We start from the raw sequence: 72,089 nt of genomic DNA, 5'->3' as shown, positions 1-72,089 counted from the left end.
AGTAGTAACGAATGTTTGAGTTATGTACATGTGCATAGTCATCATTACCCAAAAAAAAAAAAAGAGCAATGCTAGGGGGCGAGCTACTTTTGTGATTGGTAGCCATCAAATAGCCATCAATGATGATCTAATGGTGTGTGATTGATGTGAGATTTTATCTAATGACTCACATTTCTCTTCTGATTACATGCTGGCCAAAATTCAACAAAACTGCTAGCCCCCTAGACTTTTCCAAAAAAAAAAAATACTGCAAACTTTTCTCAGCCGTGCTAGAGAAGTCAGCAATTTATTTAGATTTTGGACCAGTAAATAATTAATATTTAAGAAAGAATGAGCAATAAAAATAAAATTTGTGAGATATTTAAAAAAAATTGATACTTACTAGCTGAATATGATGGCTAAATTTAATTAAAACTGCTGGTCAATGAGATTTTTTTTTTAGAAAATATTAGATATTCAAATTAGTCTTCAAAAAATATTAGATCATATATTTTGGTCTTTAATAAATTTTTATTCTCTAAAAGTCTCCAATAATTATTTATTTATTTTCATCAGATAGATTAGTCACTCCATTGTTTTTAATTAAATTTTTAATATGCATGCTAGACACATCACACATAAGTCCTAAACAAATTTTATCAGAATACAATTAGATTTCAAAAAAAAAAAATACTTTAAGATAAATTAGACTCCTTCAAAACAATAAAAGAACCAATCTGTTTAACATAAATAATTTTTGAAAATTTATACTGAATAACATTTTTTAAAAGCTAAAATATCCGATCTAAAATTTCTCGAGGATTAATTTGGATATTTTTTCTTTAAAAAATGTTATATCTTAGTTTAAACAAATATTTTAATAATGCAAGATTTTTTTAAATCAAATATAGGATTCGTTAATTGAAAATGATGAATTATATATAGGAGGATTATTAAGACCAACAATATAACAGAAAGTTAATTTCTCTAACAAAACTAAAATATAATCAACATTTAAATCTTAAATCTGGGAAAGAAAAAAAAGTTACACACTGATAGGTCATGTTCATTACACACTATAGTGGTTTATTTTCATACTAAAGAAAAATCAATATTTGATTTGTACATTTTTAAATATTATTAGGAGACAAAGTACACTAGCTATAGTTTAAGGGAAGAGAGAGGGGGTTCGGTAAATTATATTTGACCCATCAAACAATTATACATATAAAGCATTTGATAGTAATTTTCTTCTTCTAATATTTCTTGCAAAAGAGTATAGGACATTGTAAATTATTTCGTGAATAAAACGAAATAAAACGTTTAATATATGGTTAATTGTTCATAGGTATAACAAATGTCTATTTCGAGATATATATTGAAATGGAAACAACAGGATAATAGCACAATGCAAATAAATAAATAAATAAATAAATAGTAATGTAGAACAAAAAGGAAGATGTTGTTTATGAATAATTCACTTTCTTTGAGGAATCTCTATAAACACAAACAGAAATTAACGCAATAAAGATTTGGAATACCTTTGATCCCGAAACAAATTTAGGTTGATCACAGCTGAATGATATGAACTCTTTTTGTCTTAATTTACTTCTGCAAAAACTTGAATGAAAAATAATTGCTTAGCAACAAGAAATAATTGTATCGAAACGAAATGCTACATATTTTACATGGGGATGTCAAAATCATAAAAGAAAGGATTCAGAACTTACAACATTTAAATGATATATGTAAAAAAGGACAACTAAATGTTATTGTTAGATGAATCTTTCGGATTTGTCACGTGTTGTTTTCTCTTCTTCCTCTGTTGTGTAGTTGAAAATTGTGATGGTGGTGGTGAATGAGAAAAATGGTTAGGGAGATTGAGTGAAAGAGAAGATTGGGTTTTTAGACACACGAATTTTATGGGGAAACACATCTCTCCCATGTTTTTGGGGAGATCTTCTCAACACTTGAATTGTATAATATAATGAATAAAGCTATAAATGGTGCTTCATGCACATTAAATCCTAAACATTCAAGTCCCTCTAGTTTTTCTGTACATAATTTTTGTCATCCACATAAACACTTCATAGTACACGAAAATCCAAGACAACCAAATAATAACGATTTTTTTAAAAAATAAATAGTTATTATTTTAAAAATAAATTAAAATAACATTAAATACAAAAATAATTTTTTTTATTGTGAATATTATGTGGAGTTTTTTAATTTAAGAAATTTGAATATAAAACTCTTTCAAATTGGGTATTACTTGTTTAAAAGTACTCATTGAATTTCTAGACTTTTAACTCTTAATTTTACCGGTTGGTAAATTTTTTGTTGATAAAATTGAGAATCAAGAAGAAAATCAAACATGAGTATTCTAATAACATATCTATCAATATTAATTCTAGACATAAATAAAAATAAGTAAAACATTATGTTTTTATTTTATTTTGTTTTATTACATTTGTTATGTGATGTCTTTATATTAGTTTTAAACATTAAAAAATTTATAAAAAATACTATATGTATAAGAAAACAGAGATAATGTAGTGTGTGTCTATATATATATATATGAAAGATTATGAAATACATTTTCAATATGTTATTATGAAATACTATATGTATAAAAGAACAAGAGATATATCTTATTTTTCAAATTTTTAATATACATATTTCAATAGCGCAGCCAAACAAAGGATAAAAGTCTTATATAATAGGTGCGATATTTTGAAAGATTTGCTTTTCCTAAAAAGATATATCTGTTAAACATTATAGATGTTAAAATCTAGGTGTCATGTGTCAAGTGGTGGAAAGTTGATAAATTAAATTAATTTAATAAGATTAAGCATATAAATAGATAAGAAAAAGGTTATATATATATATATATATATATATATATATATATATATATATATATTGTTAAATTAATTCAATAAGATTAAACATATGAATAAATAAAAAAAAAAGGTTATGTATATTTATTATGTCGTATCAGTATGTAGAATCCTACATCACAGGGCTAATTTTTTTGAATTTTGGGTAAGTTCTCGTGTAATGCTTCAATATTAGATGTTGTGGTGTTTTATAAAAATTTGGGGGCTAATAATTTATAGGGGCAAATTGCTGTAGCTATTTTTTTTTTTTTTAATTTATCTGTAGCAATATGTGAGAAACATATTGTATTAATTTAATATTAAAGTCACAATACATGAGAAAAGTATTGACAATATACAAGAGGCGAATTGACAATATATGGACGTTTATTGTATTTTTTAGATTAAGAAAATATAATTGAATTGTTATAAAAGGAAGAACGAATTTATTAGATTGAGTGTAAATGTTTGTGTGAATATTTTATTTCCTTGAGTAAAAATATAAAAATAGAGAGAAGTGTTAATTTAAAAATATATTATAAATGTCAAATATTTTTTTTAAATATTTAAGGGTGTGAGTTTTGTATGTGAAAATTTAAGTGAGATGTTATTCATTTTGCAATGACATATGAGGAATTTAAAAGTATATTTTGTCAATGTGTTGATAATCAAGTATTAAAGAGAGTCACAAATATTCTTATAAACACCATGTGTTAGTATTTGGTGGTTTCGGTCAGTTTCAAATAATGTATATGGTTGACAAAACAAGTATGCAAAGGATATTTTCGTTCTACCAACAAATATAAGCATAAGTGTCAGTTATTGAGTTATATGTTGAGTTTGAAGAATTAGTTGAGGTTGATTTGTCGGAGTCTAACATCGACTAGACAGTTTATAATACTGAAAGCGAAGAGAAATTTAAGGGCATTTATCATATTGTTAGTCCAACTGAAGATGTGGACGAAGATAATATTATAGTTGAGCCTGACGTTGCAGATGTGACAAACGCACTAGCAAATCAACATCCATTTTGAGAGCTTTTTTTTCATACACGCTTTGGATCTGGATGCTATGAATGCACAAGAGTTTTCTGAGTATGTCAATTCAGGTAAGTAGTCTTTTTATTATTAGTAGTATTATAATAATTATGATTAATTGTTGTTGTTGTTGTTGAATAATATAGTAATAATCAGAATTATTTTTTGTTATTATTAGTGTAGACCTTGTTGTTGTTACGAACATTGAATTTGTCATCGGCATGGGGTTCAGTTCTAGAGAGACTGTGATTACAGTAATTAAATATTATACCATTTGTTAAGGGTGTGGATTACCGGGTGTGTGAATCTAAGCTAACCACATTTTATGCCAAGTGTGTATAATACGGAACAAATTGTGATTGGCTTATCAGGACTAGTCTTATTAAGAAAAAGTGTTGTTGGGTTATAAGGCGATACGGTAGTCACACATGCACCAGAACTACAACTTCTCAAGATCATGCCTAGCTAAACTCAGACATGATTGAAGAGATGATAAAGCCATTAGTTGAAGCTGATCCATCTTTAAAGGTGAAATTTTGTGACTGCTAGTAGTCAAAATTGAATTATACGATAAGTTATCGAAAAGATGGTTGGCTAAGCAAAAGGCAATTGCAAAAAATTTTTGTGGTCGGGAAGTTTCTTATGAAGTTTTGCCATTATGATTTGAAGCAATGATACAAAAAGATCCGTCAGTAGCAATTGAGATGAAACTTTTTTTGGAAATCCGATCCGATCCGATTACAAGCGGTTTGGATCCGCGGTTTTTTAAATAAAAAAAATAATAACTTAATTTATAGAGTTTGATAACCTGTCCAACAATCTAACATAATAATAAAATGTAAATTCCATAAAACATTATAAAGCAACATGTCCAAATATCCAACAATCCAATTATCTAACAGCAAGTCTTGAATAATAATTCTTCAACATAAAAACAACTAAACAAGTCTCAACAACATAAAATTAAATAACATAACAAAGTCTTAATAAAAACATAACATAAAAAACTCCAAGATGAGAAGTGAAGCACTAAAAGTCTTAATAAAGTGATGGTGGCTGCGTCTGTGTCTGTGTTTGTGGCTGTGGCAGCGGCAGCAGCATCGACTCTGACTTTCCCGAAGATCTAACTGATTCAAAAGTGGACGGAGTAGCACTAATAAATCCTGGGTCACTGCTTTGAACATCCTGTGATAACCAAAATCAGTTTATGTTATTTTAATATTTTTTTTCAAATAATCAATATATTGAATTCTTACTAACATAAACATTCCAAAATAAGAATATTACCTCAGGATATGAAACTGATATTGTTGACCTTCAAATTAAAAGTTAAAATTAACTGAACAAATATAAAATCTGCAAAAGTACAACAAAAAATTTAATATAATAGATTCTCAAAGATAATAATAATAGATTGTCAAAAATAACAAATTTAATATAATAAATTGTCAAACTAAAAAAGAACAGATTGACTTCAAATTCAATACATTAATAGAAAATCAAAAATAGAGAAAAAAACTGTTTATTTTTATTTTTAATAAAAATGTCATAAAGAAAACTGAGTTGGTGGTGGTTCGTAGATATTATTATTATTACAACTATGGTTTGAACATCAAAGACACAGATAATGTTGATCGTCATATAAAAAAAATAAAAAATAAAAACTCACCGAGAAGAGGAAGCGAAAATGACGTCGAAGAGGAGCGGCGGATGGCGTCGACAACTTGGCATGTGATGGTGAGAGTGAGTGAGGTCTGAGCCGAGGTGTATGTAATGTGAGTCTGTGATGGTGAGGTACGGGGTTTGTGTTTCTTAGGGTTTGTGTTTCTTTGTGGGAAAGGAAAAATGGGGAATAACTGAATGAGTGTGTGCAATGCAGCACTGTGGGTGATTGGGTCTAAGCTTGGTGGGGAAAATTAAGGGAAATGGACTAAGGAATTAAGGCCTAATGGAGTATGGGCTGCCGCTGTATGGCCATATGCCACTATGCCGTATGGGTATTATTATTATTATTATTATTATTATTATTATAATATGCGGTTCGGTTCGGTTCGGTTTTATAGAGTGGAATCGCAAACCAAACCGTACCGCAATAAAACCAATCCAAAATTAAAAAAAAATCCAAAATTGAGCGGTTTAAAACGGTTTTCGGTTTGGATCGGTGCGGTTTTGCAGTTTTTTTTGGAGCGGTTTGGATGTGAACACCCCTACTGACGCGGGTGTTTTGAAACTTTTACCCTTGCATTAGAGTATTTAGGAGCTGCAAACCAATCGTACAGGTAGATGGCATACATCTGTATGAAAAATATAAAGGAGCTCTATTAGTTGCAATTTCTCAAGATGGTAATGGCAATATTGTGCCTTTTGCATTTGCCATTATTGAGGGTGAGATCTTCTGATACATGGCACTTCTTTATTACCTCAGTAATAGCACGTAGTAATGGATCATGGGAGCCTCTGAGAGCTATCTGCATGTTTTGTGTTAGGCACATAGCATCTAACTTCTTGAGAAATTTCAAGGCATTGTATCTGCAAAATCTGATTGTCAACATGGGTGCATAAATTATAGTGAAATAATGACGTTAGTGTTATATGGTGATACATATTATTTTTATTTTATTATTTTTTACAAGCTATTATAGGACTATGTGTGAATTTAACGTGCAGTATGCAAGACTAGGTGAGTGTGGTGAAGCTTACACTCAGTGACTAGTTCGGATCCCACGACAGTCGATAATAATATGCTTTGGCGTTTGATAATGGATATCGCTGGGGTCATATAACCACAAACCTAGTAGAGTACATTAACGGAGTATTGAAGGGGCGCAAAATCTTTCTATCACATTATTTGTCAAGATAACTTTTTTTTACAGACTAAATGAGTTGTTCACTAGGAAGAAGGCTGAGGTTGAGGCTCAAAAGAATGCAGGACATGTATTCTCTAAATATGACATCAACAGACTTCAATCAAATCAACAGGAAGCGGGGAACATCCAAGTTAACTTATTTGATAGGCAGAATAAGAACTTTGAGGTGCGCGAGATGCCCAGGGGCATGGAATATGCAATGAATATCTATCAATGGCATTGTGATTGTGGTGAGTTTCAAACAGATCGAATTCCTTGTCGCCATGTCTTTGCGTGTTGTGCAAACCAAGAACTTGATTGGCAACAATATGTTCATGAGGTATATAGGATAAATGAGACAAAAAAAAGTGTATAAAGCACATTTTAAGCCATTGGGAAACCCAGCAACATGGTCAGTGTATCAAGGACCATGACACATACTTAATACAAACTTAAAGCGAGTGTTCAAAAGGTGTCCCAAAATAACCCACTTCTTGAATGAAATGGATATGCGTGATATACGTGGTCCTAAGGCATTGCAGGCTTTGTAAAGGCCATGGTCACAGTCGAAGTAGATGACTCCATCGTGTTGGGTCACGTGCTGGTGGCTCTACACCTAATTCTTAGTAAATTTGACATTTACTTACTTATTGTATTGGATTATGTACTACATTATGAATTAAATTAAATAACCCATTATGAGTCACTTGTGTACTAGATTTTGCTATGAACTTAAAAAAAAAACAATAGCAGTCTTACAACAATAGGTGAACAACAAATATAAGAATTACTTGCTAAATGTCTTTTTCACAAATTTAGTACATTTTTTAACTGCTTTTTTTTTATTGTAGAAGGGGTATATCTACTAGTGTTTCTACGTGTTTGGTCAATCCTCAAGTTATACCCTTTACCATGTACATCTGAAGTATGAAAACTTTTCGCACCTCATGCTCCATCTGTACCTTTCGCCGCTTCTTCACCTTTCAGACCACCTATATGACATCAACAACCACAATAATAAATAACCTAATCTTTGTTCTACGATTCATTAATAATAGTTAAGAATAATAAATACACTATTACCTGCATCGTCATCACCATCACTATCATCATCACTGTTATCCTCGCCATCATTATCAGCCACAGCTGTTGGCGCTTGCACTTGAGGGAAATTAATAGCATCACTATGACCAATCCCTCTAGTGATACTCTAGATAGAATCACTCTGTATAGAGTCAACAGACTTTCTGGACCCAGAGCGTGGAGAGGGGCTACGACATCATAATTTCGAATCCACAGATGACCAACCCAGAGCAATTCAAGGCGATTGCTGACTAGACTGTGGTACCTACTCGTTAACTTCAAGGGGTTGCGACTGGATTGTTGCACTTGCAGGGGAGGGTCAAAGAACAATTCATTTACCCATTGCGACATGTCTATTTCATGCACCGACTGAAAAAGCTGACAGTTTGAAGATTGCTCAGCTATGTCTCTCTATTGTAACATAAAGGATCGATAATATGCCTGGTAGGGCGGCATGTGTAGTGAGTGTGAGTCGGAGACCAACTGACTGAAGATTGAGAGTCCAAGCTTAGTGTATAGTTGTGTGTACAGGTACTAGTGTGGAAAGAAAGTTGGTATTTGGAATAATTGCATGATGGGCTGTGGCTGTTGCTGTTGCTGTTCTTGTGGCTATAGCTATGGCTGTAACTATGGAACATAATCAGCCAGTCACAGGTGAGTCCTATATGCCTCATTATACCATTGCATGTACTGATCAGATGCTTGATAGTGCAGTACATGACTGCCAACAAGAACGGAACTCAAACGATTTGTCCATCTCATAATATATATATATATATATAATGTTCAGCTATCAAATCTTTGTTCTTTGGTCCAGTCAGGACCATGTTGTGAGCTTCTGCAAGACTAGTAGCTTCTCCAGGAACTACCTATTACCAACCAAACTGCCGCCTTACCCTATCTGATGCATATCATTCAATACACTCAAATGATATCAGTGGTACGATTGCACTCCTTATTAAGCGATGATGCAAAATGTCATTTGGAATGATAATGTTCCCCATACGATCATGACTGTATGGATTCCACACAAACTATAAAAACATAACAAAACAAACGTACAAATATAAATACAAAACAATGCATAATAATAAAAAAATATTAAATATAATTAGAAAAACTTATCCCATAATAGGAATGTAACTGAACTAAGTTATTACTTCTAGAGAAGAAAATCAATGAACATTATTATTGGGAGCTTACAATAATGACGTACTCTTGATCTACTCTTATCTAGGTTTATATATATAACAAGAGTTGAGAGAATGGACATAATATACTTTGGTTATACTCCAGACCCATTCAAGGCTTTGTCTTAATAGCCTCCTCAAATTGAGAGAAGGGTTTTCACGCACTCTGAGTTTGCTCGCAAATTTTCAAAAGTGGGACACGAATAGAGGCTTCGTGAAGGTATCGGCAATTTGATCTGTCGTCAGAATATGCAAAACATAGACCTGCTTCTGATTAACCCTCTCTTTCAAAAACTGAAGGTCAAGCTCCATGTGCTTGCAGTGAGAATGAAGAATAGGATTTGCTGACAACATACACACACTCTGGTTATCAGAATACAACGTTGGTGGGATTGATTGAGGCACCTGAAGCTTTGCAAGAAGTTTTCGGATGGCGATCAATTTGGTATGCGCCGCCGCCAAAGCTCGGTACTCCGCCTCCATTGTTGAGCGATTGACCTTGCTCTGTTTTGCACACTTCCACGCCACAAGGTTACAGCCCAAGAAGACACAGTTTTTGCTGATCAAACGCCGGTTATCAACATCTGCCGCCCAATCTTCTTCAGCACAGGCAATTCATCTGAAATCAGTATGTTTGTTAAAGGACAAGCCATGATTTACCATTCCTTTAACATAGCGGAGGATGCGCTTTACTGCGTTCCAATGGACAAGGGTAGGGGCATGCATAAATTGGGCAAATTTATTTACTGCATAGTAAAAGTCAGGATGAGTAACCGTTAAGTACTGAAGGGTGCCGACCACAGAGCGATAATGCTTGGGGTCTTCAAACTCTTTAGACCAGTTTGAGACAACTTGAGAGAGGAGACGCATCCCAGTTTTCTCCAAAAGCTCAGTTGCATGTGTGGACTGACACATCACACCCCCTCAATCCAGGTAGGTGACTTCAAATCTTAAAAATAAAAAATTTCCTAGGTCTTTTAAAGGAAATACTTGATTGAGTTGCTGAACTAATGTTTCAATCTCGGTTGCATTGTTACTTGTCAAAATCATATCGTCTACATAGGCTAAAAGATGGAAAATAGATATGTTAGTCCTTTTAATAAGTAGAGAAATATCTGACTTAGTTTGATGAAACCCAAATTTATTTAGAGTAGTGGTTAATGTTTCAAACCAGGCCTTGGGAACCTGGCAAAGCTCGAATATGGCTTTTTGCAACTTACACACAAGGTTAGGATTAGGATTACTAAAACCCTCAGGTTGTGTCATATATACAATCTCAGTAAGTTTTCCATTGAGGAAAGCATTATCGAAATCAAATTGCCTTATAGGCTAGCCATTAGTTAAGGCTAGAGATAGTATAATTCATATGATTACTGTCCTAACCACAAGACTATAAACTTGATTGTAGTCAATTTCTTTTGTTTGATGATAATCCTTGGTGACCAACCTAGCTTTATAACTAAGAATGTCCCCATTAGGACCACTTTTGATAGCATAAACCTACTTACTTCCAAGAACAGTGGCATTAAGTGGAGATGCAGTTAAGGTCCATATTTGACATTGCGTACATTCTCTCATCTGGATTTCTATGGTGCCTTCCAATGGGGTGTAGCTAAAGCTTGCTTGGCAGTTTTCAGAATATGATTAATAAGATCAACAAAAGGTGTATACTTTACCATCAGACCTTTAAGATGTGTACTCTTACTCTTAGCACGCATGGTCATAGGGTAAGAGTTGAGTGAAGTAGGCCCAGATAGTATAGGATTTGGTGCTGAAATTTGTATCTCGATGCCTTTAATTGAGATAGAGCTAGGTGGTAAAGGATGAGGTGTAGGATTTAAATTGGATGTGGAAGATGATATAGTAGGTAAGGGAGAGTCACTATTAATCTGCATTGAAAGATTAGTGATGGGAAAAGTAATAGATTCATGTGTTTGTGCTAGCTTAGCTAAAGAGATAGGAATATGAAATAGTGATTGATAATTTTGAACTTCACTTGAGGAAGACTGAACAGGGGCATTAGTATTAAAAAAGATGTCGTATGGAAAAAGTTTTTCATCAAAGGTAACATGCCGAACTAAGTATATCTTTCTAGTTTTAGCCATACATTTATAACATTTATGTTGATTATCATATCCTAAGAACAGACATAATTCTGACCTATAATCTAGCTTTCGTTTATTAAACGGCCTCAGATATGGGTAACACCCACAACCAAAAACTTTAAATGATAAAAATTTGGTTTCTTATTGAATAAAACTTCAAAAGGTGATTTTAATTTAAGAATGGAAGTAGGTAACCTATTAATAACGTAAACAGCCGTAGTGAATGCATCCTCCCAAAATTTGAGAGGAAGGAAAGCTGTAGCCAATAGGAAAAGACCCATTTCTGTAATAGTCCTATGCCTTTTTTTTTTCAACACTGTTCTGCTGCTCATGCGTATAGGGACATGATAAATGATGAAATATCCCATGTTCTTTCAAAACAATTGTAAAATAGTGTGAGAGAAATTCTTGACCACGATCAGATTGCAAGGCCTTGATTTTAAAACCTTCTGATTTTCTAGTAAACTCTTAAAATTTTGAAATGCAAAAAGAGCTTGAGATTTGTTAGTAAGAAGAAAGAGATATGAGAATTTAGTAAAAGCCTCTATAAAAACAATGTAGTATCTGAAACTGCTTTTAAATAGGACAGGGGATGGACACCAAATGTCCATAAAAACCAGCTCTAGGGGTGTAGAATAAATAGATTCAGAGTTAGAAAATGGATTTTTGTGCATCTTAGCCATACTACAAAATTTACAAACATAGGTAGTATTAAGATCATATTTAGTTGGGATCTGACACTTACTGAGAACATTCATTACTGTTTTTACAGCACAATAACCTAAGCATTTATGCCACAAGTCAAAATGTTTACACATGTCAATAGTGGTAGCCGAAAGTGCTAAATATGTAGGATCACAAACAGAAATAAGAGAAGTATTAATTTGAGCCGATGAAGTATTAAATTGACTATGCATAGCAATATAGGAATAGAATAAGGAGAAATACAAGTTGTATTATAGTCATTAATAGGAAACTTTTAATCTGTATTGACATTATGAATTCTAGAAGAATCAGAAAACTCTAAAGCTATATTATGTTGTAGATCAGTATTTGATTTGTTACAATCAATAGCATTAGATTTTAGCACTAAAGACCTAGGTACACATAAGCCATCAAATCTGTAAATTCCTCGATCAATTATGCCTTGGAGAAGCAATTTTTGAGTAACCTGATCATGCACATTACAAGTTTTAGGCCAAAATTCAAAGACGATTCTATTATCCTCTGCAAATTTGGACATACTAAGGAGATTCTGAGTTATAGATAGAGCATGTAATAAAGTATTTAACTTAAAATAAATATTATTTGGGTGATTAAAAAGGATTGTAAAACCATAGTGACGGATAGAAATACCTTGTCCATTACCTAAAAAACGTTTTGGCCCTTTGGTGTCATCATGTGTTATTGAAAGGTTGGATGAATCACTGGTTACATGATGACTCGCGCCAGAGTCAGCATACAAAGAATTATTGCCAGCCGATGAAGGTGCAGTTAGATAGGCCCTTAGTTGTTGGAATTTAATGGAAGGTGGATGAGGATTAGATGTACCACAGGGAATGGTTGTAGGACCCGAATTGGTGTAGTTAGGATTCTAAAATGAAGGGTCAAAATGAAAATAAAAATTCTGCACTACGTGACCAGGCCTAGAATATAGTTGGTAGTAAGGGCGGATATTTTAAAATCTGCCACCACGCTCAAAACGACCCCTTCCTTGTAAACTCCGCGAAAATAATAAATAATTATCTAATAAATGAATTATTATTTAAATAAATTAGGAAATTAAATTTTATAGTCTAAAGAGATAAAAGCATTAAAAATACGAACTTCAACACTAATTTTAAAAGTTTTGGCCCAAAAATGGGCCAACGAGCCGAATTGGTTGGACCAGACCTAAACCGAACCACGACCCAACATATAACAAACACATTCAGCCACTTCCTTCCCCATTCATCACATTTCATGTTGAAGGGGAGCTGGGAGGAACACAAGAAAATCCAAACCCTTGCCCTCAAATTTCAATTCATCACATCTTCCAATTCGGAACTCCAATTACCGCACCGTTTGCTGCCATGTGACCATTGCGTCGAGTTCTACAAATTCATCTAAACAAAGTGGTAAGGACTTTGCAATTTCTCACCCAGCCTCTTTCTTCTCCAATTTCAAAAATTTTGGAGTTTGGTATTGAAAATTTGTGTTTTGGTGATGTTAGGTATAAATTAGCTTTGGAATTTGCTAGGTCTTGTCCCAAACAACCGTTGGTAAGATGAGGAACCTCTAACCCTTGTGAAATTGTTGAAATAGCAAACCCTATCGTTAATTATGGTGATTTTATGTGCAATTAGATAAAATTATATGAATTGGAACCAAATTGATGAAGTTGGAGGCTTCAGTTGAGTATTGGGTGCTGAAAATCTATTTGGTAGAGGCTTGGAGCTTGTAAATTGGGGATATTTGAGGTGTTCTAAGCTTAGAAAGAAATCGGTCAAGATATGATTTTTGTTTTTCGTAGATAATGTGTAATGTAACGTGAAAACGTAGGCTAATTGACCATAGTATAGGTTGAATTATGTATCTTGTTAAGGTTTAGTAACTTTAGTGATAATGTTGAGTTTATTTATGAGAATATGGTGTTTAATGATGATTGTGATGATGATAGATTGATATATATATATATATATATATATATATATATAAGTATGGTTGTTGTTTATTTGGTTAAGGAAATTGTTGAATGTATACGTGGGAATGTTGAATAATTGAAGGAAAATTGGGTGTTGGTATGAAGTGAGGTAGTTGGAAGGTATGTGTGTATGTTTTGGGGGGTTTTGGTGCTGATTTAGTTTTAAAACCTTGCTTTAAATTAAGGATTTGGAAAGAGTGGAGGTTTTGGTGTTTTTGGTAAAACCTGATTTTTGACCAACTTTGACGGGCTATAACTTGATTTTTGGACCCTTAAATTTTGCCAAACTTATTTCAAATGAAAATTTGTTCCGTGATGTTTATGTCGTTCGAAGAACGGACTAAAAATGTTTTGTAACGAAAAAATTATGCGCATTTGAAGTTTGGTGTCAAAATCTGAAATTCTGCAGACTTAACAACTTTTTGTAACTAAAGCTAAGCTTGCGTACTTGAACACACACGCGACGGGGACCCTCAGCTCAGTCTAAATCTCCCGCGTACGCGGACCTACGTACGCGGAATGGGAGGAATTACAGGCTCGCGTACATAGGCAGTACCACGCGACGCGGGAAGGCTTCCCTGCCCGAGGGGCTCGCGTATGTGGACAAGGGTCGCGTACGCGAGATGGAAAAATTCATACCTCCGCGTACGCGAAACATGGCATGCATACATAGAACTCCTGTTTTGGTTGATATTTTTGAATACTTAACCAATCCTCTAGCTTTCCAAACTGTTATAATTACCTCCTAAGGCCCAATCCCTAGTTTTTAAGAATAGGGAGAATAGTGTACCATGGAGGGAGGTTGTGAAGGGAAGAACTTGAATTGAGACTTTAAATGAAGTGGAATATGGTATGAAAGAAGATGAAATTAATGTTGATTGGTTGAGGAAGTGCGGAATGTCGAAATTATTATGAATGAAGGATGTATTGATAATGATTGATTGATATTGAATGATTATGGCATACGCATCTCTATTATCTGAGATATGAGTTTTTCTGAGTAGATGCAGTGGCTTGTCACCGCTAGCTCTAGGTTGAGACTCGATATTGTGCTAACCCTACGTTGCAAGATGTGGCCGAATACTTTAACTCCCCGGAGATTCTCTCAATGAGATGATAAAAGAATAATTGTGATTATATGTATAGACTCTTGTGGATGCGCGTATGGAGGGACTGTCCAGGGTTAGCTATCGGACATGTCGGGTTTGGATATATAACCGATAGATAAGACTCATTAGCCATAGGACAAGCATACATCATATGCATTTGTATGTTTTATTTGAGTGTGCATTACTTGGTTTGCCTATTTGATTAGTCATGCTTATCTGCTAATTGTTATACTTGCTGTAATTGGATCATATCTGTGTTTTTTTTTTTTGCCTGCCTTGTATGTCTTTGCAACTGAGAGACCCCTCGTTTGGCGGAGGCGTGATGAGGGTAGTTTCACCGGTGTTTCGGAGGGTTGGCGGAGATAGAAAGTGTGGTGTTCAGTTAGAGTTAGATTTAGAACTTGAATACCTTAGATAATTTACCTAATTTTTGGTTTAGTATGTTCCTTTAAGTTTAATTCTGAGTGTCGGAGTTCTAGGAATGTCTCTGACTTTTTCAGAACCTTATATATTATCTATGTTGGCACCATTACCATGCTGAGAACCTCCAATTCTCATTCCATACATATATTATTATTTTTCAGATGCAGGTTGAGAGGGACCTCGTTGAGCATCTGCAATTTCCTGGGCAAGCGAAGCTTGGTCTTTGGGATGCTGTATTTTGTATTTATGCTATGTGTATATATATATATATAGATTTTGCTCTATATGTATTTTGTGTTTGTCCCCCTTAGAGGTGACTTGGAGAAACAGGTTGTCGGTTTTCTATTTTGGGATATTCTAGGATGTATTATGTATATATATGTAAATATTCTTCGGTCGGCCTTGGCTTCACAGGTCGAGTTTGGAGCTCGGTGTTTTGTATCTTAGGGTATTCTGCTCTTTATGTATATAAGCTTTACCTTTTCTTCTTATCTGGCTTTCCGTCGACGTGTACGATGCGCTTTTCTTTTTGCGGTTTCTGCTTAAGCTTTTCTTCAAGTCTCATAGTTACGCATTCTTTCAACTATATCTATGTAATACCTCACCACCTCTGTTTTACAACTTAAGCGTAACACTCTGTATGGTAGAGTATTACATTCCTCATTTTGAAAAACTTCCTCGAATGTTATTTGGTTGAGAAAAGGATGTTTAAGTGAAATGAGCCATTGGTAGAGATATGTCTAGTTTCTTGAATCTTTCTAGCATCTCTTCATAAGAGATCAAGAAAGCCTAAGCTTCAGTGACTGTGTAGTTAGAAATTTTGGACATTACAGATGATATGTATCCTGAATATTCCTCTGGTAAGCCATCAAGACTGGCTTGAATATGATCATCGGGTTGAAGAGGATAACCAATAGCATTAAGAGAATCTACAATTTTTTGGATTTTGGTAAGAATTCTGAAACTGTACCTATTTTTAGAACAGCTCGTAATTGATATTTGAGACTTTGGATTCTTGTTTTAGAGGTTGAAGTGAAAAACGTTTGAATGAATGACCATGCTGCATGAAATTGTTTGAATTTCATCAATTTTGTTTTGGATGATGATGATACTAATGCATTTAACCAAGTAAGGAGTGCTAAATCTTGTTGATTCTATTCCTTGAATTTTCAGAAACAGTTCCTGCAGCACGTTTAGCATTTGTAGAGAATCTTGGAGGGACTTTAGTGGAATCAATATGATTAAGCATGCCAATACTCTCAATAGTGAGCAGAGTCTGGTGTTGTCATGTAGAGAAATTATTGTCTTCAAACTTCTCAGAGAGATGAACAAGAGCAATTTTATTGGAGAAGGTGTCAGCAAGAATAAGTGCTATAGCAAAAGAGCAGTAGTACACTAGAGCAGAATGAAAAATTATAAAAAATGATGAACAAAAGTTAGGTTCTTGATGAACAAGAAGACAAAGAAAAGGAAAAAAAAATTAACGAAAGAAAGTAAATTAGTAACCAACTCTTATACCAAATAGGAATATAACCGAACTAAGATATCACTTCTAGAAAAAAAAATCAATAAACATTATTATTGGGAGCTTACAATAGTAACGTACTCTTCATGGACAATAGTGATGTTTTATTATATAACAAGAGTTGAGAAAATGGACATAATATACTTTGGTCATACTTTAGGTCCATTCAAGGTTATTCCAATATCTCCTCATATGTAAGAATATCCTCTAGTAATTGCTTGGTACGAGAGACGGTCTATTTTTTGTATCTATGAAATTGCAAGCGCTAATCAATTCAAACAGACATGAAGTGAAACCCTATTATTCCGAACTGATATATTTAAACAATGCATATTAAATAATATATATTAACATATTATTTTAAGTAATTTTACTTGCATGGAAGTAGAAAGCTTGGCTGCAATCGCACCAGTGCTAGGTATGGTAACTGTTCCCAAGCCCATACACAAAATAGCGCCATTGAGTCATCCACTTTCTTGCAATCATAATGTGATGTTTGACATAATACCCTATACAAATGTGCCACGCAAGCAGAATCCCAACTAAATCCTCTAATCTTAGCAAAATTTCGAAGCAGAGACAAGAACTTCCAGTGGATTGTCATTTTTAACTTGTCACAAAATAAATTTGTCCCAAACAACAACAATATATGAATCTTTATGTACATTTGTAGTGCGGTATCCAACTGCATGCGCCGCTTTAGGGTGCGGAGCCAAGCAAGTTTAACACCACTTCCTTTGTGATCAGCTGCAGTAGGTACAATATCAAATTGTATCGTGAATTCATTTTCGAGGCCAGTAGTGCTACTATCTATAAATTCTAACACCAGCATATCATCTATCAGGAGTTCAAATATCATTGCAACATCTTCCAAGGTAATCGTGCATTTACTGTGTCAAAGATAAAACGTATGGATTTTTGGACACCACAACTCAATCAAGACATTCAAAAGTGCGTTGTGTAAAATAAATTTTTTAATTTGAGATATGTGATAGAATCTACTATCCCGTAATTCGATTTCAACTGGAAATCATATGTATCTTGGTGGAGATATTTTGATTCCAAATTTTTTGAACTCTGAAACAAAGTAAAAAATATAATAAATAATAATAACAACAACAATAATAATAAATGAACAAATATAAAAAATAATTATATATGGTAGACGCTCAAATTATTTAACAATATAATCTTAAAGACATATAATGTCACGAACCATCTTCTGCTTCTATTCTTTCCAAATATAAAATTACTTATATTATTATATAACCTATATGTAATATCTAATGGATATGTAATATAATATATGTTTCTTCTCTAACATTAAATATATATATATATTAAGCTATATTTAAATAATATTATTTAAATATATTACAAATTATTTCTCTAACTCCTACCATGTACTTACAAATTATTTGAATATATTACATATTTTAAATATATTTAAATAATATACGTTTAATTATATTTAATATTATATAAATGATCTATTTAAATATATTAAAATATATATTTAAAAAAATAAAAAAATTATAATATGTTAAAATAATATATTTAATATATTTAAATAATATATAATTTCAAATTTTATATTTTACCACTAATAGTTTTAAAACACTATTACCACTAATTATTTAATATATATTTATATATGTTTAAGTATTTAAATATATTTAAATTAATAATAAATAAATATAAAACATGTATTCGATATTCGGTATTCAGTTTTTAAAAACATATATAATATTTTAAATTATTTGAAATTTTTTAAATAATATATTATAATATATATATATATATATATATATATATATATATATATATATATATATAACACTAACTAATATGTACTAAGCTTAATACCGGTACTACTAACAATTAGGTAACTAACACAAACTAATTTTAAAAACAATAATCTAAACCTAAATGATTTAAATTAATTTCATATTTAAATATATATGAAAATTAAAAATATATTTAAATTTAATATATATTTAAATTAAAATTTAAATGTATATTTAAATTCAAAATATATTTAAATTTAAACATATCATATTTTAAAAAATATATTTAAATATATTTATTATTCATAAAACAAAAATATAGCTAAATAATAATTTCATCTACCACTAACTAACTAATACGTACTAAGCTTGATACCGGTTTTACTAATAATTAGCTGACTAACACAAACTAATTTTAAAAAGGTTTAATTACTTCGTTGGTCTTTATAGTTTCGCAAAATTTTCAATTAAGTTCCTATACTTTTTTTTTTCTATTAATTGAGTCCTTGAACTAAATTTTTTTTTAATTGGGTCCCTATACTTTTTTTTCTTTTATTTAGGTCCCTGTACCAATTCTTTTTTTTAGTTGGGTCCCTATAAAATTAAGCCAATTACTACTAAGAGGGACTTAATTAAAAAAAATTTGGTGTAGGGACTCAATTAAAAAGAAAAAAAGTATAGAGACCTAATTGAAAATTTCACGAAATTATAGGACCAACAGAGTAATTAAACCTTTTAAAAACAATAACTTAAAGAATCTAAATTATTTACATTAATTTCATATGAGAAAGTATGGAGAAACAATTATGTATGCGAATAACGTGAACAATAACCTAATTAATTATTTAATTTTAAAATTTTAAATTTTAAAAAATAAGTTTAGCAATTACGCACATTCATATTACGTATAGTTACATCCAATTTTATCATAATCTCCTAACCTCCATTTCATCCCTACAACTCGCCGCTGCACCCCAGGCTCCGGAGACCGTACCGACGCCGCCGCACCCACACGCCATACTGCTGTTGCCTGGCCGCAAGTCGCTGTCCATCCGCAGTCCCTGAAGTCGTAACGTGAATAGCAACCCAAAATTCGTTGCTGCCAGCCCAGCCGCCGCTTCACCTTCCCGCTCTCTAGTTCAACACTGCCCAGACTCCAGCACAAACGCCTTCACAATCTAACCACTGCTCCAATGACTGGCCATAATGCCTTGTCCACGTATGTTGGTCTCATAGAGGATATTTCCGTCAAGACTCTCCATGAGTTGAGCAGCAAGGGCAGACCCTCTGAGTTTCTGGTTGAGATGAGGAAGCTCACATTCAATCACCACCATCTTCTTTGGCTTTCATGATCATGATCACGTTGACCTTGGCATGGTGGACAACTTATACACAATCTTGAATCTAGGAATGAAGTCAATGGCCATCAATCTTCTTGGCTTTGCATTCCATAGGGCACTCAAAGTCTCTCTCTCTATAAATTTCCTTTGCCGATGCACCCCCTCCGCCAGCCGTGCCGACGTCACCCGCAGCCACAGCCGCACCCATGCCTTCCCCTCACGTGCCCATTGATAGATGTTCATTTCAATAGGTTGGCGGATGATTATTTTAATTCTTACGAGGATGGTTAGTTTAAGTATATATAATTAACAAATGATGGATGTTCATTTCATTAGGTAGCTGGATAGTTATTTTAATAACTACTTGGATGGTTGTTTGTTGGATTTGGATCTATCTCAAATTTCCCAGATGCCATGAGGTTGGTGTCCGATGAGTGAGAGGGTGGCAGACGGTTTGGAGAGAAGAGGGTGTTTGGGTGAAATACTTTGGTAAATTAGTGTTTGAGATGGTTAATTATTTGAAATAACTGTGTGAGTTTTTTTATTTAGGAAATTTAGGAAGTTTTGTTACTTTTTTTCTTTATATTGGGTCAAACTTGCAACTCATTGTTCACATTATTCAGATTTTCTATTGTCTCCTTAACACAATTGATTTCATATATATATAATTTCTAATTAATGACAACATCATACATCTAAACATATAATATAAGTATATTTTCTAATTATATATTATTATTCTGCTACATATTTAAAATAAAAAAAATACATAATTAATCTATTAGTTATATTATTATCATTAAATAACTTTTTTATTAAATAAACTGAGAGAAAAAAAAAGGCAGTTGAGTAGTAAGGTTGGTACTACTAGCTGAATAAAAAAAATAAAAAAATTTTGATAAATGAGAGAGAGGGAGAGTTAGATTGAATATGAAAGTTGAATGAGAGTTTGAATGTGTGAAATAAGAGAGGGAACGTATTTACCTTTACTTATTGAGAGAAAATGAGTGTTGCACCGTATTTATGGGTCTGCAGAGATTGAATGTGTGTCGTGCATGCACGCAATATGCACCTTGCGTATTGTCAATGCAATACGCCCCCTGCCTATTGTACTTGCACAGAACGATATTTCTAGAATTTTGTAAAACACTTTTTTTGTAATATAATGGTAGAATATAATTCACTCTTCAATATTAAAATAAAAAAGGGTGATGTAAATATTTTGGTTGATACTATATGTTTTTAATTTTTTGTCTTATTAACAAATAAGTCTAATTGCTTGTTGAATTAACGAGGCTAAAAGTCTAAGAAAAAGATTACAATAATCTAATTATTCTGGGTAAAAGAACTCTTCTAGAGTCATCACAAATAATCTATCTCAACTTTGGAGAAGGAAGATCTAGGAAGTGAAATTCTGGTTAACAAACCAAATTCTCCTTTATTAGTAGGTCAGCGCCTCTATTTGTCTTTTTTATATGCATGTTTATTTTTTACCTTTCAATTTCTTTCCATAACATTAGCAATGCTTTTAGGTTCTGGCAATTGGGTCTGAATGATTATTGCATTATTTTCTATCAGATATTATTTTTAAAACTATTTTGGAGTCAATTTTAAGAACTATCTTTCTTAATTTCAATTCTCAAACCATCTAAATATCATGAAGGATTTTTCGTATTTTTGCTTGAAAGGCAATGCAGACTCCTACAGTAATTTGGAAATCTATATTTAAACATGTATTTTGTTTACAAATTTTAGTAAGTTTTTTCCTTGTGTTTTATGCTATACATTAGATTTAAATTTGTATTCAAAGACTAGTCCAATAAAATTAAAAAAAATATATATTTTTAATGAAATTGATTAAAGTATTATTAGTATTACAATTAAAAATATTCACTACAAAACCAAAAAAATCATTGTGGTATACTATTTGTTATGTGGTATAGGACGAATATTAAAAGTAAATTAGACAACTTGTTAGACTTATAAGTATTTTTTTAATGTAAAAGTATTTTTATAGTAAAATTTCTCTTTTCTAATGTATAACTTGTTTCATTTATTTCATTTCATTATATATTTTTTTACATAAAATCAAAATAAATCATGAAAAGAGGTATAGTGGTATTTAAGGATGTCATTGTCGGCTTGTCGCCCCAATCTTAACAACAGTGATTTCATATTTCTCTGTTTTTCTTTCTAACCGCTCCCAATCTCTTGTCTTTCCTTTCTCTCTTTTTCCCAATTTTCTCTTTTGTTCTCTTTTTTTCATCGATTTTTTTCTATTTTCTATTCTTGTTTTACACTGTGTTTGGAATAGAAGAATTTGGAAGGAAAGAAAATATAAGAGAAAAAATTGGATGGAAAAATCAATTTTTCATTGTTCGAACCACAAAAAAAATTGAGTGAAAAACCAAAAAAGGATATGTGGGGCTCATATAAATCTTTTCTTCTCAATGTTGTGAAAAAAATTACATGGTTGACTCACTTTGATAGGAAGTGGTCCTTTCCTGGTACTGTAAAGGAACATTTTTATAGTTGGACAGGTGTAACTACGAGAAAGGAAGAGCGAAAGAAATGGTTAATTTGCTTCTTTGCGATTGTGTGGAACGTCTGGATGGAAAGGAATAGGAGGTTCTTTCAGAATGAAGGAAAAAGTGTAGAAAATACCATTAACGCATCTTTTCAGAGTTTTCAGGAGTGAAGGCGTCAAAATCCCTTTTGTTGTTTATGGCAATGTCGAAGATGACAACGAGATATGTTTATGATTTATATGGTGCTACCTAGTTGTGTTTAACTTATGTTTGTTTTTCTTGTTTTACTCCACTTTTGTGTTGAACTCCTTTGTTTCAAAAAAAAAAGGACAAACATAATTAAAGTTCCAAATTTACCCTCTTAGTTTTAATAGTTTTAATATATTATTATAATAGAAATTTATATTTAAACATGATATATGTATCAGATAAATAATTTAAATTAAATATTTAAAATTATAATATTTTATTATAAAATTATTAATGTAATTTTATACCATTATGATTTTCTTTCTTTTTATTTTTCTTTCCATCCAAACAAATTTTTTTTCTCTATTTTCTTTCCATCCATTTTCTCTTCATCCAAACAATACACAAATAACTCTACTTTTCCGTCTATTTTCTCTCTTCTCATTTTTTTCTTCTTATTTTCTTTCCTTCTATTTTCTTCCCTATATCCAAACAAAGCCTTAAATCTAGGGCACTACTTCTTCCTTTTCTTTCTTTTCTCCTTTCCTCCCCTTTTCTTTCTATATTTTTTTCTCCCCATTTTTTCTGTTTTATTTTTGATTTATTGTTTCTTGGTTTTTCTTTTGGTTTCTTTTTAAAATTTAAATATCAATAACCTTCTGGTATTTTTTTTTCATTTTTATTGTGGTTTAATAGATCCTTTTTATGGTGTTATATTTTTCTTTTATGGTATTATGATTTTTGTAGTACATACTTTGATCTGGCAACAAGACAGTTTGAAAAAAGTTTAATATCCATGTGTAAATCTGAGAAGTCATCATTTCGAGAAGAGAAAAAGGCATCCTACTGTGTTGCGTAGATTTACAAACAGAATAAATCAGTTTTGTCTTTGTTTCAACTCATTAGGATTCTTTGTAATCGATTATTATGCCTCATCTCAACTTATAATTCAATATATATGAAATTTATCTTCTGATTTAGATGTAGATCTAATACTCCTTTTATAATTTATTAGTATCGTTTAGCCATGTATATGAATAAAAGTTGTTATTTTATAAAGAAAATAAAGACTCATCTTTAAACATTCCTTATTAAGTAACGAGTGCTGCCCTCATACTTAACTAAACAAAATTTAGCTCTTCATTTATTAAAGGAACTACTCTATATTATTTAAGTGATGTGGTTAAGTGTTATTATATAGTTTTCTTTTTTCATATAATTTTTAAGGAGTGCGGCGCTCATTGAATTCTAAAGTCTAAATCTTAAACCCCAAACTCTAAACACTAAACTCTAAATCTTAAAATTTTAAACTAAATCTTCATTTAAATTTAGACTCCATGTTTTAGAATACACAAAACAACCCCAACATTTACCTTTATCAGATAATATAGTCTTCCTCGAATTTGATCCATTAGTCACTAACGATGTCTGTTGACATGGAATGTTAACTCGCACACATGTGTGAACTGGTCCACGTGGTTGTAGACAAGGGCGTGACTAGTAGATTTTGTGATAAATTATGATCGTTGTTATGAATTTGTGATATACAAACAGTTAGTTTGTGAGAGAAAAAGATCACTTTTGTTATGAACTTGTAATGTATATACAGTAAGTGATGAAAATCATCGACGTTTATTATGTTTAATATCATTGTGTTAACTTTAAAGTTCAAACAAGTGTTCCATAATCAACTTTTCTAACGAAGTAAATTACATGGCAAAACACTTACAATTATATAGGTATCCTAAAACAACACCGATAACTAACGTCGACTCGACAATGCCCCTCCACCGTCAAGAGCAATACAAGTCCTATGCATGTGACCGACTTGACGACACAATCCGCACCTCTTCTCCCCGTTATGCTCAACGTCATCCATGTTGTTACGAATCCTGCAGCTGACGGGGCGACCTCTCTTCACTCTCATCATCCTAGGGTTGGGCCGAATACGGGGTCCATCATAGGATGACCAATCATCCTCGTGACCTATGGGTCAAAACTCTGATCTATAAACATTAAAGACCGACTCCATGCAATACACAGGATCTACATACTGCTTCCTATCAAGTCATGCATAAGAGGAAACTGCAAGGACGAGACGGCAAGAAAGATGAAGAGTCTGAAAATACCCACAGTCATACTTACCCTCATCAAGTAGCACCTAATAATTCTGTTGTCTGGACCCAGGCACTGCCGCGAACTCTTCAACCGTAAAGTTCATCCTTGACCGATCAAACCGGTAAAAATTCATAGTGTTGACGTGCTTCGAGTTGAATTCTATGACCTCCATCAACGTCTGTGAAAATTCATCACCGACTTGAAGTTGGGCAAGGACCTCTGAACCCTTTCTAGCAAAAAGTTCACACAAACAAAAATAACTTGACTTAACAAGAGCCGTGATTGGCAAATTATGAGAACCATTCATGACAGCGTTAATGCACTCGGAGATATTTGTCGTCATATGACCAAATTGACGACCCTCATCCCCATACTGCGCCCACTGCGATTGAGGCATTTCTTCAAGCCAGTTTGTGATGGCTACATTTTTGCCCCTCAGGTGGCCAAAATAATGAGCAAACTCACAATGCAACTTCGAATACATAGCATTAATCAGAACCTTCTTCAAGCCCTTGTTTTTGAAGTGAGTCATGAAGTTGGCAGCAATGTATCTTGTACAAAATGCCTGGAAGGCATGAGGTGGTTTCCATAAACTTTTATCGGTGTTCTACACACCATCAATTGATTTGTGTATGTTTGAAATCACTAAGACGCTGGGTTGTGGTGTCACATGCTATCGCAGATACGAAAGAAAGAACGACCAAGTCTCCTTTGTTTCACCTTCAACAATGGCAAATGCAATAGGCAAAATGTTTGCATTGCCATCTTGAACAATGACCATCAGCAACATCCCACCGTATTTACCATTTAAGTGGGTGCCATCGATGGAAATAAGTGGCTTGCAATGCTTGAAACCCTCAACATACGGTGAAAACGTCCAAAAAATCCGATAAAACATGACAGTGTCGGCTGAACCAGGCTAAGGTTGTGTCACGAGTTGCACCCAAGTACCTAAAGACCCATCAACAGTTAGCACATATAGTACATCTGCATAGCAAATAACCAACGAGGAAGCTCGTTGTATGACTCTTCCTAATTGCCATATATTCTAGCAATGACTCTCTATTTCGAAAGCCAAACATTTCCGTAGGACACCTTTAACCGAAGTGATTCTCCACACCTCCTTGTAGAAACCTAATGTTGATTGTTGTATCTGCTTTGACCATTGTAAAAATGTGTTGAGCAATCACCTTTGAATCCAACCTATGATGGTGTTGCCCCATCGATATTTGCATGCAAGTATGAGGACTAGTGTATCTCCTAACCTCCCATTTTTTCTTGCTTTCGGTAATATGATATGAGTATGCTCCAAGAACAATGGGGCCCAAACTGGATACACTGTACATTATACCTCAACTGGTCACTCTCTACTATTTTATACTCCGCATCCCTCCTGATGCTGTACCTCTTAACTGCCAACATGACTTCTTCCTTGTTCTGAAATTATTGTCCAATCTCGAACTCATTGCTTGGATCCTCTTCGGGGCCTCCCTGGGTAAATGACCAATCCAAGCTCATTGCATTGAGATTCAATTTGGAGAAGTGATTCGGATAGTCATATGGTCGAGAAATGGCAGGCTGTTGATAAACCACAATTTTATGGTTTATTTTGTATTGAATTGAGTGGATTTTTGTCAATTATTCTCCCACTTATCTATATAAATTGCATGTTTTTAAGTTTTCCTTCTAATTTTGTGCTATGATTGAAAACATGCTTCTTTGGCCTTAAAATTGCTAATTTTAATCCTCTCTTATTACTATTCAATGCCGTTATACGTGTGTTAAGTGTTTTCAGGTTTTATAGGGCATGAATGGCTTAGAGGATGGAAAAGAAGCATGCAAAAGTGGAAGGAACACAAGGAATTAAAGATTTTAGAATCTGGTAGCGACGCGCACGCGTGGATGACGCGTATGCGTGGCCAGGCGCAAAGTTCAATGACGCGTACACGTGACGAGTGTCACGTGCCTTAGTTACGAGAAAATGCTGGGGGCGATTTTTGGGCTGTTTTTGGCCCAGTTTCAAGTCCGAAAATGAAGATTAGAAGCTGCAGAGTGGGACGAATCAGAAAATCAATCAATCATTCATTCATTCACATTTTAGGTTTTAGACGTAGAATTCTAGAGGGAGAGGCTCTCTCCTCTCTCTAGGTTTAGAGTTTCTTCTTCCAATTTCTCCTTAGATTTAGGTTTCAGTCTCATTTTAATTTAGTTTTCTCTTACTTTTATTTGTTCTAGCACTTTAGTTATCTACTTCCCTTATTGATTCCTTTATTTTGCTAATTTAGTTTATGAGTTCATGTGTTACTCTCAATTTCATTAATGCAATTTATGTTTTATGTTTCTTATTGTTCAATTGCTTTGTTATTGTTATTTTCTTGCTTTGGTTAGTCTTTGAATTTCCTATGTCTTGTCAATTTTTTATGTTTTTATTTTATGCCTTCCATATGTTTGATAAAATATTTGGGTGGATTTTAATTTAGATTTTTATGTTCTTGACTTAGATTGATTAATTAGAGACTCTTGAATTATCAAAATTCTTTTGTTGATTGGTGATTGAAAGTTGCTAGTTGTCTTGAGCCTTACTAAATCTAGCCTTTGATTAGGACTTGTGAACTTAAGTCGATTTTGCTCGCTTGACTTTCCTTCATTTGTTAGAGGATAACTAAGTGAAAGCAATTTACATTTACCATTACAATTGACGATGATAATGAGGATAGGACTTCTAATTCTCTTTCCTTGCTAAGAGCTTTCTTAGTTATTAGTTTATTTTCTTGCGATTTTACTTTCTTGTTTCTTATTACAAACCCCAAAAATATATTTTTCCATAGCCAATAATAAACATACTTCCCTACAATTTCTTGAGAGACGACCCGAAATTTAAATACTTCGGTTAATTTTATTAGGTTTGCTTAAGTGACAAACAATCTAAACGTTGATTGAGGTTTAATTGTCGGTTTAGAACTATACTTGCAACGCGATATTTTTGTGAAAATCTTTACCGGCATTTTTTCTCCATCAGCTGTGTCAAAGCGATTTGTGTGTCACCGTAGTAGTTCATCTCTTCTTCCTTGTCACCATCATCAGGAATTTTGTTGGTTCATCATCAGCATTGTCTCCGTCATCGGGATTAACTTCATACTGATCCATCATCAGATCCCTGATAGCAGAACCCTCATGACTTTTAACATCATCTTCCATCATGTCAGCATTACAAACTTCAACTTTAGACCCCTCTTGACTACCTTCAGCTGCCATATTTAGATCGACCACCGTCCTTCTAATATTTCATCTAACAGCTCCACTCAACGGACTATCATCGATAGTATCTGCAGATGATCCTCGTCCACCCAACTCAACGAGGAACACGAATAATTCTAACAGATGAACATTTGTCCATCGATTGTGCCACGACCTTATAAGACGTACGTCCTCGTCGTCACGTAACCGATACCTAATTCAAAATAACAGAAATATTTCTTACAACCGTGGTCTAATAAATATACTAACAACAGAGCCAAGACAACTGTGATATACCTTTTATAAAACAAACTGTCATCTACTTCGGTCGGATATCTGTAGTAAATTTTTTCACCATTTTTGTCTGTGGCTGTCCGACGAAATGCAATATCAAATTCTTTAACGCTGTTAGACTGTTGACTTCTGGTGTCATATAGGTAATTATCGGTTGCCCAGACCTAAAAATGATAGAACCTTATTCATTATACACTATTTTACCATCATAATGAATGGATAACAATAGATTCATTGATATTGTAGAGAAAAAATGTCAAAAATGAGAATGAAAGTAGAGAATGAAATTGTGGTTCTGAGCTTCGTTTTTCAGCAGTCATGCTTTTATTTTAAAAACTCAATATAAAATTTGTCGGAAATGCGATATACTTGCTCTAAATACAAAAAAAAAAATCGTATTCAAAAAATCAAAATAAAAAAAAATCTTGTTTAAAAAAATATTTATTTATTTATTTTATTTAAGAAAAAAATCCATCAACCATATGAGCAAGCGAGCACAATCCCAAATTCTGTCCCACACAATCAAACAAGTCCCTCAGACCGTCACCCATTCAAATGGCCCACCATTTTTGCCACGTCACAAATCTCTCCCTCCATGTCTGTTTCTCTCTCTTGACACCGCTGCGCGTCTTTGTGACTCATGACAGGTCCGAAGATTCCATCTTCCAACCTCATCACTACTCCAAATTAGGCCAACCGTTGAGACCCGCGTTACTCTCTCTCTCTCTCTCTGCATCTGCAATTTCTTCCTCCCCATTTTCTTAGAAGGTGCGAAAGAGAGAGAACCCAAACGGATTTCTCAATCCAAAGGGGTCCAAAATCTATCATTGATTCCTTTCCTCACATTCCTCCACACCAGTTACTCCAAAAAAGGACCCACATTTATTCGTTTTAATAATTTCTTTCTTGGGGGCGGCTCAACAAACATTGAAAACCCTAGATATGGGGTTACCAACTTCATGCCAAGCTGAACAACAAAGAAAGGAACGATTTTGAGACCGACCCAATTCGATTAGGCGGTCGCAGATTCAAAGGGAAAGGAAGAGATACAAATAAATCAAGAAATAATAAAGAGGGTTAGATGCGGAAAAAACCCTCTTTGGAACTGGAAGAAACCCTAATCGAAAATTTGAAGAACCCTTTGATCTTTGTTCCATGGATTCGACGTTTTCAACCTTGGGTTTTTTGATCTTTGCTCTTACACTTTCTTTCTATGCCTTTGTTGTTCAATCAGAGATAACAGTTGTGCACATTGATAGATTAGCATCTCCGGCGCCACCGCCACCACCACCTCCACCTCCACCTCCACCTCCACCACCTCCGCCTCCCGAATCGCCACCCCCACCTCCGCCACCTCACCACCGTCGTTCACCGCCGCCAAAGCATTCGGCCCATAGGTCCCCTCCTCCGCCCCTCGAATCGCCGCCAACACCGTCCGATGCGCAAGCGAGCGAGCTGGGATCTCCGCCGCGCGATTATCACCGCTACTGGATCCCTCCGCCGCCTCCGTCTCGACAGCAAAGCGGAATGAACACGGGGAAGAAAGTTGGGCTCTTGTTTGTAGGAATTGTGGCGGTTATGCAGATTGCCATGGTTAGTTTCTTGGTGTTCCAGAGAAACCAGCTTCTTAAGGGAAATGACAGATATGAGAATTATTCTTGAAACAAAAAGATTTTGTTTTTTCCATATCATCAATCATCGATTCGTTTTAATTTGGTGGGTTTTGAGGCTTTAAATTCTTTAGTGGCTGCATTATAAATTTGGGGTTGGGACTGAGATTAGCAAGTGCATCAGATTTTGGAAAGAGAAAAAGCATTGGTGGCTTGAATTCAAAGATATGAATCTGAGGAATGATATTTGGGAAGATTTTAAAAAAATGGAAAAAATTTGTGCATTGATGATTCTCTCATTGGCGGCCCCTAGGTGTTACTCTGTATAGTGGTAATGTTAGTTTGATGGGGCTTCCTTTTTTTTTTTTATGTTTTAAAGTTTCACTCCTTTTTACTATGTAGTTTCTTTTTTTTTTTTTTTTAAATATTTTCTCTAACATGCTCAATGTACAATAGTGTTAGGAACCTTTGAAGGATTAACAATGACAAAGCTTTGATATTCTTTGTTTCTCTCAGTTTTGATGTCAAGTTTGTCCTTTGTAGCTTGTGGTTTGAAGTGTTTGATTTGATGTTATGAATGGTGTGATAATCAGTAATCCTGTTGTAGCTTCAAATTGATGTTTGATAACGTTATGCTCACTCCAAAGCAACCACCTTTTGTTTTGGTTTTATCACAATCTATAGAGAGGGATATCTTCCCGTAAATAGGAATAGTTCAATCTTAAAGTGTAGTGGAAATAGTGTTATTTATTTATGTGTCAAGGTTGTTGGCAAATTTGCACTTTGGATTGAGCTTGTTTGTACTTGTTAAGATTGCTATAAATATATAGTTATCTATTTCTAGATGGTATTCTTTTGATGGAAAGTTATCTGTCACTTATATTGAATATTGATTGATTATGTTCAATTAAAACTCTATTGAATGTTTCAGATGTGTAGTTTAGGAATAGGAGTTTAGCTGTGTTCTGTTCATTTGATGTTTCTATATATATATATGATTAACCTGCCTTATCTGAAGTACTTCTATGTGAGATATTTGTTAGCCTCATCAATTATCATTAATCTTTAAAATCAATGAAACCATGAGACCTAACACGATTGCTAGTTGCTTGTGTTACTTAAAGTGTCAGCACATTTCGTAGCTTGTAATTGGAGATCAATTAATTTATTTCTATCTTCGTTCATGACTTCATGCATGTATCATTTGATAAGTTGTAAACATATGATTAACTTTCGTAAAGAACGCTTTTACACTTCATCATTACACACGTTTTTTCCTTTAGTTAGTCTCTGTGCTGAAGTATCTTAGATGTATTTGGTTCTTTTTTCGGCTGCATGATTGCTACCTAGTACCTAGCTTATGATGTTACTTTTGATAAAATTACATGTCTAGGGTTTGTTGGTTAGGAGTTATACCCGGAATGAGAACTTTCATACATAAGTTCTATGGGTTTGGTTATGGGTTTGGTTAGAAACTATGAACGTGAGAAAAGAATTCTATTTTCTTTTAAGAGTAGTATTTATTTTTATTTGAGATTCAATTCTATGGTTTAAAATGATTTTATCATATTAATAAAATAAAATTTAATTCTTTAGTTTGGAATAATTCTTATATGAGTTAATTTTTTTTCTTTAATTTTATCTTTAGCAAAATTATTTTATTAAACATCTATTTATTATTAAAATATATAAATAGGAATATTTTTTACTTTTGATATATTGAACTTGTTTGCTGTGATAATTGATTTTAAAATTGGATTTTTTTTTGTCCGAGTTGTAAATGAAAAAAAGTGAAAATTGAAATTCTTAAAAGAATTTAAATTATTCTTTTTTATTTGTTGTAAAGTAAAAAAAAATTTAATTTTTGAATAAATTCTAATTCATAGGTTTTCAAACCAGCTGTGTGTGAAAAATTACATATACACTTAATGATTACTAGTTTGCTCATGAAACATAGTTTCCGTTTTATGATAAAGGAAGAGAAATTGGGGGATTTTTTGAATTGCTGGAAATTTCCGTTGGTTTTGAGCTAGCAAAGAAGGCTAATTCATGTAACCGGCGAAAAAAAAAAAAGAAAAAAGAGAAAGAAATGAAGGCTACTCAAATATTTTGTTATTCCTGGGATTATAGTGGCTAGTTAGGTTGTGAGTTTGTTCATTCATGGGAGTCAAATTTGTTGTCGAATGACTTAAAATAGAAGTGTGGTCGTTGATGTTAACATTCGGGGTTAGGTCTAATATTAATTTCATGCCTTTCATGTTCTACTTGGCCACCATAATTGTGCTATAAATATATGGTCAAAATTAGACAATCTGAAAGTTCAAGAAGAGATGGTATAAACATAATTTGGTAGTAGTTGGGATAGAATTAGAAGACATTCATTGTATGAAGTACGTTTTGCAAAATTTGTGGTCAACTTTTTTTTTTTCTGAGGCACCAAGTTGGATTTGGGCTTGTTTTTAAATCAAATTTTCACCATTGCGTAATGTTTTAGGGTATTTTGTTGCCAAACTGATGTTTCTTTCATTTATACCAAAAAAAAAAAACTTCTTTCGGTTAACGAAGACATATTTATGTGAAAATAGTATTATAAATTGAACCAAGTTGGGTTGGTCTAGTGGTTAACTCACTAGTCCGTTTAAGCAAGTGTCGGGGTTCAAATCCCACTTTGTGCATGCAGCAACCCATTAGCTAGCGGCAAACCCTTAAATAGAGCTCAACCAAAAAACAAAAAAAAGTATTATAAATTGTTAGATAATTTAGTTAAATTTATTAAACTATCCACACTTTACAATATCATCTTTATATGATGATTTATTTATTGGAGTAATCTTCAAGTTGTAATGGTGCTAGCATTTGGTCTTTTGATACAAATTCTATTTGTTCACCGCTGCCACTATATCCACCGATTGAGACCTGTTCATCTGATTACCATTACTTCAAATTTGTAGGAATACCATGTTCAACCACAGATCTGACGAAATGTTATTTATAGTACTTATTATTCAACAAAGAGTTAGTATTTATTTAAGACCCTTGTTATATTTTTATAATAATATTTTTGGTGACTATTTTTATAGTAATGTATAATAAGAATATATTATATAAATAATATAATACTTAGTTGCTTTTTATAATTATATATTTGCTAGTAAATTATATATGTTTTTTTAAAAAGTATCTTTTTTTATATAATAAAAGTGATACATTTTAAAAAATATATATTTTTACATAATTTACTAACAAATATATGTGAAACTTATTATAATTTTTTAATAAAAAATAGAAAAAGTATGAGGAGCCAATGAAATATTTATACAATGTGAACAATGAAAGTTTAGAGAGTATTAGAGATATAATCATTAGTGTTACCTTTTCCCATCAGCTTAAGCTTTTGGGATGAGTGGTATCATGCATGTAGGGCTGGAAGTGAGTCAAGCCAGCTCGAACTCGACTCGTTAATAGCTCGATAAGCTAAGCTCGTGAGCTGGTGAGCCAAGCTTGAGCCTAAAATTGAGCTCATAAATTAAATGAGTCGAGCTTGAGCTTGGATAAGCTCAGCTCGTTAGCTCGTGAGCTGGCTCGATTATATATATATTATAACAATCTTAATTATTTAATATTTATATTTATTTTTTACATATAATTTTAATATAGGACATAAATAAAAAATTTATAATTTATTGATAGATAAACAATATATAAAATTGATCTTTTCAAATATTTTTAAAAATATATAAATTATAATTTATTGATATAAAATTATAGATTATGTATCTATGTTTCTCTTATTTGAGCCAGCTCGTGAGCTCGAGCCAGCTCGTGAGCTTTTGGTGAGTCGAGCTTGAGCTTAAGAAATAAGCTCGATTGTTAATGAGCCGAGCCGTGAGCCAAGCTCAATTTTCGTGAGCCGAGCTTGAGCTTGGCCTAGCTCAGCTCAGCTTGGCTCACTTCCAGCCCTACATGCATGGTATTAGAGCGCTAGATTCGAAAGGTCAAGAGTTTGAGCCTTGGTGAACCCCAAAATACTCGGATGGTTATTCTACATAGTACAGGAGATGTTCATTTTGTAACTCAATAACCCATTGTACACATTGTACAAATAGTCCATTGTCTCCCTAGCAGGATCCTAAAAAATATTATTAAATTCAATTTCCCCTCCCCCCTTCAAGTATTTTCTTTATATATTTTTCATTAGTAAGGTTTGACGTAGTAGGAGGAAAAATTGTGACAACAATTAGGGGTGTTCAAAACCGATCCGGACCGAACTAAACCGATGGACCGAACCGAAAAAACCAAAAACCGAATTAATCAAAAACCGAAAAAACTGAAAAAATGATGTTTTGCGGTTTTTTTGCGGTTCGGTTCGGTTTTCGGTTCTTGCCACCAAAACCCTAACCGAACCGAACCGAACCGGTTCTTCAGAAAACCCTAAAATTAAAACTACCCCAACCCTACCCCCCATACCCCCACCCCCCCCCCCCCAAACGCGTTACACTTACAGGCAGTCAGGCACAGCTGCGCGAGTCCCTCCCTTCCCCGGCTCCCTCCATGGAAACCTAACCCCGCCGCCCAAACCCCAGATCGGAGCCACCACCCACGCACCCACGCACCCAAACGGCCAGCAGTCACCCACCTTCTTCACTCATTGTCCTTGTCTCCTTGATACTCGAAGTCGAAGGTAGCAGTCACCCACCCACCGCGAACACGAAGACCCAGTCACCCACCCACCTACAGGACCTCCGACCTCACCACCTCCGACGTCACCGCCTCCACCCAGAAAGCCTCCACCCAGCAGCGTTTCTGGGTTCTGTAGGGTCACCTCACCACCTCCGACCTCGCCGCCTGCACCCAGAAAGCCTCCCACCCAGCCACCGATTCAGGTGCATATGGAGCCCGAGCCATCTATTCAGGTAAACTTTACTGATGCATTCTTGCCTTGTTGTTGGTATTGCTGCTTGGTGCTTGCTGGTTAATGGTTATTGTTCAATGTTCAGTTTGTTCAGTTTGTGACTTTGTTCAATTTGAAAATTCTGGTTTCTGGGTTCATTGCTTGTTTGGTTCATTGCTGGTTTAATTTGAGATTATCAAGTTTTGTTCTGTTTAGGGTTTAATTTGGCAAGTTCAATTTTTTAATTTGCCAAGTTCAATTTGCAAATTCTGTTTAGTGTTTATTGCTGCCTTGCTGGTTTAATTTTTTAATTTGCCAAGTTCAATTTGCAAATTCTGTTTAGTGTTTATTGCTGCCTTGCTGCCTTGCTGGTTTAATTTGTTCATTGCCATTTGCCAAGTTCAATTTGCAAATTCTGTTTAGTGTATTGCAAATTCTGTTTAGTGTTTATTGCTGCCTTGCTGGTTTAATTTGTTCATTGCCAAGTTCAATTTGTAAATTCTGTTTAGTGTTTATTTGCTCGTCTAATCTTAAGTTTTATGGTATGAATTGTTCTCCTTATATTATTATTATTATTATAATTATTGTTGTTGTTGTTCTTATTATGTAATTGTTTTTTTTTATTATTTTAGGTTGGTTTGCATTATGAAGTTTTAGTTATTTTGTTGGAGAAGACACCATAACTTTGCTAATTGCTATCGGTTTAATGACAATTTATTTTTATTTTTAGTTGTGTTGACTGTTGAGCTATTAAACTTCTTTAATTGTCGTATTTGAATTCTATTGTCGTTATATTTCATTAGATCAAGACTTTGTTAGCTATTGTGTATTTTGGCTTGTTGATTTCAATCTTATGACATTGCATAATAGTATGGTAGAATTTTTTTTATTTGATTGAAAAAACCGAACAAACCGAACCAAACCAAACCGATTTTAATTGGTTTGGTTTGGTTCGGATGACCTTGGAAAAAAACCGAACCAAACCGAACCGCAGCTTAATTAAACGATCGGATCGGATGGCTTTTCCTTCAAAAACCGAACCAAACCGCACCGCGAACACCCCTAACAGCAATGGCACATGTGCGGTTAGATGATGAGCTTCATTAATCAATTTAGGTAGAATTAACGTCTGAAACGATGAGGTATGCCTGAAAATTTTGGTAACAAGAACTGAAAAAAAAAAAAAAGAAGAAAAGATTTAGAATAAAATTGATATTTATAAAATATCTGAGACAGCAAATACTTTAATTAATATTCTGTTAATAACATTATTAATTTTAATGACGTGATATATTTGAGCTATATTTTATGTAGGATAGCAAGTAGACAACCTTTGAACATTTAGTTCTTTTAAACATAAGGAATTCCGCTAGAAAGCCAACGAAATAAATCAATATGTATAATGGGCTGATTCTTTGGCTTAATAAAAAGAAATAACCATTCGTTATTGTACATGTTTGAACATTTAGGATAAAATATTACTAATTTATCAAACACAATACATCCATACTATTCGGAATAACCATCCGAAAATCAGGGATAATAAACATCTGATATCCTACTAAATCGCATTAAATAAACATCCGATACTTTAATTTTAATTTGAAATTAACCCCGTTATATACATTATACTATACTTCTTCGTAAGTTTTTTATTTGTTGACTTTTATTATGAATAATAATATAACTATTTAATTTCACAAATCAAACTGTCCTACATATTCAATGACCAGAGCAGTGTGAAACCATCGTTGTGAAAACATTTCTTTTTCTTTTTCTGTATAAATTTAAATATTTAATTTTTTTTATCTAGTTCTTCCTGGTTCCTAGTGATACTAGTAGCATAGCATAGCATTGTAGTAGCAACGTGCAATATGCAAAGTATTGATTACACAATACAATAGAAATGTTATCTTGGTGGGTCCATGACTCCATGCTCATAAACACAAGTTAGTTCAATTCAGATTTCAGAAGAAGCACAAGCAGCATTATTGCAACTAAATTTAAATTGTCCTTTGCTCACACCAGTTACCACCATGCACCCACCACCATTAAAACCCCACACACACTACGTACTACTACTATCACTCAAGAAGACCAAACTCAACTCAATAATATAATAATATACTTTCCAGTGAAACAAAATAGTATGCAAATCTGAGACACATTTTCCACTTTTCTTCAAGGCAAAGAAAGAAATAAAAAAGAGCATATAAATATAAAATAATAATAATAATAATTATAAATATGAAGAAGAAAAAAAGCATAGACATACATGCTAATGTGGTCCCATCCACCCTTTTTCCTTACATAACACAAATAAAGACTACAGCACCTTTTGCAAAAGAGAACCACCCCAGCCACACAATAACATTGATCTTTATCAATAAGTTTCCCCCACCTTCTTTGGCTGTATCCATCTTCAGAGACCAGACACATTCATACATAATCACCAACGTCATTCATCTGCCGAGAATATATAAAACAAAACCGACTGTTACTATTCTTTTTATTAATTAAATAAATTCTTTTAATCAAGATATGTTTTAACGGGTTAAAATGGTCTTTACATCTTGCTGGAAAACAAAAAATACTATCAGCAAATAAAAAATTACTAGTCACCGAAACCGTTACACTTATATACATTTAACTAAATTAAGCAATAATAGGTTACTATTTTTAAAATAAATGTGATTGGCAATGTAGTACTAAATGTTAATATTAACAATCCCATAAGTTACCAATAGCATTTCTACTCATTTCTACTTACTCTTATTTATAAATGTATTTAATAGAAGTGTGTTTATGGATGTGTTTAATAAAAATATCTTTTTTATAACTATGTTTAATAAAAATATCTTTATAGATATATTTTTTGGATATATCTCTTTATATATGTGTTTAAAATATAATAATTAATTATTATTGACAATAAATTAACAAATAATATGTTGGTACCTATACTTTTCCTAATATTAATTAAATGAGAATATGAGGAAGCAAGAACATTATTAAATTTTCATAATCATCATTAAATATATATATATATATACCTGAGGAGGGTATTCTAGAGTTGGAAGCAAGATCAAGCCATGAATCAGTGTTCTTTGGTGGCCACTCACCAAAGAAGTGGTGAAGGGGTCTTTGCTGTGTTGTTGATGTTGTTTTCTCAGTGTTGTCTTTCTCTTTGCTCGTTGATTTGAAGTCTGTCCCCAACACAAAGCAATGTTGCTCTTGGTTTCTTGGATCGTCGTTATTACTATTGTTGTTCATGATTTGGAAATGGGAATTTGATGAGTAGTTCTTGTAGGAACCCATTGATAGATGCTGTTGTTGTTGTTGGTGGTGGTGCTGATATGAGTCATGAAGGTAGCTCCTAGCTGAACCAGAAGCTTCTGGAAAGAAAGCTCTTTCATCCACATCCTCCCTCATTCCATGAATATGCCTGTTATTACCAATAACAATCAAAAGTACAACACAAAACACTAAGAAAACTTTTATTTTAATTTCTTGATACCAACCTATAGTCCTTTTGGTCATGAGAATAAGAGCCGGAGTCCATGAATAAGTGGTGTGTGGTGGCATCATGAGGAGGAAAATCAGCATCATGGTGTTTAGAAGAAGAAGAAGAAGACGTTGATTGGGTGTAAAAGAAGGGGTTTTGGTAAGATTGGGAGAAGTATTGATGCTGCTGCTGTGACTCAGATGGGTTGAAACTGAAAGAACAAGCTGTTGAAGAAGCCATGTTATTATTATTATTGCTATCATTGGTGCAGTTAACAGTATAAGAAGATTGATGATGATGATTCATGACTTGAGAAGAGGAAGTGTTGTTGTTGTTGTTTGTGTTTGTGTTTGTGTTTGTGGTTGATGATGAAGAAATTTCCACAGGCTTTCTTGAACGGTTCCTGCCTCTGTGCATGTGCCTTTCACAGTACTTAGAATCTGGATATGCTTCCTTTGAGCACCTCCATTTCTTGCCATCTGTTCTTCTGCACCTTCCTGGCTCCGGGTCTACTTTTCTGCCAAACCCCATTTGAAAATATGCATACCCAACTGCACCACCTACACCAAAAACAAAAAAGCCTATTGTATCTTTTATTCTTTAATAAATTATAACTAACAAGTTACTTACTTGGATGGTGTGGGAAGAGTCTTGAAGATATTGAGGAGTCTAGGCTTCTTTTAATTGAGAATATGAGATCTGGTGGGATTGGGGTACCTGTAACCATGTATTTAAAAACAAGAGCTTGTTGTTCAAGTTCTTGCCACTGATTTGGGGTGAAAGGAGACCTACTACTGTTCCTTGCACTACCACTTAAACTTGCACTCATCATTCCTTTTTTGTTGGGAGACACAAAAAGAAAGTGCTGTGAGTTTAAAACACACTATTGATGAAGATGAGCAACAGCATCAAAAGATTTCAAAAGGGTAAGCAAAAAATAGAGTCTTTTCTTTTTCTTTTTTTTTTTTTTTTTTTGTTATGTCGTCTAACTGGGATGATGGTCTTTGAAGGACATGTTTTGTGGAGGGGCCAATGTTTTTTAATTTTCTTTCTTTCTATATATATTTTTTTTCAGATTCTTCTCCTGTGCGTGGATAATACTAATGGCTCTCTCTGATGATGCTTCTGGCTCTCTGCCACCACCACCTCTTTCTTTCTCTCTCTCTTTTTTTTTTCTTCTCTATCTAACTCTATTATGTTATGTGTTGGATGAGTCTGGTCTTATAATGACTGCACCTCTGTTGGTTCTGTTTTTTTCTCTGCAGCTGCCTTTGTTGCTGCCCTTGTCTCTGACATCTTTGCAGAAATTCATATACGAAAAAAAAGAAAAGGAGAAATGCAACGAAAGAAAAGAAAGGAAAATGAAATTCAAATGCATGTTGAATTGTTGATAGTCCATGCACCTTTGGTTTTGGTGCCTCCACATCACTCCTTGAAAACTGTGCCATGTTTATTTATAAAAATAATATTATTAATTTAAATTCTTTTACGAATCAAATTTAATTAAATTAAATATTAAAACTTAAAATAATATTATTTATAACTAATTTTATTTTACTGAAGATAAAGAGACTTAAATTTGCGACTTCTTAGATGAATATAGAAAAATTATGTCTTTTTTTTTTTATCAAAGATAGGAAATTTGAACCCGCAACCTCTTAATTGAATGTGGAGACTATGCCATTTGAGCTATTACTCATTGACAAAAAATTATGTCATTTGAACTATTATTCATTTATATTTATAACTAAATTTTATTATATTAGATCACTTTAATTGAATTTAATTAATAAAAAATTAAATATATAGTATTATTCATTTATTTAATTATATTTTGTGTCTGTTAAAATGTGTAGTGTAAACATCTATCTGAACAATAGTGAGCTATGTTCGGCTAGAGTCCTACTACATGGTCGTTTTCTTCTTATACGACTAAGTTTGGTGTAGTGTAGTATTTAACTTGCTCTACACATAGGGTATAGCTACCATATAGATTAAAGATATATTTTTAAACTATCCATCGAATTTTTTTATTAAAAAAATAAAATGTAGTTTTTATTAAATTTATTAAAATAAATCATTGAAAATTTTATTAATAACAATCTTAAAATATTTTTAAAATTCATGTTTACTAAATCCTAATTTTATTAACCTAAAATTTTTAACAAAGAATACTTATCATACATGCCTAACCAATTTACATCTCTTTTTTTAGATAATTTTATAACAAGAGTCACGCCGATAAAGACGTCTAAAACATCTTTTTTTTTTAAATATATTTTTTAATCTTAAAATTAAATCGTGTTATTTTTGTTAAAATTAGACTAGACAAATTAATTTGACAAAAAAATAGTAAATCAAATTTTGAATCGATCTAAATTAATATTATTTTTTATAAAAATAATTATAATATCTCTATTATAAAAATGACTAAAATACTCTTATTATATATTAATTTTAAAAATTTTAAATTTTAGCCCTTTTATCGTTATAGGGTTAGGATTTAGAATTTTTAAAATTAATATATATATATATATATATATATATAAATATATAAATAATATAAATATTTTAATTTTTTTTATAATAAGAATATTGTAGTCATTTTTTTATAAAAAATATTAATTTATACCAATTCAAAATTTAATTTATTAATTTTTTGGCTAAACTGATTTGTCCGATCTAATTTTAATAAAAATAATATAATTTAATTGATTATATATATTAAATTTTAATTTTTAAAAATATCTTTAAAAAAACCGTTTTTAACACTTTTATCTAAGTGACTTTCTTCTAACAAACTTTAGAAAGAAATTTAAAATGCCAATTCACTCATTCACTCTTTACTCTAGATTTTGTTTTATTATTTTTGGGTTTAATTACATGTGAAATTTATTAATTAAAAATATTTTTATAGAAAAGAAATACAAAGCATATTGTCAATGTATTTAGTGCATATTTATTAAAATAAGAAATTTTTAAACTTTTTATTTCTTATTCTTTCAATCTTTTGATTTCTTACTTTCAATGCATAAACGATCCTAACACAACTTAAAATTTTTAAATCTCACTCTCGCATCCTTTCAATTATTCTTAATGTTAAAGTTTGTTCATCTTTTTTTCTGGTCACTCTCTCAACTTCTCTCTTATTAAACACAGAAACCTTCATCATAAAAGGACTGGTAATAAATTAGATTTCTTGTTCCTTTTATATTACATGGAATAAGTTTATTTTTATTTTTTTTTCTCTTTCTTATTTGAGGTTTTTTTTTTAATCAATATTTTGAAAAGCAAACCTTTAACAGATACTACTTATCAACCTCATAAACAAAATGTAAAACACAAGCTTAAAACATAATTTAGTAATGTCAGAATACAGAAAATTCTGCTAGGCAAACACAAAAATTCCAACAAAAAATTCTTAAATAGATTCTTTTGTCGGTGATACATTGGACTTCTTGTCCCCTTCTCTTCTCTGTTACTTATAATGAGTTTGATATTATTTTTCTTTCCGTTTGAGCTTCTTATTTTTGAATAAAAAATACTTTTGTGTAGTATTACATCATTCAAGTGTATTGAAAAATATTCTAACGTTTACATATTATTCATCAATCTCATTCTGATACAAAATCTATAACAGAATATTAAACACAAAAATTTCTAAAAAAGCTCAACGTGATATAAATTACTTTCAAAAAATAAAAATTTTTCTATACCAAAACTTACTACAACTTTTTAAATTCACTACAACGTTTTAAAACTCATTTCTAAACAATCAGATATGCTTTTGTTGGAAACAATTTAAGCATGTTTGAAAAAAAAAATCACGTCGAATAATAGGATTCTTAAAAATTCTGAGAGTATGTCTCTGTATTAAAAAGATCACAATTCATTTCTTTTCTTCTACCTTTTTTTCTTTTTTCTTTTTTTCTTTATCCCATTTTATAGCCAAGGAAATTTTTTATGCCCCGAAAATTAGGGGTGAACGCGGATTGGATCGGATCGGATATGGCCAAAGTTTTGATCCGATCCGCATTAAAATCATCGGACCGGATCCAATATCCACAGCTTTTAAGGTGGGATCCGATCCGCACATTTGCGGATCGGATATCGGATATATTCGCAAAACACAAAAATATTTTTAAAAGCTTATTTTTATTAAAAACATATCAATAAAATTCATTTTTTCTATTCTTTTAAATATATTTACTCTTAAAATAATATTAAACATACTTTTCTTAAATAATAAATTAAAATAATACAACATATATGATCATTATTAGTTGAAATAAAAATAAAAAGAATATTTACTTATTTATTTCTTTATTTTTGCGGATACGCGGATATGCGGATCGGATATGCGGATACCAACACAAAATCCACAATCCGATCCGAAAGTCTTACGGATCGAATCCATATCCACAATTTTCATATCGGATTCGGATAAATACCGCGGATATGCGAATCGGATCCGATCTATGAACACCCATACCGAAAACAGTGGTTTACTCTTAGCACTAAGCATGTGTGGCATGAGTTCATTGATTGGATATGGAGGCCATAGCTAGATAGAATGATAGATCCACTTGAATATTATTGCTTTATCTTTAGTACGGAAAATTATATTGATGCTTTACCCCTTTTTTAAATATTTCCCCCCATATTCAAATGTTCAATTTCATAGGCAGAAAATAGAATTTGTCGTCTATCAATATATATATAATAATTTGGTCATAGTCAATTTTGGATTCTAGGTTTCTATCATACGGTGGTAACCGTCTCTTGTTGTTCATTTATTAATGATATATAAATTTATAATTATTTCTTGCGTTTTGCAAATATAGAAAAGATTTTACCAAAAATCCAAAATTTTGGCTTCGGTCCTTTTCCATGATCAAAAAAAGGAAAAAAGTATCAAAGTTTTGAAACTTTTAATATTTTATTAATGTATTTAGTAAGTAAAAATTTGTGAAATTTTTACATTAAGCAAGTGTTTGTTTCAAGTTGCATTGGATGTTTTAATTTATTTATGCAAATAAATTTTGTTTTTTTTTTCATTTATTATAAAATGTATTATATTAAAAAATTTAAATTTTACGTACAAATGCAAAACCTTAAAGATTTTCCAATTTGTACTTATCTTGTTTTTTTTTTGGATTTTATATTATACTCTACAATTAGTTTGTTACAAACATGTATCAACTTTAGGTTTTTTATTAAAATAAATGCCAAAAATTGATTATTTCTCAAAATATTCACTTAAAAAAGCTTCTTACCCATGTACATAGCCCATTTTGTTCTCAGGCATAGAAATATATATCCAACTCGCGGGTACCTGACCAATTCGGACCAATTCGTTTGGATAAGGTTGTCTATCTGATCTACTGCAAGTAGGATAAAGTACGAGTTTAGAGTATACTCTATTCTATCTTATCCGTACTTCTAATATATTATATAGGGTAAGTATATTTTTTGTCCTTGAAGTTTGACAAAAATTTTAAAAATATCTCTAAATTTTATTTTGTTTCAATTTTGTCCCATAAATTTTTTATTTGCATTAAATATATTCCTGACGGCTAATTTTTCAAAAAATTTAAGACCAATTCAACAACAATTTCATAAGAACAACCCACAACACAAGCAAATCAAACATAATTTTCATGCATTATTGTTATATTGGTCTTAAATTTTTGAAAATTTAGCGGTTAGGAGAGTATATTTGATGCAAATTGAAAACTCCTGGGACAAAATTGAAACAAAATAAAACTTAGGGGTATTTTTAAAACTTTTGTCAAACTTTAGGGCAAAAAATATACTTTACCCTATTATATAATATATATGTAAAAGTTATGTATGTAGTGAAAAAAGTGAGTGTTAAATCCATAATCTTCCTCTTATAAAAATTTGAAATAACCATTAAGTTAGTTGATGATCATATTATTTGTAATTTTATGTTGGATTTTTTTATCATTTTATTTTTTTTTTATTTTAATCTGAACTTAATTTTTTTTATTTTATTAATATGTATGAAATTTGCTATGGTTGAACTTTATATTTACTTAAATTATTTTTTTCACGGGTAGGGTCGGATAGGGTAAGGTTTAGAATTTTAGGGTGCAGTAAGGTTAGGGTCGAGCGATTCTCAACTCGAGGATAAAGTAGGTAAAATTTTAAAAAAGTTTTCAACTCGCGAGTATGATTAGGATAAAGTCTAAACTCTACTCTACCCTACTCATTGCCAGCTTTATTGTTCCCAATGCTAACTTGCAAATTGGGTTCCTACACTATTTTGTTTTAAAAAAATGCTGAATCCTTTAAAATTTAGCCTTTAACCAATCTTTTTAAGAATTTATTATTATTTAATTAATTTAAATATCTATTTTTATATATTAATTGTTTAAAAAATAAAAAAAAAATTACTTATTTTTTATTTTTTTAAATTAAATAAAAAATAATATTTAAAAAATACTTAATTATACTGTTTGTTTAAACCACACTCAAACACGGTCTTTCCAATCACGCACTACGCCCACAAAATGAAGCCAATTCCACCGTTGACTTACTAAATGGGTTGCGTTCCATTATTTAGCATTTTAGCTTCTAAAAGTACTTAATTTTTTTAATCACTTACCAAAAACAAAGGGCAATCCAAACAAACACAATGAATCATTTCTCGATATTATTCATAGACAACAATCTTAGAGAACTAACATTACAGATTTACAGCCAATAACAATTGGACTAGTAAAAAAAAAAAGCCCAATATAATAAAAAAGCAAAAATAATTTTCTTTTTTTCAAAACAATTACCTTTTAATTTATTTTTCACTTCTCATTTATCCTACCACTACAATTTCCACTGCTCACTACTTCGGCTACTACTGCCAGCCACCTCAGGTGACTCCGTCACCGGATATCTTAAACCACCATAAATTCTAAACCTTATATTTTAAATATTAAATTCTAAATCTTAAATCTTAAACTTTAATTCTAAATTCAAAACTTAAATTTTGTATTCTAAATTTTAAAATTTAAATTTATTTTATTTTATTTTAAAATGTTCATTTTACTTGAGTTTTTTATATTTTTATTATTTTCAGCTTTGAACGTTTCTTTTTAATGTTCACTTGTTGATGGATTTGTTAATAGAGAAATGTTAGACTCTTGATATTTTCTCATCCATAAAATACATATAGTAAATCCATTTTGCTTGTACAGCTAATAATGAAATAAGGTTTATTTTCTCATGCAACCAATTTATGCTTTGGATATTTTTCCTCAAAATTTGTTGTAAGAGTTGAAGAACCTGATTTTAATGAACTTGTGTGAGCTTGGTGGGTTAAATATAATCAACATTGGTCCATGATGTTTCCTATCATATTAGGATGGTAACTACTCAAATGAAAATGATAAATTTTTTTTTTTATAAAAGTGTTTTGTTTAAAGTGTGATTTATTTATTTAGTTATATTTTAAACAAAGATAATATTTTTATAAATATCAAAATCTAACTATATAATTTATCATTCAAAAATTAAAAAATATTTTTATATAAAAATAATTATAAAATTTTCATTGTAGTATCACCTATTAAGATTATTGAAGATGTTGGTGGTTGCCTTTTTGGGTTCAAATGGCGGTGCCTGATGTGCATGGATCTGAAGATAATGTTTTATCAAGTGTTGAAAGTAAAATATAAATATCGAAAAACAAAAGAGTTTTATAAATATATATTTGTTCGACCGACTCTAGTCTTCAATAAATAATGTTGAAATTTTCATTATGGGAAATAGTGTTACAAAGATAGTATTTTGAAAAGCTTTATTAAGCTCTCTCAACTTATGTTTACGGATATAAGACTTTTAAATATTTTTTTTTAATTTTTTTGTATTAAGTTTTAATTCAGATCACATGAATTTAAAAATTTTAAATATTTTTATCTCAAATTTTTTCGAATAAAATTTATGATCACTACTAAATTAAGATATAAAGGTTATAAAATTTAGTGTATAAAAGATAGACGCGTACAACATCTAAGATTTGTTCTAAAATATTATCTAATAAAAAAATTTCTTAATATGTATTTAAATATTTTGATATGTGATATACAAATTTATAACCTAGATTATAAACACTAATCTATACAAATTTATAACATTTTGTTGGTTCTTCTAGGATTTTTTGAACTCGTATTTAATTTGTAGTGTGAGAGAGTTATTGAAAAAATAGATTCTCTTAATTTTTTGTTTCAATTAAAAAAGTAAAGTATTATTTTTTATTCTTTAATTTTTTCTCATATTTTTTTTATAAAATTAATAATAAAAAATATTTTTTTTCTTAAAATAAAAAAAATTGAGAAGATTCATTCTTCTATTTTAAATATTAAGAACACTTAATTTGATTTGTATGAAATGTTAAAAAATTAGAAAATTAAAATTGTATGGTGAGATTTAGACATGGTTCTCCTTCTTTATTTGACCATTCTTTCTTCGTCTTCTTTGTTTTTCATTTTCAACTTTAGCTTCGTTTTTATCAAGTAGTAATAATAGTAGTAGTAGATGAGAGCTTCTGATCGATGCTAAGAGTATTATCCAAAAATTTAATTTTAATTTTCATTAATATTCTAACTAATATAATTAATAAAATTATCCAATAAATAATTAACATAAAATATTTTTCAAAAAATAATAGTTCTAATTTTCGTTAACATACTAACTAATATAATAAACAAATTATCCAAAAAAATAATTCTAATTTTTATTAACATTCTAACTAATATAATTAATAAAATTACTCCCAAAAATAAAAACTCAAATTTCTACTAGTATACTGACTAACATACCTAATAAAATTACCTAAACGAAGTTCTCTAATTTCTATTAGCTTACATACTAACTAATATATATTCTCTAATAAAAATGCTATTTATACATCAAAATTAACTATTAAAATTAACCACTAATATATTTATGTATAAATACATATGTGGTTTAATTCATTTTTAATATATATTTATATTTTAACATATATTTTATACTGATAACTGATTTTATTGACTAATTTTAATATATATATATATATATATATATATATATATATATATATAACATTAAAATAATTAGAATTACTAAAATATTGAATAATATAATCTTTATGAGGATCAATATCTTTGTTCTTTATTAGTTTAGACATCTCTCTTTTTTTCTTATCTGAGTTATCTCCTTACTTATGTAATTGCTATGTTGCTACTTGAAAGTAAAAGAAGTAATACGAGAGTGATAGTGAGTAGGTTTTGGGCTGCATGCAAGGTGCTGTATCCCACCTCTCTTCGCAACAAATCTAACCATTGGATTTATAGTATAAATGTAAAAAGTACAGAAATCGCACCGTCCGATTTGTGTTAAAAAAATAAAAAAATTTGAGATACAGAAATTGGATCCTTCAATTCGTGTACTTTCCATAATTTTAAAAAATATTAAAAATTACAATGTTAAAATATATCACTCATTTTATTTTTGTATAAAAAAAAAGCCTCCAATTTACTAATCACCACTTATTGGCTAATTATCCTATACTCCAATATTCATGCTAATCACTCAATTAGGGTCAATAATTAATTAATTACTGTGGACGTTTTTATTTAATATCCTAGAGTATTATTGATCCGAAGTTGTATATGAGAATTTATGAATGACTAAGAAATAATGAAATATGTTCCCTTTCTGTGTGGAAAATGATAATAAGTAAGAGTATTATAGTCAACATTAATTTTGTTGTATGAGATAAAGAGAGAGGGAGGGGGGTTGTCTGGTTGCAATTGAAAGCACTTGTCTTTCTCTGAAACAGGGTTGGCAGGAAGAACAGAGAGGGTTGTCAGGAAAGTGCACTCTGAGGTTAATACTGTTCACCACTACTCTGTTTCCTCTGCACCAAAACACATGCTCTCTTTCTCTTTCTATCTCTTTAATTGTGACACACCTAACTGACCCTTTTTCATTCATTAACCCTCAGTTGGGTCCTGAATCATATTTTCCTCTCAGCTCTTCTCTTTCCATATTTGTGATTTGCGAAGTGCCTTTGCTCGCTGACTCCCTGCAGCCTTCAAAAGATCACCTGGGACTGGGATGTGTTCTTTTGACTCCAATCAGATCACACTACCTAGCTTATTCACCACCATTTCCCAAATTCAATCTTTAAATTCATTTTTAGATCACAAATGCTTTCATTCTTAACAAATATTTATTATTTTTAATGGTTTTAGAATCCTTATATTAAAAAAATTCGGTAAAAATATACTTTCTTTTTTGTCTATAAGTAATTTTTTTTCCAGAAATATACTTAACGTTCAGTTGTATTTAATTTTGTTTTTAATATTTTTTATTTGTGTCAAAATTATTCCTAATATTAACTGTATGTGAAATGTTAGAGAAAATTTTTGAAGATAGTTTGACACAAATAAAAAGTATTAAGGACAAAATTTGATAAATAAAAAATATTAAAAAATTAAATAAAATTAAACATTAGTATTATTTAAAAAAAATACAAATATTAAGAATAAAAGTAATTTTACCCTAAAAAATTAGTCATTTCAATATTTTTAATCAAATTTTAATATATTTATTAGACAAATAAATTTTTAATAAATATTATTATAAGCTAACTAAATTTTAAAAAAAATTATTATAATACAAATTAATTCTCTTCAAAATTATGAAAAGTCTAAATTATGAGATGAGATTAATTCTCGAACATTTTTAGAGTAACAAAAACTTGTGAGATTAAACATATTTAACCAAAATTTTTTTTAGGAGAATAATTTATATATTTAGTGCACTGACATGTAAAATATTTTATAGAGTCATTTAATTATATTTATTTTTTTGGATGACTATTTACATAATTAATATAAAAGTTAGTATTTTTACTTATATAACGTTATGTAATTGGATTCACGTGTAAAACTATTTTATACCAACAGTGTATCAAAATTAAATTAAATAGTGGTTAAATTTGTCTTTAAAAAATCGCTTGTTCTTCAAATTAGTCTCCAAAAATTTCTTTTAATTAAATTTATCCTTCAAAGATTTTAAAATTTTAAGTTGGTCACATTAATCCTTCTGTCACTTCCTTTGTTAATGATATCAAAGTTTATTGATATGGTAACACCACAATACACACTAGACAATCCTAACTAGTTTTTATTAAAATAAGTTTATGAAATTATATCAAATCAATTTTAAATTAAAAAATTTCAATGCCTCAAGATTTTCATCAATTTAGGGTTATTTGAATTTAATTTTATGCACTTATCATGTTAACAACTAATTAGGACTGTCTTGTAATCATTATAGTGTCACTTAACGTATTATATCAGAAAATTTTGATGTTATTAGGAATAAAAATATCGAACAGACTAATATAACTAACTTAAAAATTTTCGAAAAACGAATTTGATTAAAAAAAATTTTCGAAAACCAAATTGAAAAATAGACCATATATTGGTTCCCCGGCTAGCATGAAAAACATGTTTTGCTTTATACTTGAATATATTATAATTGATTCATAAATTGTCTCTGACTTACTGGCTCCTCATAAATTGTTATCTATGTATTTAAATGTTCAACTCCTTCTTCCTTGTTTGAAATGTCTTTTGTTTTTTGTTTTTCCTATATGCTACTTAAATGTTAGGTCTTTGTTTAGAAAACGATGGCCGTTGAGCGAGTTAATGATGCAAGAAGTGAGAAACTTAGTGTATGAAAACTATAGAAATCGGTGAATTAGTTGCTCATGATCAAAGGTACCCTACAAATCTTCCTTCTCTAAATTTTGAACTTTTAAAGGTTCCTGCATGATCCAAACAATCTTAGCACTGTTAACCATCATTTTTTCTTCATGAAATTTCAAGCAAGCTATAAATGTATGTTAAAGCCAGAGAAAAGAGACTGGGCAACATACAAGAACAACATATTGAACTTCATGCAGTCATGGTGATCATAATGACTTTTTTTATGTTATATTTTTTTCAAAAACATTTGTGTATAAATATCGAAATATATGTTCAATTTAATTTATTTTTTATATATATTTTATATTTTAACGTGTATTCTACTTTAGTAACTGAATTTATTGTACAACTCATATGATTGGTTTGTTTTTCCATACCCACAACTAATGTGAGTTGGTTTAATTTGGCACCACATACATACTTTTATATATATGGCTTTTTTTTTTGTATGTTATTTTACTTGCTCATTGCTTTTGTGTCCTATGGCATTCTCCTAAGCCATCCTTCTTCTACTGATTTTCTGATTGTTGGAAATGTTGATGAACAATGTTGGAGATCCAATTCATAAGCAGGTCGTTGAAACAAGTACTATTTCTATTTCTATTCTTGTGAAAATGAAGAAAAAATTGAGTTTTGCCCCTGTAACAATATTACAGTGCATATTTGTGTCATGTTAGAAGTATACACAAACAAATGGTATTAATAGTTTTTTTTTTTAATATTATAGATTTATTATTGACTTAGTAAATTTAATACAATATTTTATTTTACAAGAATTTCTTTTAGTATACTTATTGGCTAATAATTTTGAGCTTACAAAAAAGGATTGTTATCCTCATGTAATAACGAGTATAACTAAGAAAAGTACTAAAGTTTTAATAGCAAAGATAATGACAATTAAAAATTAATAATATAACAATTCTATAATTATTAGACATTGCTGATCAGTGGTCTCAGGACCATTATGTGAATAAATATATATTTGATCTTTTAGTATAAAATTATTAGAGATTAAATGTATAGCTGTCGTACTAATCACAATAACATGTGTTACACAGAAGTCTTACATACAGAGATTAGAGGCCGCGACTCAACAATCTTAGTAAAGCGGGGAGGACGTCGCCGATGGCTCTGCTGCTTCAGTCGTCGATTCCAATCCTGTTTGGCGCGAGAATGCCTCAATGTCGTACAAGAACCGCACATACGGGTTGGGGTCATTCTTCGCCAGCAGCATCCACACCTCCACATTGAGGCCGTCATCAGGCTCTACCACTAGTCGAGTCATCGAGCTCGAGGAAGGTATGGATTTGAGGTTGTACGTGCAAGAGCTCCAACGCAACCTTCAACAACAGGCTCAGGAACTAAACGATTATCGAGAGAGGTATCAGGAGATCTTCACACGCATGATGGACACGGATGACCTCAGGCTAGAGTGGAGGGAGCAGATAGAGCGGCTTTAGCGGATAGAGGCTCAGATGAAAGTGTACCAAACTCAGATGCGCGCCGCTGGCATCATCCCTGCTAGTGGCATCACTTCTGCTGGTGGCAACGGTCCTGTTGGTGGTCCACATACATCACTGCCTTCTCCGCCACCTCATCAGGGCCATGGGATCGACGAGGACGACTACCTGGATCTTTAGTATTTAGTGCTTCGTTTTATTATTTTGTTGTATTTATTTAGTTTACTTGACTTTTAATTTATTTGAACATTTGATAATTTATTTTAAATAATAGGTTTCTTTTATTTATAATTGACCATTAGTTGTGTGAAAAATAAATTTAAATAAAAACTAAAATTGACTGTTTAGTTTACAATTTTTTTTAAAAAATTGACATTACCATCAAATTTACCAAGGGAATAATCCGACGGTAATAATATGGGAAAAATTAATTGTGGCGCCAATATTACCATCGAAAAAATCTGCCGGTAACCAAATTATTTTTCGAGCAGGTAATTTGTCGCAGAATCCGACGATAATTACCGTCGGACGAAAAAAGTTTGACGGTAAATATTTACCGGCGAAGTTTATACGGTCTGATTCCTTTCGACGGTAAATTCAACGGTAACGGTAACCAAGTTACCATCAGATTTTGTTTTTTTTTTCGATGAAAAATTCGACAATACTTAGCATTTTTCTTATAATGTAAAAAAAGCATTACCAAATAATTAATAAGTGTGATGTTAATTTTAAACTATAAAATTTCATGGTCAGTAGAGAATTTATCAAACTAGCCAAAATACACAGTGTCATTTGTCTTCAGTGTCATGTTCTTTCTATATTTTTGTTCACTACAAGAAAAACGCTGATAAATGTCAAATTTACTGTCGAATATAGAGGCGACGATTATTGTCAGAATTACCATCGAATTTAGTGATGAATTCGATGAGGAATTCATCAACCCAAATAATTACCGGCGGATAGTCGCTTCCGACGGTAAAACCGCCGGTAACTTTTGGCGGGAAACCACAAAAAATACGTGCCAAGTTTAGCGTCAGATTTATCGTGGGAATAATCCGACGGTTGACACGATTAATGGAACGCTGCATTATGGTGATCCACACCGTGTTATCGTCAAAAGTATCCGTCGGTAATCGTACCCTAAATTGGCGCCGCAAACCTCCTCCTCCCTTCATTTCGCATTCAGTCTCCCTCTCTGTTGAGTTAAGAAATTAACTAATATAATTGATGATGACAAACATTTGATTAGTAGGCTAATCACCCAATTAGTTTTGATTATTTTGGATAAGTGATGCAGGCCAAAAATAAGTGTTGCAGTAGCCCAATATTAAACAAAAGATATCTGCTAGTGGGCTAAATGGTAAGTGAAAATAAACCAAGCCCAAGTCATTCATCTCAAGCTCAATTCTTCAAGAAGCAAAGGCAAGGAACCAACGGGCTGAACTTGAGTAGAACCCGATCCAAGCCCGAATTGATTTCAATTCCCTCTCACTTACTTTCACCAAATCAACGTTCTTTTTCTCTGTCTCAGTCAAATCACAGAACTCAGAAAAAATAAGAAAGAGAACTTAGTTCCTAAGCTAGTCATGAGAGAAGAAAAAAAGTGAAAGACCAAGCTTGAAAGGCAGAATTTTAATCATCCTTTTCAAACCAAATCAAGCTTAGGTAAAGGTTAAAGGTAACTCATTTCCTTTTACATGCATCAGATCTTCTTCTCTTCATCTTCAACGTTCTGCCTATCCATTCTGAGTTATATGGAAAAGAGAATTTCTGTTATTCTCTGTTGTGCATCAACGGTTGAAAATATGTCTTGGGGACCAAGTTGTGTTTCAATGGTCAAGATCTGGATTTACCATTGAAGAAATCTTTTTCTGCTGATAATGTGGCTTTCGGTCAAGAGAGAGAAGTCAGAAGCAAAGTTTCCATTGTGAGGATTAATGGAAAAAAGTGAGACAGTGGGTTGGTGAAGCTCAAGGCTCAAGAAGTTGACATAGGACGAGCAACCAAGCAACATGCAAGGAGATAAAAGAAGTCTTGCTGTTCATTCAGAGGCCAAGGAGAGATAACCCAGAGTATTGAGGTTTTGTTCTGTGAAGTGTTCCCTGAAGAAGTTCTTCTACTTGGACAGTGCTTTCTTTCAAAGAAGCATTCCGCCAAAAATGAAGAACTGAATCAGAGATATGCAAATCTGGTTTATCACATAGCAAAGAGGTTGTTGATGAAATCAATCTCCTTCATGTTTTACAGATTGTGATGTACTTTTCAATATTTATCTTTCTGTAAGTTCTTAAGAGAAAAGGCATATTGAGAGAGCTCAAGCAAAAGCCATGAGTGGAAAGAGGCTGAGAGATACACTTGAGAGAAAAGCCTAGAGTTATTTTCAGATTTCTTTAGGTATGTCTATGTCTTGTATCTTATACCAGTGAGGTATCTCTTTCTTAGTTGGGTTAGCACTAAGAGTGAATAGTTAGGTATTAGCATAGCCAATGTCAAGTTAGGTTAGAACTTGAGTGTGAAAGGATTGTGTCGATCCTGTGAAATTGGTGTATGTAATACTGTTAACTATAGTGGAAATTCCTCCATTGTTGTGGAGGAGACTGGATGTAGGTTGCATAGCACAAGGCAACCGAACCAGGATATATGCTGGTATTAGCTTTTCTTTTCTCTGCACTGTTGTATTTTCTGATATTCATGAGACAAAAATAAATTGTCTCATAAATTTCTGCTGCTTAGTTCAAACAGAATCAGAATTCAAAGTTTGCTTTAAAGGGTCATTTCAGTAACTTAAAGGAAAGGCATAGATTCAACCCCCCCTTCTCTAAGCCTACCACAACCTTCAATTGGTATCAGGAGCTAAGGTCTCAAGAATCAAGCTTAACCGCTTGGAGCAAAGATCCAATGGCGAACAACTTGGGCACAACCACAGTTGCCTACACCCTCACTGAAGGCCAGTCAAACAACCGGCCACCTTTCTTCAACGGAAAAAACTACGCTTACTGGAAAGAGAGGATGAGGATCTTCATCCAATCCATTGATTACAACATATGGAAGATTGTTATGAGCGGTCCCAAGATTCCAACAAAAACAAGTGCTGATGGAGTGGTGACTCCAAAAGAAGAAGCTGAATGGAATGAGAACGACAAGAAGAAGATGGAGCTGAATGCTAAAGCCATCAACCTTTTTCACTGTGCTATCAGCTTTGAAGAGTACCGAAAGGTGTCTAGATACAAGACAGCCAAATAAATCCGGGAAAAACTCCAAGTTACACACGAAGGCACTAAACAGGTCAAAGAAACGAGGATTGATATGCTGCGAAAAAAATACGAGATGTTCAACATGAGGGATGGAGAAAGCATTGATGAAGCGTTTGAGAGATTCTCAATCATTATCAACAACCTTGATGCTATGGGTACAAACTACTCAGAACAAACCTTCGTGAGAAAACTCCTTAGAAGCCTCACAAAAGAATGGGAAACCACTGCCACTGTTCTAACCGAGAGCAACAACCTAAGCCCCATAACCTATGATGAGCTGAGAAGAAAACTCCTGCCTATGAAACCACACACACAAACCTGGACTCAAAGAAAAAGGGAATATCCCTCAAGTCAAAAATAGAACCAAAAGAGAGTGAGTCTAGTGATGGTATTTCAGATGATGAGCTTATGTTTTTTGCTAGGAGATTTAGAAGGATGATGAAGAACAAGGGCAAATACAAGGGTTCAAGCTCAAAGGAACACAAGATGGACTTGAGCAAAGTGACGTGTCATCATTGCAAGGAGGCTGGACACTTCAAGCTAAACTGTCCAAAGCTCAAAACGGAAGACAAAGGAAAGAAGGAAAGGAAGAGAGTGCTCATGGCAGCTTGGGAGGATCTCGAAAACGACTCCAATGAGAAAGAAGATTCTGAAGGTGAAAACAAAGATTGTTTCATGGCTGGAAACAATAATTTTGATGAGGTAAATTACTTTGACTTGTCTATGGATGATCTACATGCTATTATTGATGATCTCATCTTAAACACCTCAAAACTGCTTGACAAGTACAATGAGTGCAGATATGAAAGAGATGTGTTAAGAGCTAAAAATGATTTTTTAAAAGAAAAAGTGAAGGAAACAGAATGTGCTTTGGACATTATTGACGAAAACAGATTTCTAAAATCTGAACTTGAAAAGTTAAAAGGAAAGCACATTGTGGATCCTTCTCATGGGTTAATTGCTGAAAATAAAAAATTAAATGATATGATTAAAAGACTGAATAGTGACTTAGCAAAATTTGCTCAAAGTTCTAGTAACTTGGACAGATTACTTGCAAGTCAAAGACCATTATTTGAAAAATCTGGTTTAGGCTATATAGCCAAGGAAGATGCAGTTTTCAATGATTCCTCTATAAAATTTGTGGCTTCTTCATCAAATACTAAATCCACACCAAACAAATCTGGTATTGGATATGTTCCAACATTTGAAGAAAAATTTGATGAAGTATACACAAGTGAAACTGAGCCTTCACCAAGAAACGAACCGAGTCCAAACAGGCCAGGTTTGGGATACATTTCGAAAAATGAGGCTGCCTTCAAGAAACCACAAATTTACAATAAAACCTCATATTTGAAAAGTCCAAAAGTTCAAAAAAATTCTGGTGAAAATACTTTTGCAAAGAGGAACAATTTTAATAAAAATCAGTTTGTCAAAAGCAATGCATCTTTTCCAAAAACCAGAAAATTTCAACCCTTTAATCATTTCAAGCAAAACAACTCACCTCAATTTCAGCGATACACATCAAAAAATTATTGTGTAAATTGCAAAAAATTTGGTCATTCATATGCACAATATTTCATTGAAAAGAGAGTTGTGGGAAACAAAGTTTGCAATGTTGTTTGTGATTTCAATGCACTTGGGCAACCAATGTGGATTAACTTCAAAGGATCCAAATTTATTTGGATACCTAAGGTTATTTGAAGCTTTTCATGCATATTTGCCTAGCATCCAAGAACAAAAAGGATATGTGGTACTTAGATAGTGGATGCTCAAGGCACATGACTGGAAGGTCAACTTACTTCATCAAACTAAACAAGTATGATGGAGGTTTTGTGACATTTGAAGATGATGGTAAAAGGTAAAATAATTGCTGTTGGAAAAGTAGGTAATGAACAATCTACTTTCATTGATGATGTATTTTTGGTATGTGGTTTAAAGCACAATCTTTTGAGTATAAGTCAGCTGTGTGACTTAGAATATTTAGTGACTTTCAAAGGGCTTGAATGCTGTGTTATAAATGAAAAGACAAATGAAGTAGTGCTTTTTGTTGCCAAGCGTTTTAATAATGTGTATGGACTTACACTTGATGAACTAAAGGATAAAAATGTAGCATGTTTTCACTCTAAAGAATATGAAAAGTGGTTATGGCACAAGAGATTGGGCCACACAAGTATGTTTCAAATAAACAAACTTGTAAAGAAAGAATTAGTAAGAGGTCTTCCTTTGATAAAGTTTGACAAAGACATCACTTGTGATGCTTGCCAAATGGGAAAATAAACAAAAAGTTCTTTTAAACCAAAGGAAGACATCTCTACTAAAAGACCACTTGAATTGCTACACATTGATTTATTTGGTCCAACAAGAACTCAAAGCCTAGGTGGTAAACATTATGGTTTAGTGATAGTGGATGACTATACTATGTTTGGTTGGATTTTATTTCTTGCACACAAAAATGAAGCCTTTTCGGCCTTTGAACCTTTTTGTAAGAAAATTCAAAATGAAAAGGATTTGAAAATATCTTCTATAAGAAGTGATCATGGAACTGAATTTGAAAATAATTTATTTGAATCCTTTTGTGATGAATTTGGGATATCTCACAACTTCTCTTGTCCAAGTACACCACAACAAAATGGTGTGGTGGAAAGAAGAAATAGAAGCATACAAGAAATGACAAGAGCTATGCTTTGTGAGAGTAATGTTCCAAAATTTCTTTGGGCTGAAGCGGTTAACACAGCTTGCCACATTTTGAATAGAACAATCATAAGGAAATTTTTGAAGAAAACCCCTTATGAACTTTGGAAAGATTACCCATCAAACTTAGACTACTTGCACATCTTTGGATGCAAATGTTTTGTTTTAAATAACAAGAATAATTTGGGTAAATTTGATCCAAAGGCGTATGAGTGTTTGTTTGTAGGATATTCCACAACTAGTAAAGCATATAGAGTTTATCATCAAGATGCTAGGATTATTGAGGAGTCCATACATGTTACATTTTGTGATACTAACTTGGTGCAAAGTATTTTAGAAGATTGTGATGCAGAAAATCAAGCTCAAAAGGAGGTTGAATCTGTGCAAAATCAAGAAAATGGAAATTCTGTTCAAACTGAACCAGAAACTGTAGTTGCTGAAAATTCAAGAGATAATTCCATTTTGTCTCATGAATCTGAAGAAAATCTTGAAGCCAACAGCACCCAGAATTCATATCTGAATCTGCCTCCAAGTCCACCAGACCTCGAGAATGGAGATTCTTGAAGAATTATCCTGAGGAATTTGTCATTGGGGACGTCTCTCATGGAGTTAGAACTCGGTCTTCAACAAGAAAAGAAAATGAAGGAACCAACATTGCACTCCTCTCTCAAATGGAGCCTCAAAATGTTAAGAAAGCCCTTAGTGACCCTTCTTGGGTAAAGGCAATGGAAGATGAGCTCCAAGAGTTTGAGAAGAACCAAGTTTGGACATTGGTTCCTAGACCAAATGGAAAGAAAGTGACCGAAACCGAATGGATATTTCGGAACAAGTTAGGAGAAGATGGCAGCATTGCAAGGAACAAAGCAAGGCTAGTGGCACAAGGATATGACCAAGAAGAAGGAATAGATTTTGATGAATCCTTTGCCCCTGTTGCCCGAATGGAAGCCATAGGGCTTCTCTTAGCTTATGCTGTATTATGTGGTTTTAAATTATATCAAATGGATGTGAAATGTGCATTTTTGAATGGTGTGATAGATAGAGAAGTGTATGTGGAGCAGCCACCTTGTTTTGAAAATAAAGAGCATTCTAACTATGTTTTCAAACTATCAAAAGCTCTCTATGGTTTAAGACAAGCTCCTAGAGCTTGGTATGAGTGACTTAGCTCTTTTCTTTTGAAAAATAGTTTTCAAAGAGGCACCACAGACACAACTCTATTTGTCAAGAATTTTAATGATTCTTTTATTCTAGTCCAAATATATGTTGATGACATTATTTTTGGATCAGGCAATGAATCTCTTTGTTCTGAATTTGGAAAACTCATGACAAGTGAATTTGACATGAGTATGATGGGTGAACTTAATTTTTTTCTTGGGATGCAAGTTAAACAAACTGAAAATGGTATTTTCATTCATCAAGAGAAGTATGCCAAGGAATTAGTTAAGAAATTTGGTATGGAAAATGCCAAACCCATGGAACTCCCATGCACCCTAATTCAAAATTAGATAAGAGAGAAACTGAGAAAGATGTAGATGAGACTAGGTATAGAGGAATGATTGGTTCTCTTATGTACTTAACTTCCTCTAGACCCGATATAGTGCAAAGTGTTGGATTGTGTTCAAGGTTCCAATCCAAACCAAAAGAGTCACATCTTTCTGTAGTTAAGAGGATCATTAGATATGTTCATGGCATATCTAATTTTGGTCTTTGGTATCTTAAGATTGAGGAATTTTCTGCAGTTGGTTATTGTGATGCAGATTTTTTCGGTGATACAGTTGATAGAAGGAGCACATCAGGCTTATGTTGCTTCCTTGGAAGGTCCTTGAATGTTTGGTCAGGTAAGAAGCAGCCAACAGTGAATTTATCCACTGCAGAGGTTGAGTATATAGCTGCCTCCTCTTGTTGTTCTCAGCTTATGTGGTTAAAAACTCAGCTTGCTGATTACAAGTTAAATGCTGAAAATATTCCCTTGATGTGTGATAATATGAGTGCCATTAATATTTCTAAAAACCCAGTTTTGCACTCTAGGACAAAACATATTGAAGTGAAATTTCACTCAATAAGAGAACATGTCCAAAAAGGGGATATTAGCATTCAATTTGTTAAATCGGAGGAGCAATTAGCAGACATTTTCACAAAACCACTTGCTGAGGACAGATTCTGTATGCTTAAAACTAGTCTAGGTATTTTAAGTTATGATTCATTGTTTAAAAATTACTGATGTGTTTGTTGGAGTTTTTGTCTCATAAACAGGTATGAGACAATTCTGGGCATGTGAAGAACTTTCCCTTCAATCAACGTGTTCTGGGCTTGTTGCAAGTGAAAGTTGATATGGGCCAATCTCAAAAATCAGATCATGGGTGGTCCTATGTGTTTTCTTAATTCAAACCACCTCTGGACCCAACATGAATGTTATATTTTTAATATTTGTTTTTGTCAGCTTCTGTGGTTCTGGTTTTTTTGTCCAAAAAGGCTTTCAGGTTTGTTTAATTTCTTTTCAAAAAGTGTTTTCAATATTTAAAATTAATTTTCTGTTTTATTTTAGAATCAAATAAAATCTTTCCTTTATGAGGTCATGTCTTTTCAAATCATATCAAAAGGCAGTTGCATGGTTTAAGAAATTTTCTTTTGGGTACGGTTACCAACACTCCATTTCTTCCCTCCATAACTCCTTCTCAAACTTTTCGGTTTCCTCCTCTCCCTTTATTATTTCTCTTCCCTCAAAATTCAGAAACCACCCACATGAGGAAGAAAACCATTCCACAAAGGCCTCCTCGTGAAAAGATCCTCAAACTTCCATCAAAACCGAAGCCATCTACTCGTTCAAGAGATCAGACCTTCACTCCCTCACCTTCTCCTTAGGGCTGCACATGGATCGGATAATATCCGCAGATCCGCGGTAATTATCCGCATCCGATCCGAATTTCGCGGATATTATCCGATCCGCAGAGTCATCGGATCGGATCAGATCCGATCCGCACTGTGATAGGATCGGATCGCGGATTTGGCAGTGATACCCGCGGATCCGATCTGCAGATCCGCACATGACCCATCATATAAATAGCTAATGTTATGTTATTGTGAGTTGTGACCTAACCCTAAATCCCTCATTACGGCGCTCCTCAGTCCTCACCTCTTTCACTCTCTGAAGTCTGAACTCTGGACTCTCCTCTCAATCTCAGATCCTCACTCACTTACTCAGACTCTCAAACTCTGGCTCTCCTTCTCCTCTCTGATCGACTCTGCCTTGCTCTATCACCAGTGTTCGCTGTCCATCACCGTCTCCTAAGGTCATTATTTACTGTTCTTCCAGGCTCCAGCTGCACGGTCGTCGCCTCCTCCATCGACGCGGTGGACGGCGGTCGCGTCGTTCTCCATAGGCGTTCTTCATAGGTCGCGTTCTTCACTGGCGCAGCGCTCACGGTCGGTGGTCTCCTCCAGTAGTGCGGTCACCTCCTCCAGCACTCACGGTCACATTCATCATTTCTTGTTCTCTCCAAGCAGCTTCGTGAATCTGTCAGAGTCAAACCAGCCGTCCTTCTTCTCCATCATTTTTGCTCTCGGCTCTTCAACTGATTAGGTATTATGGGTAAATTAATTTTATTTTATTTTCTCTTTTTAAAACTGTTTTAATAATTGATGAAATTGTTGGCTATTTTTAGGAAAATATTTCATGACTTCAAATTACTAGTGATTTTCACAAAATGTAGTCCCTTATTTAAGAGCAATCAACTTCATTTCATGATCAATAGATCGAAGAAGTATTGCATCAGAGAATAGAGAACCAATGATATGTTTTGAGCCAATCTGGAAGATAGAAATTAAGCATTACTTTGGCTACATAATTATTAACTTATTCCTTGTAAAGTCTCTTTCTGAAGGTGTCAACTATGGTGGCCTGAATTCTAATATTTTCAATTTAGTTATTAGCATATGGGATGTAATTTGTAAACTTTATTTCCGATGGTGGGAAAAATGTTGGATTCATATCTCAAATGTCAAGTAATTAAATAATCCTTGAAGACAATACCATGTGATTTCCCATTTGCTGTCTCTATCCATAGACCCTATGAAGGATATGGTTTGATTTCATTGTTTGTTCTTATAATGATAATAATATTAATATTTGTAAACTGATATAGTGTTATGGCTTATTTTAAAGTACTTGAATCATTGTGTTATACTGTTATTATGTAATAAAATCTGTAAATTTAAATGGTTTATTCAACTGTAAACAGATATGGCACTGAGGGTTTATATGGTTTAAAGGTTTAATTGTTTGAAAATTAAGATGGTTTATTTGATTGAAGTCATATGGCACTGAGGGTCTGTTGTTTGTAAACTGATATAGTGTTATGGCTTATTTAACTGTAGGATTCTGTTGGAAAATTAGAATGGCTAATAAACAAGCGCTTACAACTAATGCAAGTGGGTCTGAAGTTGGGAGCATTCCTACTCCACCTAGTGTCGCTGGATCTACACCAGAAGAATCAACAAAGGGAGGAGAAACAAATACCAATCCAGCTTCAAGTGATGCTCCTTCTTTGGCGACAGCAGCACAATCTGGCCAGTCAGGTAAAAGAAAGTCTACTAGACCCCCTTCTATTGTTTGGGATCACTTCAAAAAAAATGATGAGGAAACTAAGGCTCAATGTAAGCATTGTTTGAAATGGTTACAATGTCATAGTCGTAGGGATGGGACCTCTAACCTAAAAAAATATATTGGAACTTGTGCGAAGAACCCGGAAAATCATGTTGATAAAAAACAGAAAACTCTTGTGTTCACAAATTCTAATTTAGAGGAACCACCAACATTAAAGGCAGTAGACTTTAATCAAGATCGGTGTAGGCTTGCACTTTGTAAGATGGTGATAATTGATGAGCTTCCATTTAGGTTTGTGGAAAATACTGGTTTTAGGGGATTTTGTGGTGAAATGCAACCTCAATTTAAGATTCCGAGTCGTATGACAGTTGCTAGGGATTGTATGCAGTTGTATGTAGAGGAAAAAACCAAACTTAAGTCTCTTTTGGAGCTGAATCATCAAATGGTTTCTTTAACTACTGATACTTGGACGTCTGTTCAAAACCTCAACTATATGTGTGTAACAGCTCATTATATTGATGATGGGTAGGCATTGAATAAGAAGATCATGTCCTTTAATTTGATTGCTGATCATACTAGTGTTACCATAGGAAAAGCTCTAGAGAAATGTTTAAAAGATTGGGGTATTCAAAAACTTTGTACTGTAACTGTGGATAATGCTAGTGCAAACTTTGTTGCTGTAAATACTTTGGTTAAAATCATGCGAGAATGGAATGGTGGTACTATGTTGGGTGGGGAATTCGTTCATTTGAGATGTGCTGCCCATATTTTAAACCTGGTTGTTTGTGATGGTTTGAAAGATCTACAGTCATCTATTGCTAGGATTAGAACTTCTTGTAAGTTTGTGAAGTCATCTCCATCTAGGTTTGCAACCTTTAGGAGGTGTGCACATGAGGCAAACATTACAAGTCGACAAATGATTGTTCTTGATGTGCCGACGAGGTGGAATTCTACTTATATGATGTTGGAAGTGGCCGAAAAATTTGAAAAGGCATTTGCTCATCTTGCTAGGGAAGATGCTCATTTTGAAAGATACCTTGAAGATGATGGGGCCTCCTAGTGATGAGGATTGGAGTAGAGCTCGTATCTTTATACGTTTTTTACAAATCTTCTATCATGCAACGCTTTCATTCTCTTGTTCTTTGAATGTCACTTCAAATACTTTTTTCCATGTATTGTGTAAGATTTTATGCACTTTGAATAAATGGATTATGAGTGATGATTTAGTGTTGAATGGAATGGCAACAACGATGAAGGCTAAATTTGATAAGTATTGGGATGATTCTGATCATTCTTATACTTCTACTCCTTTGACTTCAGTGAACAAGCCATCTCTGAACTATCTATTACTTGTTGCTGTTTTTCTTGATCCGCGGTATAAATTGGAATATATTCAGTTTACTTTGTCTGAGATGTATGGTCAAGGTGAGAAATCTTCAAGGATCTTTAGAAAATTGAAGGATATCATTGCTAAATTGTTTGAGCAATATAGCATATGGAATCCACGACCCCCTGAAGACACTCAAGATGCTAGCATTTCTTCGGATACTACACCAAATCCTAGTGTAGAGATGAGTGAGAATGATAGTATTACGATTGAAGATCCTATGAGCAAGTGGAAGCGAACTCAAAGGATAAAATTAAGTGAGTTGAAGAAAAATGAAATGGATAGGTATTTGGAAGATGAAGTGGCAGAAGATTTTAGTGGATTTGATATATTGAGGTGGTGGAGAGGAAAGACTTTGAGGTATCGTGTTCTCTCTTGCATGGCTAGAGATATATTAGCTATTCCTGTTTCTACTGTGGCATCTGAGTCAGTTTTTAGCACGGGAGGTCGTGTCCTTGACCCTTATCGCAGTTGTTTGAGTCCCACCACTATAGAGGCGTTAATTTGCACTCAAAATTGGTTGAAGCCTGCTAAGATATTGGTTGAGCTTGATGAAGGAGATGTCGCTGTTGATTCAGGTATATAATGAATTAGTTCATTTGTATTTTATTAATTATTATTCATTTTTTGTCTTTCATTTTAGAGCATTGACATACCATGACATATTTTGTTATTGTTGAATTGAATAGAATTTTCTGGAGTTACTAGTGTCGGAGATCCTGAAGTTCAAAGTGGAATGCAATCTCATCAACCATCTTAGGTATTCAATGGTGCTTGTATTGTATTGGTATATAATAATTTATTATTCTAACATGTTTTACTAATTTTTCTCACTTGTTATTTCTTAATAGGAATGAATGCTTGCTGATATAGTGTCAATTGGAAGACTGGAAGAGATGTGTCAATTGGAACTTGTTGAGTTGCTGTTTTAGTGTTTTTAGTATGCTGGGATTGCTGTTTTAGTATGATTTAGTGTGCTGAATTGTTGAGTTGCTGTTTTAGTATGTTAAATTATTGATTTGATGTGTTGTTTCACCAAGTGTTGTCATAAATTATTGTATTTTTAATTTTTAATTGCTAAGTTGCTGTTTTATTTTTAATTTTTAATTTTATGATATTTATGGACATTTTTTTCAAAAACAGAAAAAAACAGGGCCTTAAAACAAATCTCTTATTACACGGATATATCCGATATCCGATCCGATCCGATCCGATCCGCAAATATGCGGATCGGATCGGATCGGATCCGACCTAAAAAAACGCGGATATGGTATCCGATCCGATCCGATGGGAGCAGTGCGGATCGGATAGAATTTTAGCCTATATCCGATCCGATCCGATCCGTGTGCAGCCCTACTTCTCCTCCTACCTCACCTCCTCGTGTTGATCCCACGGCGCGGACCAAGACCACACCAAGATATCCTGCCTCTGCCAAGCCGACGCCACCACCAAAGGCAACTCCCTCCAAACCAAGCTCCTCAAAACCTAGCTCATCCAAGGGCAAGCGTTCTGCTGTTGAAGAACCTGTTCCTGAGACAACCCAACCTAAGCCAAGGTCTGTTCCATTGCGTTCACAAAGAGGTAACCCTCGTCTCCCTCTCAAATCAGTTAGAGAACCAGACATTGATCCTTTTGCTCACAAATCTCACTTCATGACATCTCACTCCAACTATAACCCCCATCGCTTCTAATCTGTCATGAACCATGATTTTTATGAAGGAGTTATAAAGTATCGCACCTTGTGTCCCTCTTTTCTTGCTGATTTACCTACTTTGAAAAAGAAAGGTTTTTCTTTTGTAGAAAATCTGGAATTTTTAGACTGGAATCACCTTTTTAAAATAAAAAAACTTGTATATCCTCTGTTGGTCAAAGAATTTTATGCAAATATATGACTTACCATGAAGGAAGTGTGCATTCTTATGTTAAGGGTAGAGACATTATTTTAAATGATGAAACAATTAGTGATTATTTGAAGTACACTGATGTTGGGCCGTGTGCTTATACGTCTGTAAAGTGGGATGAAGGAGTTGGTATCTCTTACCATGATGAGTTGGCTCACATTTGTGAACATGTCTCCTTGATTGATGGCATTACACCCACTCACAAAGCCCTAGGATATGAACGTGCTCAGTTGCACCGAATTGTCAACCACATCTTACTTCCTCAAAGTGGTTCATATCAAAGGGTTTCTTACACAGACACACTTGTTTTGTATGCCCTAATCACGAAAATAGAAATTTCTTTTGCCTATTTGATGGCTAGATATATGTTTGATTCTGTTAGAAGTGAGAAAGATAAAGCACTACCTTATGGCATGTTTCTAACTTGCATATTTGAGCATTTTGGTGTTGACCTGTCAAATGAGGATTATGAAAACAAACATTCATATCTAAAAGGGGGTGGTTCAGTAAAATAGCAAAAAGGACCTACTCGATCTGAGAGAGTAGTTCTAGATGATGATGATGAAGAGTTCATTTCTGATGACTCTCCTCCTCCTTCCACCGAGGGTACCTCCATCTCTACTGGCAAAAAATCTGCTCTGCTGAAAGTTGTCATAGATGTTGTTCAGGAGTTTGTCTCCCAATCTAATCACATGATTGCTATGAGCAAAGAGCAAAGGAAGCTAGCATGCAAGCATGAGAATTTCCTCCGGAAGTCAAGAGATAGAGTGGCTGTGTTCATGACTTTCATTGATAACCTTCAAAAGGATGAAGATCCTACAACTGATGCTGATGAAGAAGTTGATTCGGAGGGAAATGGTTCGGATGCCTAGGATTGCTACATGAAGATGCTGCTGCCTGCTATTTTTTTTGTCTCATGAATTCTGTTATTTTGCTACTTTTGAACTACTTTTGTTGTCTTGGATGACTGTAATACTCTAAGTACTGCTGCACTTAAGTTAAGTTTACTTCATATTTTGGACTGTGCAGTAATTCTTTCTTGCAAGATTTAAGGTGATATTTTTGTTGGTCTTGTTTATTATCCACCCTTGATGACAAAAGAGGGAGTAATAGGTGCTGGAATGCTGAATGCTAAATTAGCTAAAGTTGATTACTATTTTTGTGGATTTTGTTTAATTTTTGTTTGACTGGTGCAGATTTTAACAATCTTGATTTCAAAATGTTTGCTAATGTTGTGAACTGTTATGAATGATATTGGAAACTTGCTTTATATGTTGCTGTCTTGTCCCTGACCCTGATGTGTTAATGCTCTGTTTTGGCTAAAGCATGATCTGTCATGAGCTATTAAAAACTATCACTGTTTGCTGCATCTTTGGTTAGTATATAGTATTTGTTTGGTTCCAAATAAGCATATGTAAACAGGAAAGAAGAGAAGAGCATAAATCTAGGGGGAGATAATCTTGAAAAATAAAGGGGGAGCAACATAAAAGCAAATGACAAAAAATCAAAGGGAGTCCTAAACCTTACTCAAATTCATTTCCTTTTGTTTATTGCTTAAATTATGTTTATCATCAAGGAGGAGATTGTTGAGTTAAGAAACTAACTAATATAATTGATGATGACAAACATTTGATTAGTGGGCTAATTACCCAATTAGTTTTGATTATTTTGGATAAGTGATGCAGGCCAAAAATAAGTGTTGCAGCAGCCTAATATTAAACAAAAGATATCTGCTGGTGGGCTGAATGGTAAGTGAAAATAAACCAAGCCCAAGTCATTCATCTCAAGCTCAATTCTTCAAGAAGCAAAGGCAAGGAACCAACGGGCTGAAATTGAGTAGAACCCAATCCAAGCCCAAATTAATTTCAATTCCCTCTCACTTGCTTTCACCAAATCAACGTTCTTTTTCTCTGTCTCAGTCAAATCACAGAACTTAGAAAAAGTAAGAAAGAGAACTTAGTTCCTAAGCTAGTCATGAGAGAAGAAAGAAAGAGAAAGACCAAGCTTGAAAGGCAGAAGTCTAATCATCATTTTCAAACCAAATCAAGTTTAGGTAAAGGTTAAAGGTAACTCATTTCCTTTTACATACATCAGATCTTCTTCTCTTCATCTTCAACGTTCTGCCTATCCATTCTGAGTTATATGGAAAAGAGAATTTCTGTTATTCTCTGTTGTGCATCAACGGTTGAAAATATGTCTTGGGGACCAAGTTGTGTTTCAATGGTCAAGATCTGGATTTACCATTGAAGAAATCTTTTTCTGCTGATAATGTGGCTTTCGGTCAAGAGAGAGAAGTCAGAAGCAAAGTTTCCATTGTGAGGATTAATGGAAAAAAGTGAGACAGTGGGTTGGTGAAGCTCAAGGCTCAAGAAGTTGACATAGGACGAGCAACCAAGCAACATGCAAGGAAATAAAAGAAGTCTTGCTGTTCATTCAGAGGCCAAGGAGAGATAACCCAGAGTATTGAGGTTTTGTTCTGTGAAGTGTTCCCTGAAGAAGTTCTTCTACTTGGACAGTGCTTTTTTTCAAAGAAGCATTCCGCCAAAAATGAAGAACTGAATCAGAGACATGCAAATGTGGTTTATCACATAGCAAAGGTGATGTTGATGAAATCAATCTCCTTCATGTTTTACAGATTGTGATGTACTTTTCAATGTTTATCTTTCTGTAATTTTTTTAGAGAAAAGGCATATTGAGATAGCTCAAGAAAAAGCCATAAGTGGAAAGAGGCTAAGAGATACACTTGAGAGAAAAGCCTAGAGTTATTTTCAGATTTCTTTAGGTATGTCTATGTCTTGTATCTTATACCTGTGAGGTATCCCTTTCTTAGTTGGGTTAGCACTAAGAGTGAATAGTTAGGTATTAGCATAGCCAATGTCAAGTTAGGTTAGAACTTGAGTGTGAAAGGATTGAGTCGATCCTGTGGAATTGGTGTATGTAATACTGTTAACTATAGTGAAAATTCCTCCATTGTTGTGGAAGAGACTAGATGTAGGTTGCATAGCACAAGGCAACCGAACCAGGATATATGTTGGTATTAGCTTTTCTCTTCTCTGCACTATTCTGTTTTCTGATATTCATGATACAAAAATAAATTATCTCATAAATTTCCGCTGCTGAGTTCAAACAGAATCAGAATTCAAAGTTTGCTTTAAAGGGTCATTTCAGTAACTTAAAAGAAAGGCAAAGATTCAACCCCCCTTCTCTAAGCCTACCATAATCTTCTCTCTCTCTCTCTCTCTCTAACCTTGCACCCTCCCACTCTCTCTTTAACCTTCTCATCTCTCCTTTCCGTCAACCTCCTCCACTGCAGCTACCTCTGACGCTGCCGCCATTGTCGAACCCCACTGCCTTTGTTGTTGGACCTCCCTACCGCCATTGCTACCCATTCTGCTTTTGCTTCTGCCGCCACTGCATCTCCACCCCTTCTCCATTTTCTCTTGTTCTGCATTCAAGGTTTTAATATCTAAATTCTATTTATTTCAAATTTTGTTATATCAAGTTAATTAATTAGTTCGTAGAGTTTAGTTAGTTTAATTTTCTGTTTTAGTGGATTTAGATGGTTAGGATATGTTAGAATAGGTTAGATTAAGTTTTGAGATTGGTGAAAAATATTGGATTATTGATCTGTTTGCTGATTCTTGGTGGTGATTTTTGTTTGGAAAATGTTTGAATGTATTAATCTTGATTGACCTGTTTATATGTTATCTTAATAATGATTGAATAAATTAATAAGTTGAGAAGGTTTGATGGTTATTTATTTTGGATGGAACCCTTCAAGGGTGTCTAAATTCGAATTTTAGGGGAGACTCTATCAAAATTTTATAAGATTTTCAGTGAAATCGAAAAAATTAAAATTATGTTTTCGAAATTGTTATAATTATTTGTTGGGTTGCTATATTTTTATTCAATTGTTAATGTGAATAATTATTTTGAAATTAGTTTATGCTCTTGATTTTATTAATTTGGTGTTATGATAAATATATATGGCATTTACAAGATAACTATATATGTATATATTCATTTTGGTTCTTATGAAAGAAACTTTTTTTCTTTACAATTACACGTTTATTGTTCTATAGGCACTTGTTATTTTGCTAACGAGCCAAGTTACTTATCCATTCTAATTTAATTATTTTGTAGCTAAAACACAATGTAATTTCCTTTTTTTTTATTTACTAAATTAAAACGCTTTCAGAATAATTTATTATTTATTGAGTTTTTTCTTATGTTATTATTTATTGGTGTTTGTTATCTTATTAATATGTTATTAATAAATTCGCTGTACAGACATGACGATAGGTAGCAAAGGTAGGTCAAGTGGGTCACATGGTTGTGGTCGAGGGTAGGCTTCCACCGAATCCCCCAAGGCTGCCCAGCCATCGCCCTCGACCCCGGCTATGGTGCGGAATTTCTAACCACAAACTAACCGGCAAGTGCATCGGGTCGTACCAAGTAATACCTCAGGTGAGTGAGGGTCGATCCCACGAGGATTGATGGATCAAGCAACAATAATTGAGTGATAGGCTTAGTCAGGCAAACAGAAAGTAATGTTTGGAAGTTTAAAAGATATTAAACAATATAAAGAATATTAAAGATAGGCAGATAAATAAGTTAGGAATAAAATATGGAGAAGGTAGTTAAGGTTTTAGAGTTATCTATTTTTTCGGATTAACTTTTCTTACTAACTATTTTAATCATGTAGGATTTAATTTATGGCAAACTATATGTGACTAGACCCTAATTCCTTAGACCTTTCTAGTCTCCTCTAAAATTTATTAACAGCCAATTCCTTGGTCAATTAATTCCAATTAGAGGGTGATGATCAAATTCTAGTTTATATGCCACAAAAACTCTAATTACCCAAAAATAAAAGGATTATATGTCATGTATCTCGTTAAATCCAGATAATTAAAATTTAGGAGAATATATTTTCAAACTATTGTTCAAGTAAAGAGCTTTTCCAAGTTTTACAAGAACTCAAATAGAAAGGGAGTCATACTTCCGTTCCACCCAAATTCATAAGGTAAAGAGCGAAAACAATTCTTAAATTATAAATCCATACATAAATTAAAAGAGAAAAAGCAATAAAATCAATCCATACAAATAGACAGAGCTCCTAACCTTAACAATGGAGGTTTAGTTGCTCATGGTTCAGAGTAGAAAACTAGGATTGTAAATTGGAATGGAATAATGTTCTGTTGGAATCACCCTGTTGGAATTCCTTTTATATCTAATCCTAATAATTTAAAATCTATTATCTAAAACTAAAATAATATCTTTACCTAAAAATAATATTTGAATTTAAATTTGAATTAATTAACAAGTCTTCAGTTGATGGGTGGAGACCACTTGTTTTGTCCATTCTGCAGCTTCTAATCTGTGTTTTCTGGGCTGGAAACTGGGTCAAAACAGCCCAGAAATCACCTCCAACGTTTTTCTGCGTTTTCTGCACGTGGCGCATGTCACGCGTACGCGTCAATGGTCTTTTTCGCGAGTGACCGAACTGACTTTTGTGTGGTCTAGAAATTTGCAATTAAAAGCTCGTTGTAAGTATAGTTTCTAAATCGACAAGAATCCTTTCGTACAAAAACTTTTGTTGTCACAAGTAACAAAATCCAATAAAATTTATAACCGAAGTATTTAAACCTCGGGTCGTATCTCAAGGAATTACAGAGAGGTGTGTTTATTATTGGTTATGGAAAAAAAGGTATATTTTTGAGTTTTTTTGAAATAGAGAACAAGTAATTTAAATGGCAAGAAAAATAAATTAATAATTATAAAGACTCTTGGCAAGGTATGAGAACTGGAAATCCCATCCTAGTTATCCTTATCAGGTGTGATGAGAATTATTGTTGGTCCCACTTAGTTAACCCTTACTAAATAAAGGAAAGTCAAGTGGACCAATTAACTTGATTCCTCAAGTCCTAGTCAACTCCTATGGAAAAACTAGCTTTAGAGGGATCCAAGTCAATCAGCAATTTCCAACTCTCAATCAACCGCTGAGTTTGATAACTCAAGTGTTACCAATTACTTAACCAAAACCAAAAGGAGAAAAAATCTAAATTATTTATATCATAAACAGAATAAAGCAATCATAAATCTGAAATACCTCAAATTGCATTAAATAGAATATTCAGATCTAACGTGGAAAGGTTCATAAGCCAATTTGGCAACATAAGTAATTAACAAGTAAAAGCATTAGAGTAAATAAAAGTAGAAGAGAAACATAAATTAAAGTTGGGAACATTGAACCTGGAATGGAGTAATAACCATAAAGTAAAAGAAATCCTAATTCTAAAACCTAAGAGAGAGGAGAGAACCTCTCTCTCTCTCTCTAAAACTACATCTAAAAACTAAAATTGTGTATTCTGAATGTTGTATGAATTGTTGCTATTGATTCTCCCATTCTCTGACTTCTATTCTGTGTTTCTGGGCTTGGATTTGGGCCAAAAAAGGGCCCAGAAATCGCTGGGGGGCAACTTCTGCAGTTTTCTGCACGTGACGTCCGTCACGCATGCACGTGGGTCACGCGTTCGCGTCATTTGGAGTTTTTCCTTGTCACGCGTACACGTCAGTCACGCGTACGCGTCGTCCATGCGTGCGCGTCGCTGCCATTTTCTTCAAAACTCCATTTTGTGCGTTCCTTCCATTT

At 33.0% G+C, this 72,089-nt stretch overlaps 2 protein-coding genes across 3 annotated transcripts; one reads left to right on the top strand and one right to left on the bottom strand.

The window, feature by feature from the left end:
- The first annotated feature begins 28,914 nt into the window (after positions 1-28,914).
- LOC107619569 (uncharacterized) lies at positions 28,915-30,477 on the top strand. The gene has a single exon (XM_016321862.3). It carries the CDS (start codon positions 29,508-29,510, stop codon positions 30,012-30,014), a length of 507 nt encoding a protein of 168 aa, XP_016177348.2. The 5' UTR covers positions 28,915-29,507; the 3' UTR covers positions 30,015-30,477.
- Positions 30,478-36,965: 6,488 nt separating this feature from the next.
- LOC107619759 (growth-regulating factor 5) lies at positions 36,966-39,553 on the bottom strand. Of its 2 annotated transcripts, none has more exons than XM_088498490.1 (4): positions 38,989-39,553; positions 38,375-38,918; positions 37,907-38,298; positions 36,966-37,319 (listed from the first exon to the last, which is right to left on the bottom strand). In XM_088498490.1, exons 1-4 carry the CDS (start codon positions 39,188-39,190, stop codon positions 37,312-37,314), a joined length of 1,146 nt encoding a protein of 381 aa, XP_088354616.1. In that variant the 5' UTR covers positions 39,191-39,553; the 3' UTR covers positions 36,966-37,311. The 2 variants fall into 2 exon arrangements, with proteins under 2 accessions (XP_088354616.1, XP_020967432.2); XM_021111773.2 differs by having other exon boundaries at positions 39,076-39,553.
- Between the last annotated feature and the right edge of the window lie 32,536 nt (positions 39,554-72,089).

The sequence above is a fragment of the Arachis ipaensis genome, chromosome B9 (genome assembly GCF_059453495.1).
Source record: "Arachis ipaensis isolate K30076 ecotype BB chromosome B9, ASM5945349v1, whole genome shotgun sequence".
NCBI classification, from domain to species: domain Eukaryota; kingdom Viridiplantae; phylum Streptophyta; class Magnoliopsida; order Fabales; family Fabaceae; genus Arachis; species Arachis ipaensis.
This window is presented reverse-complemented; position numbering and strand designations above follow the sequence as displayed.

Excerpts from the sequence above, each read along its gene's own strand:
- LOC107619569 (XM_016321862.3), top strand. The coding sequence starts at position 29,508 with ATGGATTCGACGTTTTCAACCTTGGGTTTTTTGATCTTTGCTCTTACA.
- LOC107619759 (XM_088498490.1), bottom strand. The coding sequence starts at position 39,190 with ATGATGAGTGCAAGTTTAAGTGGTAGTGCAAGGAACAGTAGTAGGTCT. Across the intron at positions 38,919-38,988 it reads ACTCTTCCCACACCATCCAA|GTGGTGCAGTTGGGTATGCA; the intron begins GTAAGTAACTTG and ends TTTTTGGTGTAG. Across the intron at positions 38,299-38,374 it reads CATGACCAAAAGGACTATAG|GCATATTCATGGAATGAGGG; the intron begins GTTGGTATCAAG and ends TGGTAATAACAG.